Source organism: Osmerus mordax, chromosome 7 (assembly GCF_038355195.1).
Source record: "Osmerus mordax isolate fOsmMor3 chromosome 7, fOsmMor3.pri, whole genome shotgun sequence".
Classification (NCBI taxonomy): Eukaryota; Metazoa; Chordata; class Actinopteri; order Osmeriformes; family Osmeridae; genus Osmerus; species Osmerus mordax.
The window spans coordinates 3,875,780-3,930,000 of NC_090056.1; the positions used below are offsets into that span (position 1 = coordinate 3,875,780).

Below are 54,221 nucleotides of genomic sequence, written 5' to 3' on the forward strand. Positions count from 1 at the left end.
TTGTGATGACTATAAACAGGTTAATTGAGGAATACCTGGAATAAGCTACTGAATGATTTTGTAAAAAAAAAAAAAGAAGACAACATTTGGCTGTCGGTCACGACCCACGACAGACAAATGCGCACTTTGCAAACCAATAGCTACAAATTAGTTGGAATAGGCTAACACTATGGTAAGTAAGGCCTGGGAATTTCAGTCAAAACACTTATCACATCTAGTTTGCCTCTAACGTTGGACCAAGTGCAAGGCCTAACGACATCAGTTTACTTTTACTTCAATGTTAATAAAACTAGTCTTTGTTTTGATATGAAGAATGACATGTTGATAAACCACGGGCAGGCGAGCGATCTTCTTCGAAAGAAATGTGTCATCGTGCTCGGGGACTCAAGTAGGTTAAGTAGTCTCATCTTGAATTAACTATTGTGTTTCAATAAAACTTCCGATGTCAGTTGATATGAGTCATCAAATTAAATTCCTGACAGGCAGATGCTAGAAAGTTTTTGTGAGAAGGATATGAAACAGCCTGATGGTGGTGCACGTGTTTTTGACTTAAGCAAATCGCAATTCCTTTTCACAGTCCAGCGGTCGGTCTACAAAGATCTGGTTGTCCTACTACAGAAGGACAACCTTCTAACTGTGGCACAGTTGAAGAAAAAGGTGAATTCGACTGGACATACACCATTTATATTAGATGCAGGAAAGTTAGTTCTACAGCTATTAGACCAATGTAATTACAGAGCTCAATTGTACTTACAGTATCTCACAAAACACCCCTCACATTTTTTTAAATTTACATTACATTTACATTTAGTCATTTAGCAGACGCTCTTATCCAGAGCGACTTACAGTAAGTACAGGGACATTCCCCCGAGGCAAGTTGGGTGAAGTGTCTTGCCCAAGGACACAACGTCATTTTGAACGTCCGGGAATCGAACTGGCAACCTTTAGATTACTAGACCGATTCCCTAACCGCTCAGCCATCTGACCCCCACAACAAATATTTTATTACAGTATTTTACGGGAAATAAGCCGCATGGTGTGTAAACCGCACCCCCCCAGAATGAGGACTTTGAGTTATTAAATCGGAGTATAAACCGCACTGGAATATAAACTGCACTTTCACTTTAATTACGAATCATTCATCTTTCAAGTAATAAGCCTAGCTGCACGGTCTGTAGATCTTGAGAAGAAGCCACTTTTTTGTTCTAAAACAGGACTATAAGACACTTCGAAATATAAGCCACAGCTTATTTTCCGTAAAATACGGTATATCTTTTCCCGTGACAACACTGAAAAAATGACACTTTGGTACAATGTAAAGTAGTGAATGTATAGCTTGTATAACAGTGTAAATTTGCTGTCCCCTCAAAATAACAACACACAGCCACACATGCCCCACAGATGCTCAATAGGGTTTAGGTATGGAGACATGCTTGGCCAGTCCATCACCTTTACCCTCAGCTTCTTTAGCAAGGCAGGCAAGGAAAAAAGGCCTAATACACCTCCAAGACGACCACTGCCTTGCTAAAGAAGCTGAGGGTAAAGGTGATGGACTGGCCAAGCATGTCTCCAGACCTAAACCCTATTGAGCATCTGTGGAGCATCCTCAAATGGAAGGTGGAGGAGCGCAAGGTCTCTAACATCCACCAGCTCTGTGATGTTGTCATGGAGGAATGGAAATTGCGCCTGGTGCTTGCACACCTTAAATCCATCACTGACCCTCTACTGGACCCCCTGCAGTTTGCCTACAGAGCCAACAGGTCTGTGGACGATGCAGTTAACATGGCCCTCCACTTCACCCTACAGCACCTGGACTCCCCAGCATCCTATGCCAGGATCCTGTTTGTGGACTTCAGCTCTGCCTTCAATACCATCATCCCCGCCCTGCTTCAGGACAAGCTCTCCCAGCTGAACATGCCTGATTCCACCTGCAGGTGGATCACAGACTTCCTGTCTGACAGGAAGCAGTGCGTTAAGCTGGGAACACAAGTCTCTGACACCCGGTCCATCAGCACCGGATCACCTCAGGGCTGCGTCCTTTCTCCTCTGCTCTTCTCCCTGTACACCAACAGTTGCACCTCCAGTCATCCGTCCGTCAAACTCCTGAAGTTTGCGGACGACACCACCCTTATTGGGCTCATCTCTGGTGGAGACGAGTCTGATTATAGGTGGGAAGTGGCCAACCTGGTGACCTGGTGCAGCCAGAACAACTTAGAGCTCAATGCTCTTAAGACAGTGGAGATGGTTGTGGACTTCAGGAAGAACACAGCACCACTCACCCCCATCACCCTGTGTGACTCCCCAGTCAACACTGTGGAGTCCTTCCGCTTCCTGGGCACTATCCTCTCCCAGGACCTCAAGTGGGAACTGAACATCAGCTCCCTCATCAAGAAAGCACAACAGAGGATGTACTTCCTTCGGCAGCTGAAGAAGTTCAACCTGCCAAAGACAATGATGGTGCACTTCTACTCATCCATCATTGAGTCCATCCTCACCTCCTCCATCACCGTCTGGTACGCTGCTGCCACTGCCAAGGACAAGAGCAGGCTGCAGCGTATCATCCGCACTGCTGAGAAGGTGATTGGCTGCAATCTGCCTACCCTCGAGGACCTGCACACCTCGAGGACCCTGAGGCGAGCGAGGAAGATTGTGTCCGACTCCTCCCACCCTGGACACTCCCTGTTTCAGTCACTCCCCTCCGGCAGAAGGCTGCGGTCCATCAGGACCAATACCTCACGCCACAAAAACAGTTTCTTCCCTTCCGCTGTTGGCCTCTTCAACAAGGACAAGGGACCACACTGACTCTAATGACTTCCTGCTTAAAACACACTGCTTTTTGCACTGCATTACAAAATTGTATCTTGTACATTTGTATTTTTTGTAATATTTGTATTTTTGTATTTTTATATTGTAATTTACGGCAACTTATATTTTATTTTATTGTATATTTAATTCAATTCTAATCCCACGTAGTACTGCTAGTTATGTACCCTTAGTATAGATAGTCCACATATTTAAATTGTAGGTCCCTATATGTTTATTGTATGCACCTTCCTGCCAAAGCAAATTCCTTGTCTGTGCAAACTTTCATGGCGAATAAATCCCATTCTGATTCTGATTCTGATGGAAGAGGACTCCAGTGGCAACCTGTCAATCTCTGGTGAACTCCATGCCCAAGAGGATTATGCAAAATAATGGTGGCCATACTGTACATGCATTGAAAAGTAGATTAGGTCTGTTTGAATTGACTCAGTATCTTTGAGACTGATAATTTCATCGCATGGGGTGAGCCAAATCAAGTGCATCTGAGAATTTGTCTTGGTCTGTAAAAGGATTTACTTCATTCGAGTCAAGGTGTCTGGAGAGGAGTCCTGATCCTGGGGTGGCGGTGACTGTCGGCGCTGGAGGCCCGATCTGGTGGAGTGGTCCTGGAGAGGTGGCGGCTGTCAACGCGGCAAGAAATCCAGGGAGCGAAATTGGACAGAGAACTGAAGCAGCTCGACATTCGCTGCTCAATGCTATTCTCGCAATGTCTCTCACCCCTGCCCCCTGCTGTCCCATTCCTGTACTGACAACAAATAGGAAGAATCGATTACATCGAGCCTATGGGGTAAATCAGTCGAATCTTTTATCTATATCTACAAACATCCGCTCCTTCTGGTCCACAGGGCCCCCCCCCCCCCCCCCCCGCCGCACTGCCCGTCCTGTCAATCACAGTGTACTGTCCCCCCTGCTCAAAGCAACCACCTACACACCACTCACCTGTCTGAAACTTTGTCTGTTAAATATCAGATCCCTCAGTAACAAAGCTCTGTTGATTGGTGACTTTATTGTTGACCATAAGCTAGACATTCTATGCCTCACTGAGACTTGGCAACAGCCAAATGACTTCTCCCAGCTTAATGAGGCTGTCCCACCGTGTTTTTCTTTTATTAGTAAATCCCGTGCTACTGGGAGGGGGGGTGGTCTCGCTCTCCTTCACCGTGATAACATCAAAGTCACTGCTGTCACAGTCCCCCATCACTCCTCTTTTGAATGTTTAGCTGTAAAACTCACAGGCCCCAAACCCGCTATCATTCTTACCATCTACAGACCACCAAAACCCTCTGCTGTTTTCCTCAATGAATTCTCATCACTACTAACATCTGTATGTGCAATGTCCTCCGCTGTTATCCTCCTCGGCGATTTCAACATCCACATTGACAACCCATCCAGTATCTTTGCTAAAGACTTCACATCACTCCTGGACTGTCTTGGTATCATACAACATGTCAACCTCCCAACCCATAATAAAGGTCACATACTCGACTTAATCTGTTGTACTGACATCACTCCCACTAACATTGATGTCACTGATTTCCCCGTTTCCGACCACAAAGCTGTACTTTTTGACATTCACACCCAACTACACAAAGCCAAAGAACAACGGACCATCTCCTACAGAAACATCAAACAAATCGACACCACAGATCTCTCCACCCTTATCAGCTCTTACCACAGCCCTCCCCCAGCATCCTCCCCGGCTGACCTGGTGACTCACTACAATAACTGCCTCTCCTCTTCCCTCATCACCCTGGCCCCCCTGAAAAGTCACTCAGTCTCATTTACTCACACTGCTCCCTGGTTCACACCGGAGCTCCGCCAGCTCAAAGCCACTGGCCATCGACTGGAGCGACTCTACAAAAAGACTGGACTCACTGTACACAGCGAAATGTACTTGGACCACCATCATTTACATTTACATTTAGTCATTTAGCAGACGCTCTTTCCAGAGCGACTTACAGTAAGTACAGGGACATTCCCCCGAGGCAAGTAGGGTGAAGTTCCTTGCCCAAGGACACAACGTCATCTGGCACGGCCGGGAATCAAACTGGCAACCTTCTGATTACAAGCCCGCTTCCCTAACCGCTCAGCCACCTGACTCCCTCATCACTACAAGCGAGCCCTCACCACTGCTAAATCTTCATACTACTCCAACCTAATCAACACTGGTACAGGCAACAGCAGAGTCCTCTTCTTAACAGTCAGCCACTTACTTCAGCCTCGTAAAACCCTCCCTCCAGACATATCCACTGATCAGTGCACTGCCTTCCTGGACTTCTTCAGCACTAAAATCAACACCATTCACCAACAACTGGCCTCATCTTGCACCTCCTCAAATGATCCACCCCGGATGATCACCACTGGCCAACCTCTCATTAGCTTCTTCTCCGACTTGACACCCCAGTATCAGAACACACCATCCATAAAGACAAAACCACCACCTGTCAGCTCGATCCTCTTCCCACCTCCCTTGTCAAAGCCTGTCGGCCGTCCATTTCCCCCATGATCACCAACATAATTAACTCCTCTCTCACCACTGGTACTGTACCCCCCACTCTCAAACTGGCTGCCATCACACCCATCCTCAAAAAACCCTCAAAAAAGGTTACCCTCAAAAATGAAATGTATTATTATTATTATTATTATTATTTGGTTGCTTGTTTGTTTGCCCCGCCATACCCCTCATCCTCCTTCTCTTCCACCCTCTCCCCCTCATCCTACTCCTCCCCCTTCTTCTCTGCCTCACCCTATTCCTCCTCAACTACCTTCTCCTCCCTCTCTTCTTCCTCTTGAAAGGGGGAGATGGAGTTTGAACACGACTGCCTGTTGGAGGGGGGGATAATGAACAACTCGACGGGTTATAGGGAGGTGCGTGAATATCGGTCAGACAACCACCATGTCCGCTTCTATTTCATCACCCGGATCTTCTCTGAGTACGTGGAGAGCATTCTGGAGGACATCCGGTGTGGTTTGAAACCAGACCTGGTCGTGGTTAACTCCTGCATCTGGGACATCTCCAGGTGAATGCCTTGTTTTGTGGCGGTGTTGAGACATGCATACACACACATGTAAACATGCACAGGATGTGAAACTTCCTACCCCAGGGTTGAAAACATTTTGAAGCACACAAAGAAATGAAGGAAAACATCACAGTGAAAATGTTTAGTTAATTAACAGTTTATTGTTATTGCATGAATGGATAGTAAAGTAGCCAGCTAGTAAAAAAGCTTAGATTCTTGTTGCAAACTAAGCAGGTTAAAACAGACAACATCCTACTTTTTAGGAAACCTTTAGTCACGTTTCACTCGCACTGACACGTGTCACATAATAATGTGTTCACCTTGATACTTCATCTTCCTCAAATGAGGGCTCTTTGATTAAAGTAATCTGTGATCTTGCATGTTTGGTGGCAAATGTATTTGTCGTCTCACACAGGCAAACTTACTTTGTCACTCACATGCCCATTAGATCCTTTTCAAACTATTGTCCTAGAAAATGTTGAAATAGCAAAGTGTGTGCGTGTCCTTGTATGTGTTTATGCATCTGTGCGTGTGTGTCCCTGCGTGTGTATGTATGTGTCACTGCATGTGTGTATGTCTCAGACACAACCGTCCGTGGGAGTTGGACTACATGAATAATCTCAAGCAGTTCTTTAAGCAGCTAAAGAGCGTCCTTCCTAAGGAGAGCCTGGTGATTTGGACCCTCACTATGCCCGTCGGCAACAACATCAGGGGCGGGTTCCTAGTGCCCGAGGTAAACACACGTGCATATGCATGTACACACACACACTTACTTACGCACGTACACATACGTACACAGGAAGTCAGAAGTTTACAAACTAATCAATATTTCCTTGATTGATTGATTCATTAGTTGAATTCATCAAACACAGGAAGTACTGGCAGTTCAATATGACCTTGATTCATCAATTAATTCCATTGTTTATTAATTGATTCATGTTTAATCCAAATCACGAAACAATTAAGGAATCAAATCAATCAATAAAGGGTCATATTGAACATAATCTTCCTGGCTCTTCCTTGGCATGGTCATATTGAACCCTGACCCTTGACCTCCAAACCCGCAGATAGCCCACATGGGCTCGACGCTTCGCGAGGACATCGTTGAGGCTAATTCCGTCTCACGCAGCGTGGCAAGTGGATTCGGGCTGGATGTGTTGGACCTCCACAACCATTTCTGCTCCCAGCTGCAGCACCGTACGAAGGACAACGTTCATTGGAACGCCCAGGCACACCGACAAATTAGCACGCTGCTGCTGCAGCACACTGCACAGGCCTGGGGTGTGGCCCTGCCAGGCCTGCAAACTGTGCTGGGTCAGTCACACACACACACACAGGGTAAGTCACACATACGCAGGGTTAGTCACACATACTCACACCACACCAGCCTGCTTCAGTTACACACACGAGCGTGCACACCAACAAACCACATCCCTACAGATACAGTATACGCACACAAAGACACACACCTCACATGCACATCGCACACACCTACAGCTAGCCCTGACTAAAGTGGCATGTATTTCTCTCTCTAGATCTCCAGGATGGCCCCAAACAGAATCCGGTCTGTGAGAGCCACACCATGACCTCTGGTGAGTGGCCCTGCTGTGTGTGTGACTACCCCCTCCTACCCACCCCTCCATGCTACCCACCTCCATGTACTGGTGTGTTGTGTGTTGACCTTGGTCATATGTTGGGATATGACCCCTTTGACACACTTCCTGTTTAGTGACTTTGGGAGCTGGAAAGACCACACGTAAACCTCTAAAAATCATAAGACAAGAAGTGCAGAGCTGGTTTTCCCTACTTATAGCGCAGATAGGAGTCAAATTGACTTACACTTACTGATTGCTGACTATCAATACTGAAATGAATGACAGATTGACAAAGCTTGCACAGAGCAAAGGCACGGAAAATGGACATGCCTTTGTCAATCTGTCATTCATTTCAGTGTTGATAGTCAGTGATAATTTCATCAGCGTTTGTTGTCTAGCCCTTCAATCTTTTAGCAAAAAGCATTTATTGCCTAAAGGATGTCAAACATGTTGCGGGTTATACTTCAATTGGTCTATAGTATCCCAACATTATCAAAATGTCAAGATTGCGTTGTGGTCCACCGTCTTAAATATAAACACACAGCGACATCATAAACATCCAATGGTCTAATTAGATCCTGTTATACTGGCAAAACATGTAGGCCCTAATGTTCTTCAGTTATTGTCAGGACATGGTCCAAGTATTGCAAAAATTAGAGCCATGTGTAAATAGTAATTAGGAAATTCTAGGCTATAGGCTTACATGATGTTAGCCTACATGTTAATGCTTGTTATTAATTGAATAGGCTATAGCCTATTATATGTAACAACTTTGAGAATGACAAGATATGCAGTGTAGCCTATACTAGACAGTGGAAAATATCATACTAGTTGAGAATGTCTATTGTGGTTTTATGTAGGCTATTACTGTAACATTGGGACTCCAGTTCCAAGTGTGGATGGCGGGTTTCACAAGGGCAGTAGCGCATATAAAACAAAAGTTGCATCAAGTAGGCGGCTTATCTACTACAATCAGCCTGACAGATAATTTTGAATAGCCTAGCCTATATGTTTTGTTCCCTTTACATCTACGGACTAAATATAATTAAATAGGCTAAGACAGCGCCGTGTAGTGCAAAATTGCAAAGGCTATCTACACAACAAGGCCGCAGAAATATAAATGCTGAGCACTTCTCTGCACACCCCCACATTAACAAAGCAGACCTGTGAGAATAAAGATCACATTATAAAAATCACACAAAACATTACTATAATGATATACTGTGTACATTTTGACGTGACCACTTCTGACTTTTCGTTTAATCTCTCTGACCTCCTTTCCCCCCTCCCTCTCTCTTTCCCTCACCCTTGATATGTATCTCCTCTCCAGGTTTGGTAGCCCTCAGGCCAGCTCCAGCCCATAGGCGCAAGAATAATTACATCATTACTAAGTACAGAGCAGCCAAATTGAAATGGCAATGTCAATTCAAGTTGGAATCCAGGAGGAAATACCGGATGTACACCATGTACAACAAGTACACAAAGAAGAACTAGTCCAGCTCCTAGTTCTTCGCTGCAGTACAGTACAATTTAATACATTTAACTTAAAAGTAGGTTGTTTTGATATTTTATTTATTTTATTATTTTTTATCAAATGACCTACTTTTAAGTTAAATGTATTAAATTGTTTATTGTTAATTGTTCATTTGTTTAAATTGTGTTTTTGTTCTGTGAATTAGCCATGTTCCCATAAATAAATGTCAAGGTTATTTAAGTTTTTGTTGGCATATTTTCAGTTTGCAAATGGTAGGCCTACTGTTTGAATTGCGATTCCATCTGAGATACTGCCGGTGACAACGTTGTTAGAATAAGCTTGTTTCAAAGGGGGTTCTTTATTAATGAATGAATGCAATATGAGTAGGCTAAAAATGCTTGAAAGTATCACTAGAAGGGAAAAACTTCAGGGACGTTTAAGTCATAGAGGTTAGGACCATTTTGACACCGGATTGCCCAATTTCTTCGTTTTGATGCAACTTTTCAACTATGAGGCTGTTATATAGCCGATCACCCATCCCTCTTGCAGGGGAAATGAGAAGACCACTGTTTCATTCTACACTTCACTCTTAGTATTTTGAATTGTACATGAGCAGCAACAAATGTATGCTTTTAAATCTGTGCAATCTTCATAATAATAAGTATGCATTTTTATAAAATATACAGAAATATTAGTTGTAAAATTTAAGTTAAAAAACTGACCCATCTGCAACCAACACAAGAACACCCCACAATATCCCCAGAAATTGTACCCTCTCTAGTTGTCATTGTTGTGCTGGTTTACCATTGTAACCATGAGTTAAATGACGTTTGATAAGAAGAGGTGGATTATTTAAATATTAGTTTACATGCAGAAATTAGCTTCTTTCAGCTAAAAATCTCCAGTGTCTCTTAGCGAGGGCCCCGTTCTCGTCAAGTCACACAAAATCAGCAGCGTTTGAGGGGGCCCTAATTGGCACAGGGCCCTGGGGCGGCCGCACCCAAGCTATCTCCACTACTGCATTATTGGGTTATGATTGGCGTAGTAGTGTGCATGTAATTGCAGTCATAGATGAGATTGACTGGGGCTTGTCAGTGTGTGTGAGTGTGTGTGCGTGTGTGTGTGTGTGTGTGGGGGGGGGGGGGGTAATTTTAGCAGGGTGGCCATGGCACCCTCTGGGGACGCCCCTTCCATTACCTCAATACTGTGTAAATGAGTCAAGTTTTTGGAAAATTCAATTTTCTTCATTTTGTATGAATCACATCCCATAGGCCTATCACATCCGTGCAGGTCTGTTACTGTATGTAGAGAGACCTACTCACTTTCCTCCACCAATCTGCGCTGGGAGTTAATTCGTACAACTGCACTCTGTCGCAATTATTAGCTCTAGAGGCTACAAAGGCCAATTGGCTTGCTTGAATTACTAAATAAAAACTGGACATAATGAAAAAAAATATTTAAAACCTTTTAACCAATTAACTACAGATCCTACGAGCAAGATTAAAGAAAACCTTGAATATCTACTGATCTGAACAGGAACGGAAATATGCTGTTTAGGGTTGCCCAACGTTTCAAATTACCGTTGATGACGGTTTGAAGTGCAACGGTGATGTTCTTGAACAGACACTATCCCCGTCCCGGGAAAAATCTACCGAAGCAAGCTGGGCGCCAGAAAGAAACAGTACAGCAAGCCTTTTTCCAATCCTTTTTGCTCTATTGATATAGAGGATTACTGTACAGTATTGTAACTGATTACAGAAACGAGACCGCGACGGTAGGCTAAAACTAAAGAGAGGTTTCAGACACCGGGGAAATGTCGTTGTGGTCGAGCGGGTAAGACTGGAATGTATCTTTGTTGCATGATGTAGCCAGCATAGCAACTTGGTCTACAGTCTAGCTCTAATTATTAGATTATGCGTTCTTAAGACATCGATGGCACTTGTATGTAGGGATATAATTGTATCGGTTTAGCTTTCTGACAGCTGATTTTTGAACATACATGCATTTGTTGATGTTGCCCGGTGTTTATCCGTTGTTGTTCCACTGGAGCCAGTGGAACCAGCAGGCAGTGAAACTACTGTACTGTAGAGTTAACTGCTAGTTAGTCGCTAGCACATTTACCAATCTTACGGCCGCAAATCAACCAGAAGTTTTCAATAGTTAATAGCCTGTAGGACATCCATTTGTATGTTCATATCTACTGTAATTCAATGTAGACGTGTGCCAGAGGATACATGTGATTGTTTTTAAGCCAACGTTCAGTCACCACTTGGGGCACGGACGGTCCATTCTATACCACACAGTTGTACTTGACTAGCCAACAGTCAAAACGTCTGTTAGCATGGTGTTAGCACTAGAGCTAGCTAACATTGCATTAGCTAAAAAGCTAACAGCGAGCCTACTTCGGAGTACTTCATTTTGTTGATGAAGGGGTCGGACACGCTCGAAATGACCGAAAACAAGTGTGCACTAGCGTTTTAAGAGCTGATGCATACTTTTAATTGCTGCTTATAGGTGATCTAATTCAACGTTATTGAGGCTGTTACTTAGTTAAAATTGTATTCGCCAACTGTACTGTATTATTGTACCACATTGTACCCACGTCGAGGTCAGTTTGTAACAGCCAGGCGGAATAACTCCACTTTAAAAGCCCCAAAACAATTTTAGCCTACTTTTGATATAATTGGGTGTGCTTTGCCTTCGGCAAGGGCACAACCTTTGTTCTCTCACATATATATAATTTATTGTTTATTTTCGCCCCCATAAGGATCAGTCAATATTTGTACTACATACACAACGGTGGTGTCAAAAGGTTCGTCTTGGTAGCGATTGCGTTTATTTACGTTCCGTTGCATGGTTTAAGTAGAAATTGCGTTTTTGTGGTGAAAGGTGAAGCTAACGGTGGCTAATTTGCTAGCCACAGTCACTGACGTTACTAACGTCACTAACGTCACGAAAACACGCGTGACTACCTGTAGCAGAACATTCGTTTCACATCTGTTAACTTGGGGGATAGCTAGGCTAATAGCTTTACTGCAAGGCAGCTGCAGGAACGCCACAAGCAAAGAGGCCAGGGTGATAACTATTTACTCATTTTACTTTGTGATGTGAAACACAATTATGAAATGTAATGTACAATATTAGCTGATATTATTAAGGAAGTAGGCCCACATCTACTTTTGGAAACGGTAGTCTACTATTTCACTGAAGCATTAGCATCATGACATTAGCCTCTGTTGCCCGGGCAACACATACTACAGTGGTCTATGATGCATCTGTTTTCAATCTTTAAAATAAACATTCCTCACAAATACATTTTCGTTGTAGGATTTATTATGACATTACATTACAAATAAACGATTTGTGGGTGAAATTATCATTACCTGTGGTTTCAAACCAGTGTTGCTCACTGCAACGCTGTAGCCTACGCCAGACACTACAAAAACATCTACACAGCTGTAGGAAGTCAAACGGCGACAGAACATGTTCGGCACTCCCCTTACTTAAATCAAAAGTCTATCTAACTGTTAACCTTAACTTCATTGCCACAGACTAAACTTTGTCAATCTGTTCATGAAAATAATTAATTTCAGCCTAAACCGTACAACGGAACGTTAAATCCAATTCAACCAACGCAATCGCTACCAAGACGAACACAGCAGTAGTCTACTGTACTGTAGTAGTACAATTTACCGGGGCAGCTTCTCCACACAGGGATAGCGCACTTTGCGTTGTTACTGTTGTTACTTAATGATCGCTACCAGTGAGCTTTTCATGAAAGCGATTTTCCACTAAATAAATGTCAAGCTTATTTACGTTTTTGGGGGCATATTTTCAGTTAGAAGATGGTACTGTTTGAATCGCTATTCAATCTTCTACTGCCGGTAACGTCGTAGAATAATCTTCAAAGGGGGTTCTTTATTCATGAATGAATGCAATGAGTAGGCTAAATGCATGAATATATCACGAGAAGGGAAAAACTTAAAAGGACGTTTACGTCATAGAGATTAGGTCAATTTTTACACCGGTCTGCCAAATTTATTCGTTTTGATTCAACGATGAGGATGCCTTTTGCAGGGGAAATGAGAAGATCTATTTCATTCTACACTTCACTCGTATTTTCTGTTGTAAATGAGCAGCAAAAAAAAAAAAATGCTTTTAAATCTATGTAATCTTTATAAATAATAAGTATGCATTTTTATATAAAATATACAGAAATATCAGTTTTGAAAATGTCATTCAAAAACGGACCCCTGTGCAACCAACGCAAGCAAGCACACCCTACAATTTCCCCAGAAATTGTACCCTCTGTAGTTAATATTACAATGTAAGGTTGTTTTGTTCTACCTACTTCTTGTTTTGTTTCCCTACGTCTTGCAGTTTCCACAAAGTGATTACCTTTATTTCAGAAACACGATTCTTTCTATTCTTTTGATCTTACTCCCACCTCTGTTTCTCTTTCTCCTGAATCTCCATCTGCTCTGGGCAGCATGAACGAGGAAGGTGAGGGGGGACTGTGCATGGACACAGACTCTGATGAAGGGGAGCAGAGGGATAGCGGTAAGGTCAAGGTGAAGTGGACTCCTGAAGAGGTGAGTTTCAACAGCCATTCTGGGGACTTTTTGAATACTTCACATGCATCCTACCTTCCGTACCCGGAGAGCGTACCTACATATATTTAAAGAGGCAGAGGCAAACTTTTTACAATTTTATTCTTTATTTGCAGGATGAAAATCTCAAGATTCTGGTGCACAATTTTGGACATAAAGACTGGAAAACCATTGCCAGCTTTTTACCAGTAAATACTAAGAACAAACAAACATAGTGTGTGCTCATGCGTGAGAGAGAGAACAGTCTGACACCTCTTGTGTTCTCAGGGCAGGACAGACTACCAGTGCATGCACCGCTACAGGAAGTACCTAGACCCCGACCTGGTGAAGGGAGCATGGACCAAAGAGGAGGATGATAAGGTGAGATCTCAAAGACACAAGTAGCCCCGTTAAATACATTTTGCCTTGGAAAATGTTTCAGCTCATACGACTAGTCTCATATGACTAGCCATGGTGTCTTCAAATGTTATACTTTGTATATTATATAAAGTTGGATGTATGCTGTGTGTATTTCTATTGTTATTGGCATAATCAACCTTTTGGTATTTGCATGGTATATTGTCGTCAGTGACGTGAGCAGCCCACTCCCTTTCCCTCGCTCCTCTGCAGGTGATTAAGCTGGTGGCTATCTACGGCACCAAGCACTGGGCCATGGTGGCCCGCCACCTGAAGGGGCGCCAGGGGAAGCAGTGCCGAGAGCGCTGGCACAACCACCTGGACCCGGACGTGAAGAAGACCTGCTGGACCGCAGAAGAGGACCTGATCATCTACAAAGCCCACAGCGTGCTGGGGAACCGCTGGGCCGAGATCTCCAAGCTGCTGCCCGGCAGGTAGGAGGAGAGGAGTGTTGTGACGGACGAATAGAAAAATAGAGCATCTAGGGTGGTTCACTATCGCTATCGTGGAGTAAAACTGTTACAAAATGAATTGAGAGTAGGGGAAACAATAACAACATCTCATATTTTAATAACAAATATTATGGACAACTTCTGCCTGTGTGACAGGACAGACAATGCTGTGAAGAACCATTGGAATTCGACCATAAGACGCAAGGCTGAGATGGGATACTTCAGCCTGGATGAGCATGGACACCCTCTAGCTGTCCTGGAGCAGGGAGAGGTCAAGCACCATATTACCCACCTGTTTTATTTCAACACTATTCCTTTTGCCGAAAGAGTAGAATATAACTAAGGCTTTAATAAGTCATGCTAGCTACATATAGGTCAGCAATCGGGGTTGATGAGCAAGAGGTAGACTGTAGTAAGTAGAGTGGCGTCGAGATTGACCCAGTCTCCTCACTTCCAGGTGGACTTCCGTTGTGATGTTGTGTTAGACACGGAGCCTGAGTCTGCAGAACTGGTGAGCATGTCACCTGTAGATCTACTCACACTCACCTGTATGCTCTGTTCATGTCCAGAATATACAGTGAAATAAACATTTGGTTACTGTGTGTATATAGAAACAAAGCAAATGACTGAGGATCACATTGCCCTGACCTCGTCCTACCCATACTCTCTCTGCTCCTGCTAGATTCAGGACTCAGCCAGCTACGAGGTGCCCAGGCGCCAGTCGATCAGGGGGAAGAGTAGGTCCAGGCCCAGACCCAAGCCCAGGCTCAAGGCCGTATCCCTCCCAACAATAACCCTTTCCTCCAGGTTGGACGCTGGCAGCACCTTATCCACCTCTTCCCCCAACTCTTGGCGCCAGAAGAACATCACTGGGCCAGTGCTGAGGATGATAGCAGAGGACATGCTGCCTCTCAGGTGAGCCAACGACCACTGCTCTGCCATCACGGACCACTGCTCTGCCATCACTAGGCTTAAGGGACAATGCTGTGTGTGTGTGTGCGTGTAGAATAGAGAAAGGTGTGTAAGTGCCTGAGACCTACAACTGTTTGTGTGTGCGTCTCAGGTGCGCTGTGTCAACACGTAAGAAAATGGACTGACATGAACTCGTACTCTAACCCATCCTGCTGTAGCTTGGTGGAAGGTTCTGGATTCAGACACTTCATGTCAGTGGTGGGCCCCCAGTACCAGAAGCTGTCCCAGCGGGGCGTGGGGCTGCGTCTGTACGACGAGGTGGAGAAGCAGATCAAGCCCCAGCTGATCCGCGACCTCAAGTCCTGCCTGACGTCGAGCGGCGGCCACGCCGTGGTGCACGCCACCCTGGACCTCTGGACCACCAGCTACGCCGAGCCCATAGTCGCCGTGCAGCTGCACTTCCTCGACAACGACTGGCAGGTCCGCCGGCCTATCGTGGCGTTCCGCCACGTCGCCCAGAAGAACCCCACGGCGGGCGTGGCAAGGGAGCTGGAGGGCGTGCTGCTCAGCTACGGCCTGTTCCCCCACAACGTGGGCTACATCCTGACCAGCCAGGCCAAGGCCGCCATCACCGCCTACGAGCTCTTTTGCGACTACAAGGTCATGCTACCCTTGCAGCGCGGCGACCCGGAGGAGGAGGAGATGCTGGCCTTCCTGGGGGACCAGCCCCCTGTCAGCGCGGCTGCCTCCGCAGCCGACGACCCGTTCTCTGAGGTGGTGTACGGCACGCGGTCCAGCTGTGTGGTGCACACACTGCACCAGGTCATCAAGGAGGCTCTGAAGAACTCCAGGGTGGTGGAGAACCTCCTGTCCCAGGTTCACAGCGTGGTGGCCTTCTTCAGGAGCAGTGTGTACTGGAGCGAGGTAGGGAGGACTGGAAGGACTGGAAGGACTTCCATATTTGTTTGAATATTAATATACAGGGCTTTAAATTGCAACCATTTTGGTCACATATGCTCCCGAAATTGTATTTGTGCGACCTCAAAATATATTTGGGAGCATTTGTGCGAGTGCAAATCATCGTTATGGGGTGACCTGTGTTCATTTCTTTACAAAACGCTCGTAAATTAGCCTACCGCACCGTATGTGTCTGCTGTGAGCTGATACAGTGACAGGTCCACCATTCTATCCAACGTTACTTAACCAGTTAAACTTCATCTTTACGTTCTTAACTTTAATGCAGATAATAGATGTTAATATTAGCCGTCAGTCACTCCTTGTAACTGCGCTCCGTTGTCACATGACAGGGAGCTAACTAGCGCGCAAAATAGGAAGAGCTGAAAAGACAATATGAACATTTTCGGTGGGTGCTCTGAATTTTTCCTGGTGCGCCTAACTTTTTAAATGTGGGAGAACCAGTGCTACCAGCTAAAAATGTCAAGCCCTGTGTATATGTAAAATATATATACACATACACTACCGGTCAAAAGTTTTAGAACACCCCCAAACTGCTTACATTGAAATGTAAGCAGTTTAAGTCCAGTGAATAATCTGAAATGGTTCAAAAGTCTTTACTTTGGCTTTCTTGGCAATTTCTATCTAAAGTGTCAGTGAGTACAGTTTACTACACCATCAAAAGGCACTTGGAAACTGGAGGAAACTCTGACAGGAAGTAGGGAGTCACATGGCTGAGCGGTGAGGGAGTCGGGCTAGTAATCTGAACGTTGCCAGTTCGATTCCCTGCTGTGTCAATTGACGTTGTGTCCTTGGGCAAGGCCTTGCCTCGGGGGAATGTCCCTGTACTTACTGTAAGTCGCTCTGGATAAGAGCGTCTGCTAAATGACTAAATGTAAATGTAAAACGTTTGGCAGACCCAAAGCCACAACAGAATCAGAAGACAAGTTTCTGAAAGTCAACAGCTTGTGAGATAGGCAGCTCATAGGACAACAGCTTCAAGCACAGCTTAACACTTTTGCTGGATCCAGAGTCGGGGACTTCCACAGAGTGAGTGGCACCCTGAACCAAAATTGCTACCACAGCATTTTGCAGCATTTCAACCATCAAATGAGACTTGCTTACTTCGACCAGTGTTAAGCTGTGCTTGAAGCTCTTGGCATTCAGAAACTCGTCCTCTGATTCTGTTGTGGCTTTGGGTCTGCCAGACCTCTTCCTGTCAGAGTTTCCTCCAGTTTCCAAGTGCCCTTTGATGGTGTAGGAAACTGTACTCACTGACACCTTGGCTTTTTTGGCCATTTCTATCTAAAGTAAAGACCTACACTTTTAAGGTTTATAATGGTCTGTCTGTCTTCCTTTGTTAATTGAAAAACCTGAACTATATATATTTTTTTGACCTCTGGCAGTTTACCTTTTACCTTTGTACCATTTCAGGTTATTCACTGGACTTGGAACTGCTTAAATTTCAATAAATATAAAAAATAAAGTGTATATACATACTGTGTATAATAGATATATCATCTATTGTGATCTAAGTAGTTGGTTGTTTGCTTATGTTGTACAAAATATATCTGCTGTACTCCTGATGAGTCATCTTGAGGACTATTTTCTATCAGAGAGAGGCTTAGTACCTCCAGCCAGACAGTGTCAGAGCACCAACCCTGTCTAGTGGGGATTTCTAAACTCTTGACTTCCTTTTGTTGTCCAATCAGGTGCTGCTGAAGGAGTGTGGCCTGGCGCTGGCCACGCCCTCTCAGGGATGCAAGTGGAACTCCACCCTGATGGCAGTGAACCGCATGGTGGGGGAGGCAGCCTGGACCTCGGTCATGTCAGTGCTGGCCCAGGCCCGCATCGAGGCCAAGGACTCGGCCAGCTCCCCGCCCATGGTGAGGGCCAAGCGGGAGCAGGTGGTGGACATCCTGGGCCTGCTGGAGCCCTTTGAGGAGGCCATGCAGGTCCTGCAGGACGACGGGATCACCTTCTCCCTCATCATCCCCTCCCTGGTCGGCCTGGACCTAACCCTGGAGGGCCTCGCCACCAACTACGGCCCCTTCTGCAAGGCCTTGCGCTCGGGCCTGCACGCCCGCTTCCAGCCCCTGCTGCTCCAGAGGGACCTGATCCTGGCCACCGTCCTCGACCCACGCATCAAGCTGCAGCCTTTCAACGACGCCAAGCAGGAGGAGAGCACCACCACCCTAACGGCTCCCTCCAAGTTCCAAGCGCGGACGCTGGTGGAGGCCACGATAGGGGAGGATGAGGAGGGGAAGGCCCTGGGGGAGGAGCTGGATGTGGTCAGTGTGATGGTGAAGCAGGAGGAGGAGGGCAGCCCGGGGGAGGAAGGCGAGACCTCGGCCGGCTCACACAACGGCAACACCAAGAGGAAATCCATATTCCACTTCCTCCAGCCGCCAGCGAAGACGGCCAAACACGGCGAGCTCGACGTCTACCTATCAGAGCCGGTGCTGTCCGGTGAAGACTCCCCCCAGGCGTTCTGGGGCGGGGCGTCCCGCTTCCCCCACCTGAGGAGCGTGGCCAGGAAGCTGCTAGCCGTGCCGGCCACCTCAGGGGGCTTCGACCGCCTCTACCCAATGGCCACCTGCATGGTGAGGGCCAGGAGGAGCCGGCTGCCCCCCCACACCACCGAGAGACTACTCCTGTACAGAGAGGCTGTCAAAAGACCCAACAGCAGTACCTAGTCTGTGTCTGGTATACTGGTCTTTATCACTGGGGGACATCTGAAAGTAGGACATATTACATGATGTATCAACCCAGCCAGGGGTGAAAACCACAATCCCTCTAGTCAGGGCTGGGTGTCAAGCTGCTCTGGACCGGTTGACAGGGAGGGAGGGATGGACTAGCTAGCTTGAAGATCGGCTGGAAACCCGGCAGCGCCTGACAACCGACTTGACGAATGGAATCACCAAATGTGTCACCAAATGCAAACAATACCTCCTGAAATGAATCATGTTTTATTTTTGTTGTATATTCACAAAGTTGATTTCAGTTCTCAATTAATTGAGCCGTGAGAAAGTGAGGTCTTACTCACTCTGGTAAGAGGACCTATATCTCTTTCTGTTGTTTTCTCATAGAGGTGTATCAGATAATTCCGGAACTGTTCACAAACCACATTATGAATGTCCATTTAGTTACTCATGAGAGACCTGACAAAGCTGCAAACTGACTTGAAATGTTGTCTACCTGATGAGTCTTTGAGTTACATTTCGTCTCGCTGTACCTATTCATTTGGTTTGAATTATTTTCTTTTATGATGGGATTGGTGATGGATGTTCAGTAGTGACAGATTCATACTGAATTGTGAGTGGTCTTCTGTTAAATGACAACCAATTGACGTGACATTTTTTTTTTTTTACTTAACTGATTGACCAGTGGATGTCAATACAGTTATAGAATAAATCTACCTTGCCTTAAACTGTATTGTATCTTTTTGTCATGGTAATTTGCCTGAGATGCAGTACTGTTTTATATCAAACATTTCCTGGATCATGCAAGTGCATTGTACTACCCTTGATAGGCTTTGTCTTATATCTGTTTATGTTGCTTTCGAGGGTTCTCCACTTATGTCCATGAACATGTATCTATTTAAGAGCTAAACTTATCTAAATAATACATTTTGATATGTGTTAATCAGATACTGTCTTGTATCCATACAATGCCAAGGGGATAGATTGAATGTAGCCTAATTTAAAGTTTAAAAGATTTAAAGTTAGCCTACTGGGGGTTTAAGTCAAACCTGGTAACCCATGTAATCAAGATTCCTTGAACTAATGCTCAACTGCTTTGTCAAGGAGGACATCACAACCTGGCAACCTCTAATAAACCTTGCTTCAACTGAACTGTACATAACCAGATACTGATGTCAGGAGACTGTAACAATAAATAAAGATAAACGTTTTACTGTAATTGTTATTGTCTTGCGTATGTAATAAAGTGTCCGAGTGATCTCCATGAAGTACCACTCTGAACCTGTAGAGGGAAGTCTTGTTTTTCTGTTGCAACTAGAACGTCATTTACTTCCTCCCAACACCAAACCAGCGATTGGTCGAAGTCAGGTCTTATGTCAGACGAAAACACTATGTTTTGTAACTGACAATAATACCTAAAAACCGTCGGACTCTGTGCTTCGAATTGTAAAGGTAAATGAACTGCTCTTAACACATTCCTAGCCTTGCACACACGTTTTGTTGGTGACTAAATATATATTGAAGGCTTTAGGAAAGCATTTAGTATTTTCCCAGCACACCACTATGACATTATTTTAAATGTGTTGTCAGCATTGGTTTATAAAGCATCGGGCGAAATAAATTATTTGAGTGTTGTTTTCAAAATAATCGGTTACCTCATTAACCTCACAGGATGGCAAAGGTTCCCAAGGTGCGTCTGTCCGGGGGGCTGGAGATATGCCGCGTCCTCAACGGCATGTGGCAAGTGTCCGGAGCACACGGTCCGGTGGACATCCCTAAAGCAGGTATCATTCAGTTAAAGTTCATTCGTTTTTTTCCGTCTTATGGTCGATAACGTGATATAAGAGCCACACAAAAGGATAGTTCAATTGATCATGTAGATTATTTATTAGCATCAACCCATTCAGCAAAAACCCAATGTATTTTTCTCTCATGTTCTCCTTTTTAAAACTCCTCTCTGTAGTGCAGGCCATGCAGGCATATGTGGATGCAGGACTGACCACCTTTGACATGGCTGACATTTATGGACCAGCAGAGGAGATCTATGGACTCTTCAACAGACAGGTACGAAAAGACAGTACTGTCTCTTTCGTTCACTCTCGCTCTCGCGCTCTCTCTCTCACACACACTCTCAAGCTAGCTCTGATCTTCTATAATTACCATCCAACCAATAAGGTTCTCCTGGCCTGTCTGTTCCCTAGCTGAGGACCCAGACAACTGAAGGTTCCACTATGGTTCTCCAGGGTTTGACCAAGTGGGTTCCTCGACCAGGTCCAATGGACCCCAAGGTGAGACTCTGAGAAAACAGTGTTTTTCTCATCACCGGTGGCATTATCTCATTTGAACTATCCACCTCAAATCAGCACTGTAGAATCCTGTAATAGCACACCTGCAGCCACCAGGTTTCAGTGTGTCACCTTTGCATGGATGTGTTTATTGTAGCTGCATATGCCTCTTCACCAGTGCTTCTTCAAATGACTGTCTGTGTGTTTGGACGTTGAGTCTTGAGCCTCAAGTCAAGAGTCTTGTGACCCGTGGCTGGTAAAGAGTGTTGCGCCTGTGTGCAGGTTGTGAAGGCAGCGTTGCAGCGCTCCATGTCCCGTATGCAGGTGGACAGGCTGGACTGTGTCCAGTTCCACTGGTGGGACTATGGAGACAAGAGATACCTCCAGGCACTGGGATACCTGGCTGATCTGCAACAGGATGGACTCATAGGTACACACACACACACGTCCAGACATACACACACACACACACACACACACACAGACGTGTACCTACACGTATTTTTTTTTACTTATATATTGTCATTATTGTGACACAAATTCAAATTTTTTACTCACACACACACCAGTGTTCCACATGCTCACTGGACTATGTGCTTGCTGTGGTAAAACGTTTCAGGAGACCTGGCTCTCACTAATTTCGACACCCACAGGCTTGAGGAGATCACCAGCAAGGGCATCCCCATCTCCAGCAACCAGGTGAATACACACACAAAATAATACCCCCCCCACACACACACACACGCGCAAGAATACCCTACCTACACACACACATGCAATAATACCCCACATACACGCTGACACAGATGTACAGATGTTAATGATGCGGGTGTGGGTACTGTGTGTTCCAGGTGCAGTACTCGCTCATTGACCAGCGTCCTGCAGCCAAGATGGAGGAGTTCTGTTTGTCTCACAACATCCAGCTCCTCACCTACGGCACTCTGGGTAAGAAACACTATTAACTATTATCTACAAGAATACTGTACATCTCATATCTGAGAAGTATGGGTGAGACATTAAACCACTGCTCCAGTATGAGACAAAGTTCTTATGCAAAATTAGGAGCGGTATAAAACGGAAGGGCTTCTAAGATGGAGGTGAGACCTGACTATGCTTCTGTCTTGGTCCTGCTCATTCTGCATGATTCTCTCACCCCCCCCTATTTCCTCATCCTAACCCCCCTACTCTGTCTCTCCCTTTATCTCCCCCCACCTCCTTCACTACTTTCTGTCTCTCCCTCCCTCCTACCTCTGTCCCCATCTTTACTTTCTCTCTGGTAAACGTTGCTTTCTTTTTAACCCGATCCTGCGCCGTGTCCACCTTTTCTGCTTCCCTCCCCTTTTCTGTAAACCTATTTTCTCTCCTTCTCTCTACATGCTTGTCCACTCTTATCTGTCTCTTCCTTTTTGTATCACCCTCCCTCCCTCCTTCCCTCCCCCTCTGACAGCTGGTGGTCTGCTCTCGGAGCGCTATCTCGGGAAGGCGGAGCCCAAAGGACGGGCGGAGCTCTGCACTGCCTCGCTAAGCAAGTACAAGAACATGATCGACAGCTGGGGAGGGTGGGGCTTGTTCCAGGAGTTGCTGGTTGCCTTGGACACCGTCGCTACGGGACACGGCTGCTCCATCGCCAACGTAGCGACCCGCTACATCCTGGACCGCCCTGCGGTGGGCGGGGTCATCGTGGGCTGCCGTCTGGGCGTGGCGGGGGCGGAGCATATCGAAGACACCCTGCGCAGCTGCAGCCCAGAGCTGCTCCTCACGCCAGCGGACCTGCAGACGATAGACGCTGTTCTGGCACATTCCAGACACCTGCTGCAGCTTCTAGGAGACTGTGGGGGCGAGTACAGATAGAGGGACGAGGGGGGGGGGGCTGAGATAGGTGGTGTGGTGGAGAAGCAAGGGACAAGGTTGACATTGAGAGGAGATGGTGGATGAAAGAACGGATGAGTATAGCTGGAGGAGGAAGACATTTGGATGATGAACGGAGACTGGTGACAAGCCTGGAGGGAAGGAAGAGAAGAGAGAATACAAGTATACATGGAGGGGGCGGGGTACAAACAATTCTATATTGTAAATAATATATCAGTGCTCTTTGCAATGTAAAGTTATTACAGAGATGCTTGTATCATGCCCATTCAGCCAGAACAAAGTTCTTACCTTGTGTAACTTTCATATGTTTGAATCATGATTAAATCAAGTCCAGAAAAGTGTCTGTGTATTACGGATTTCTGGGTATGTGTGTGTATCACATTGTAAGAGCATGCCTATTAGGCAGACAGTATACAACCTTTTAGATCTGGGTACAGTAGAGTATATAGTAGTAATGAACCCTGACAGACTACACATTGAACGCTCAGGGCTGAACAAGGAAGGGCTGGGGCGAGAGGCGGTTTGGGGCGGGGGCTGGAGGGGGTGTGGGGGATAAGTTCAGAGGTTTGAAGTTCCAGCTCGGGGGCCTGTGTGTTTGTGTCCTGTTTAAATGTAGGTGGGTATCGGATCTGACAGGCAGACGTATGGTTTGAAGAGGAGGGTCATGCCAGATACTCAGAGAGGCTGGGGGAGAGGCCGGGGGAGAGAGGCCAGGGAGAGAGGGTCGGGGTTGGTCGGAGAGGATGGGAGTGAATGAATGGGGTGCAGAGGACTGGGGAAGACGGGAAGACACCAGGAGAAAGATAGACACAGAGTGAGGCCGGGAGGCTGATAGGGCAGAGAGGCCGGGAGCGAGAGGCTGGGGTAGACAGCGGGGGAGAGAGGCCGGGAGCGAGAGGCTGGGGTAGACAGCGGGGGAGAGAGGCCGGAGCGAGAGGCTGGGGTAGACAGCGGGGGAGAGAGGCCGGGAGCGAGAGGCTGGGGTAGACAGCGGGGGAGAGAGGCCGGGAGCGAGAGGCTGGGGTAGACAGCGGGGGAGAGAGGAACAGTCTCTGTCCCATCTGCTGCTGCTCTCATGGAATCTCCCTCATGGACCAAAGTCAAAGTACAGAGCAGACATCACATCCAATCATCTGAGGATAGAGCTAACCCCCTCCCCTCCTCCTGGGAATCCAGTCACTACAGGAGGAGTGAGGAGGGGTCAACTACCCCGGCTCAGTGTACACATCCTAAACACTCTATAGTGCCCCTGAATCTTTCAAAAAGGCTGCCTCAATTATTTAGACACATGAAATATGCACAGCGCATGGTGGCCATGTGCATGTGTGAGCCGACTCCACCTGCAGACAGGGCCTCAGAACTACATTCTACTCCGATACACATTTGTTTGTTTCAGCGCACGGTGGCTGGGGGTGTCTATACAGGGTTCAGAGGCTCAGCTGGTCTCAATAAGGAAGGTCAGGCAGAGAAAGAAGGAGACAGGGTCTTGTGAAGAAACCATTCCTTTATTGGTGAGTAGTGTCCGGTCAAGTCTGCCAGGGGTGAACGGTTCGAACAGTGCTCTGTCAGAACCCAAACCAGGTTCACTCACACACTCGCTCTACTGGTTGGTGATTGGTGGTTGGGGGGGGGGGGGGCTGGGGCTGGGTGTATGTGGTGCACATGTGCGTGTTTGCTACCCCCCAAAAAGGGGAATCCATCTTTTACCCTGAAACAATGTTTAGACCTTAGCCATACTAATGATGTATTCCCTCTGGGGTGAGGGTTAGGGGTGAGAGAGGGTTGTGGGAGGTGGGGGCTACAGAACTCCCAACAGGGCTCAAAGAGCCAGGACATGGTGTAGATGGAAGAGTAGGGGCTCAAAAACACATCAGAAAAAGAACAGGAAAAAACCCCAACCCATTTTATTCTTCCTTTTATTCTAAACCCCTTCATTCCCCTCATTTGCTGAAGGGAGGGGGGGAGAGGGGAGAGGGGGGGGGGGGAGCGGTGTGACCAGAAGTGCTCCCCTTCCCCGTCCGTCGCAGCGGAATCTGGGACGGCGCTCGCCGTGGCGACCTGCCCTTCTACTTGGAGTTGGCGGAGCCGCTCAGCATCTTGCGGACGGCCTGGGCGATGGCATCGCGGTCGATGCCGAAGATCTTCAGCAGCTCCTGAGGTTTGCCGCTGCGGGGGACGTGGGCCACCGCCAGTCGGTGCACGCTGTAGCCCGCCTCGCTCCCCACCGCCGAGCACACCGCCTCCCCCAGGCCACCTGAGGAAGCGCAGCCACAAGAAGATGTAGTACAGCCTCAAAGATTTGACTACAATACCCATCACCACAAGGTCAGAGGTCCAGAGAAATCTGAGCTAATAACTGACAGATAATCTGGGGTGTTTTTCTTCTTCTTTTGTCTTGGCTGCCTTTGTGCAGTGGCGCCCCACTGTGCCGTATCGTGCCAGACGTTAAAGCCAGGCTGCCCTATAGCTGTGTCTGTGTTCCGGCCCATTAACCATACTGTCACCCCCCCCCTCCCACACACACACGCATCACACACACCTCTCTGCCCCACTGAGCAACGGGCTGATGGAATCTGCGGTGACGGCCTTGACGACCCCCCCCCACACACACCCACAAAAACACACCCACACGCACTCCTGTCCTTCACCCATACATTCACCCTGGGCTCCTCCTACTCCTTCCACTTGGAGGCCGTCTGCACGAATGGGGGGTGGAGGTTGGATGGTGAAGGGTGGGGGGCATAGGGTGCTCCACAATTCTTTCCAGCCCCCTCTCATGACACCCCCCCACCTCTTCCCCTCTCTACAACCGACACAGGGCCCACCGCACAGACACAGCCTCCGCCCTGTCTTAACCTTCCCCAGCAACAACTCCTCAGCCCCCTTCCCCCTCTCTCACATAGTGTACACCCCCCTCACCCCCAACCCCCCTATGCTCGCCTCACCTCCCCCGTGGCTAAGTGGAGCAGACCCCCACACACACGACCCCCCCCTTCCTCTCCCTCGCATCCTCACCTGTCATAATGCACTATTCATGTTCAATGTTCATGTTCAGGGAGTGGGGTTGGGGGTGGGGGTCTGGACCCTGGGCGATGGGGGATGTTGATGCTGACCGCAGCATGGCTCTGTCTACCTCAGGTTATGGGCTCATTTCTGAGGGCCGTTAACATGCACATAAACGTGCATGTTAAACTGCAAGCTTGTGGAAACCCCCAGACCAGCATCGTGTCTCCAGGCACACAGCACTGCTGTATCTTCATCACGGAATGAGAAGTTCACTCGTTCAGAGTGGATTGATAGTTTTACCGCCAAGTCCTCTGGAGAACTTGGCCGGCAAACTAGTCGGATTCTCTCATTTGTCCACACATTGCTTTTATTTACCAGATTAAACTGTCTGACATGGCTAGTGTGTGGTAAGAGTACCCACCCTCATAGTAGTGGTCCTCCACAGTGAGGATGCGTCCCCTGGTGGCCCTGGCGTTGTCGATGATTGTCTTGGAGTCCAGGGGCTTGATGGTGAACGGGTCGATCACACGAATGTTGATCCTCTCTGAGACAGAGCAGTAACACTGTTAAACGTGTGTGTACTGTGCCAAACTGGAGAGTGTGTATGTGTGTTATGAGTGTCTGTGTGTGTGTTTGTGTGTTATGAGTGTCTGTGTGTGTGTTTGTGTGTTATGAGTGTCTGTGTGTGTGTTTGTGTGTTATGAGTGTGTGGGTGTGAGTCTGGTACCTTTCTTTAGCTGCTCAGCTGCAGCCAAGGCCTCATGCAGGGTCACTCCGGCTCCTATCACGGTCACATGATCATCGTTGGTCTTATACACCACCTGACACACAGAATCATCCTACTGTATCAACAACGTACGTCTGAGGTCTACAGCAACCTCAGAATCACAGTCAAAACAGTAACCATACATCAGCAATTCATATCTGTAGCGATATCAGTGATGAGAAATACCTTCGCCTGGCCCACATGGAAGTCCTCAGTGCTGTTGTAGAGGATGGCGTTCTCTGGACGACTGGTTCTGATGAAACACACACCCTGAGAATAGCACACACACAAACAATCAAACACACACACACACACACACAAACAAACAAACAAACAAACAAACAAACAAACACACACGTCAGCAGGTCATATCGGGGAGAGGTTCTGTGAGGGTAATCTGGATGGTCTAGACTAGCATCAAGCATGGTGGTACCTTGGTGTTGGCTGCCAGCTCTACAGCTTTCTCTGTGGAAACCCCATCGCTAGGGTAGAATACCGTTGCCGTGGGGATGGCCCTGAACATGGCCAGATCCTCCAGGCCCATCTGAGAAGGCCCATCCTCACCTGGAACCATCACACACACACACCAACACACACACACACACGCACACCACATCAGATACCACAGCACTTGGAGTGTTGGGGGTGGTTGAAGTGTGGACAGGCATGCGCTAGCTCTGAGGCCGTAGACATGCGATGTACCTGAGGAGGTGAGAGGTCAACTGGCCACCTGTCACTACCTCCATGATGGAGAGAGAGAAGGAGGGAGGGAGGGCTGGCGAGAGGAAGGGTTGGAGGAAGGGACGAATGTGGGTGGGCGGAGGAGGAGATGGAGGGTAGGATGTGAAGAAAGGAGAATGAAAAGTTCAGGCCGGGTCAGGAGAGAGAGCAGGAGCTCAACAGAAGAAGTTCACCAGAGAGAAGAGGTTCAGCCCACAGCAGGAACAGGGTTAGGGAGACAGGACCCACTGCTGTTAGCTACACTAGCTTCAGCTGAAAACAGGCCCACACCGGTCAAACGTACTGTCAACACTTGGGGTGAGTTTGATTTAGCTGCCTGAGAGCATTCCTGCCCAGGCTCCCGCTGCTGTGGGCTGCACCGGACCGAAAAGATCAACCAAGGTCAGGGAGAGGACTGAAGGAGGGATTTGGGGATTGAACTACAAGTAGCTGGTTTAGGGAGAGGGGTGTGTGAATCAAGACTACAGATCAGAGGTCAGGGGTCAGAGAGGGGACTGACCGATGGAGACGCCACAGTGCGAGCCACAGAGGTTGATGTTGCTCTCGGAGATGGCGGCCATGCGGATCTGGTCGTAGGCGCGGGAGAAGAAGGTGGCGAAGGTGCTGGCGAACACCACGTTGCGGTCCCGAACGGCGCAACCCATGGCAACGCTCACCTAGGTGATGGAGAGGGGGGAGGGGATTTTACCAGTGAGTGCGTTTCAAAGGTAACCATCTGCACCTCAAGACATTCTGTTCCATTAGCAGATACTGCTATCGTGTCAGAACTGACAGTCCGGTATGGTTAATGGAGTTGTGCATGTCAAATAGGATCATGTCATTGGTCATCCCATGTCTGACAAACACAGAGACGCCGTCAGCCACATGACCGCATGACCAATCACGGTGTCGCTAACATGTCACGACAGCACAGAGAGAGACGCTTATTTGAATAAAGATGAGTGACCTACATTTGGTTGGATTGTTGTAACATGCCACACACACACGCACACATATCCACAAGCGAGCCAGCCGGCAGACACTCACACACGCACACACTCAGCCTGAGACTATAATACTGCAGGTATTACAACCATGTGAACGAGCTGCACTGGGGTAAAGGTTAACAGATCATGCAACATCAACTAACACGAACCCCCCTCAGGTGAGGGAGTTAGGAGTTTGCTGTCTCACCACGCTAGGGAAGCTACCTCACGTCAGCACCAGCTAGTGACCCTGAACAAAGCCACAGACAGTGAAGGACACAGAACCTTCCAGAGCCTGCGTCTCACCATGTTCTGCTCGGCGATGTAGCACTCCACGTAGCGGTTGGGGTGCTCGTTCTTGAAGATCTCAGAGAAGGTGGAGTTCTTGGTGTCTCCATCCAGAGCCACCACACGCTCGTTGTAGCGGCCCAGCTTAGCCAGAGCCATGCCATAGGCCTTCCTTGTGGCGATCTGGACACAAACACACACGCACACACACACGTGTCATCCCAGATCCCCAAAATCGTTGAAGTGGGACTGATTACCCAGGGCCCCAATGGGTGGAGGACCCTCGAAAAGCTTGGCCTGAAAACGTGCTGAAAGAAAAAATGGATAAAGCCAAAATGGGGAGGGAGGGGGCAAACTGCAATCTTTTCATGGGGCCCAAAATTCTTAGGGGCGCCTCTGATCACAATCACACACGCCTCCGTTGCCCTGGCCTTCCCTTCATTCAAACACCAAACATTTCCATTCAGCTACTCTCCGCCCAGTTTCTCCTCGTGCCCAGCAACTGTTGCTACTCCCTCCCCTCCCTTGCTACCTACCTCCTCCACCTCCTCCTCCACCACCCCCCCCCCCCCAGCCCTCTACCTTGTCCCCGGTCTTGTAGCTGGGCGCGCTGGGCATCCTGATGTTGCGCAGGCTGACCGGCGGGGCGTCCTCGCTGGGCGTGGCCGGGTACAGACGCTTGTTGCTGGTGACCATGCGCCCCTGCAGCTCCTTCATCACACCCTCCGCCATGTCCTTAGGCAGGGGCTTCCCGTGCCAGCCCATCTTGTCCTCTGCAGCTGTGGATGCACACACACGCGCACACACAAACAAACAAAGGAGGTGTACGTGTATGTATTATCTAGTTTCAAGATATTCCCTGTATCTCCTTATTCTTTAATGACACCTTAAACTCACAGTTTACACCTCGCTGGATAGAGGCCACCGGCCTGAGGCAACACATGCACACACACCCTCACACACACTCACACACACCCTCACACACACTCACACACAACTCAATAATGGGAAGTGATGTGAGTGTGTCCTACACATTCTGAGGGATTACTGGGCTGCAGCAGCTAAACACATAAATCAGAACTTGGATTAGAGCAGGGTTAGGGAGCCCCCAGAAGCAGAGGGTAGGAGTGTGTGTGTGTGTGTGTATGGAGGGGTGTCACTGTACCTGGTATGCCCTTGCCCTTGATGGTCTTGGCGATGACAGCGAGGGGCTGGTGGCGAGGCTGACTCAAAACCTTACACAGCTCCTCCACACTGTGCCCATCCACAATGACAGCATGCCAACTACACACACACACACACACACCGCAGAAAACAAGAATAAAACGCATGTTGTTTCCTTCAGTGTTTTTTCTACAGGTCAGAGGTTGTCATCAAACGATCACTAACCTAAGAAAATACACCACACACACACACACACTCCACCACCTCTCCCCCCAGGTCGTACCCAAAGGCCTCGCAGCGTTTCTGGTACTTCTCCACATGGTGCTGCAGGGGCGTTGGGTCGCTCTGGCCCAGACGGTTGATGTCCAGGATGGCCACCAGGTTGTCCAGCTGGTAGTAGGAGGCGAAGGCCATGGCTTCCCACACCGCGCCCTCGGACATCTCCCCGTCCCCCAGCACGCAGTACACGCGGTAGCTGGAGGAGATACGGGAGATACACACGCATGATCACCCGCGCACTGTGGAACGGGATGAACCTGTATAATGCTGCACCCTTAAGGCGGCGGCGAAGAGATACAACAGTGTTGTTTCTCCCTCTGCTTGGCCTTCCCTTCATACACCACACATTTTCATTCAGCTACTCTCTGACCAGTTTTCCTCTCCTCGTGCCCAGAAGCTGTTGCTGCTCCCTCCCCTCCCCTCCCCTCCCCTCCGATCATCCCTATTTGGTCTTCAGGGGTAACAAGGCCTGACAGGTTTCCAGTCAAATAGGCCCATTCTTCTCCCAGCCAGGAGACAGATTGAGACACCCAGCTTTGAGGCTGGCATTCCTGCCCTGCTCCGAGAGGAGCTGCATTCCACAGCCGGGCCCTGGATCCACAGGCCGGCACCTGGGACAGAACCACCTTAACTCCTGCTCTCCTGCATCCCCTGGATGATCCACGTGGCACCTGGGCAGAGCCGCCAACCACCAGACCATATCCATGTGATGCTGATAATGAAGTATGATGAGTGTGAGGTTTGTGTGTTCAGTATGGTGTATGCGTTCAGTATGGTGTGTGTGTTCAGTATGGTGTGTGTGTTCAGTATGGTGTGTGTGTTCAGTATGGTGTGTGTGTTCAGTATGGTGTGTGTGTTCAGTATGGTGTGTGTGTGTGTGTGTGTTCAGTATGGTGTGTCTGCTCAGTATGGTGTGTGTGTGTGTTCAGTATGGTGTGTGTGTGCTCAGTATGGTGTGTGTGTTTAGTATGGTTTGTGTGCTCAGTATGGTGTGTGTGTTTAGTATGGTTTGTGTGCTCAGTATGGTGTGTGTGTTTAGTATGGTTTGTGTGCTCAGTATGGTTTGTGTGCTCAGTAAGGTGTGTGTTCTTGATGTCCTTGTCCATGACACCAGAAAAAAGGTCACAGTACGAGCCCCTCATGAAAACACAATGGAAACACACACACACACACACACACACACGCACACACACACACTTCTATGATGCAATGTGATGTGAGTGTGTTCTACACATTCTAAGGGATTACTGGGGTGCTGCAGTTAAACATATAAATCCGGACCAGGATTAGACCAAGGTTAGGGACCCCCAGAAGCAGAGGGTAGATGTGTGTGTGTGTGTGTGTGTGTATGTTCAGGCTCAAGTTAGGCAGCCCCTAGAAGGTCTTAGCAAAACAAACAGGGTCTCTGAAATACTTCAATGGAATAAAATAAGTGAACATATATTCAAAGACTATAGGGGAACTTGTGATTCTGTTGACAGAGAATGGGCTCTTTGTGAAGGCATCCTTATAATAAGACACCCTTGTGCTACTAAACGTGTCACACCAGTGAATAGCTCTTAGTAGCTAAGATACCCTTGGGATTTCAGAGTGCCTCACATACTAGTACAGAGATGCCAACCAAGCCAGGAGATAAGAGTCAATCTATTGAATTTTCAAGGCCAGGAAGAACAGCATGTGTCAGAAGCTGTGAGATTTCTTGAACCTTTTTTTTCACACCACATGAATTCCCTCTCTCTCTCCCTCCCTCTCTCTCTCCTTCCCTCTCCCTCTCCCTCTCGCTGCCTCTCTCTTTCTCTCACACATTAAAGGGTGAGAACATTAACAGACGAGAAGGCTTCCAGCTCACACCTCTCTCTGTCCAAACCTGAACCTGCTTCTCAGCCCGGGGCTGGCTTATAACGACCTTCACCCCTTATTCATGTCGAAACTGCTGACTGGGAAACGACTGATCAGCGCACCGGCCCCAAAAAACCTGCCCTGTGACATTTCCAGTGGTGGGTAAAGCATTAAGCAGTGATTAACAGCTTAATCACGCTGTGTTCAGTCACGGAACGTGAGCCTGTTTGGAAAGAGCAGGGCAAACGTGAAGCTGAGAGGTTGTAATTATGTAATGGTGCTGAACTGCAGATGACACTTTCATTCACAGAACCCCCGCCCCTCCACAACTAGCAGATGATGTAGGCCTGTAGTAGGTCTGGGTCACACAAAGAGAGAGTACGTGTGCGTGGGAGAAGCACAAGCTAGTGAGGAATGTGTGTGTGTGTGTGTTTGTGTGGCGTGCATGTATGCTGAATAATCATTTAGCAGATGCTTTCATCCAAAGTACGTGCGGGAGATGTGCATGTGTGTACGTGAATGTGCGAGGAGAGAACGTGTGTGTGTGTGTGTGTAGATGAGAGAGCAGCGCGTCAGATGAGTAACAATTAAAGCTAGTGTTACAGTGGCTCCGTTTAACATGCCGCTCACTTCACAGCACAGAAGCAAGGATGAAGCCCTACTACCCTGGAGGCGAAGGGCGAGAGACAGAGCGCGCGTGAGAGAGAGGACCATATGAAGAGAGAGGGAAGTCTGCAGGGAGACAGAGAGAGAGCGAGAGAGAGGCTGTGCGAAAGTGAAACAGAGCGAGGGAGGAGGGGGGGTGAGATGGCTCCCAAATCTCTGATTATTAGAGCAGAAGAAATTGACTGAACACAAAATATGACGAGGGAGCGAGAGAGAGAAAGAGAGAGAGGGGGAAAGAGAGGGTGGCAGAGAGAGGGAGAGGAAGAAGAGCGAGAGAGAGCAGGGGAGAGAGAGGGAGGCGGAGAGAGGGAGAGGAAGAAGAGAGAGAGAGAGCAGGGGAGAGAGAGGGGGGCGGAGAGAGGGAGAGGGAGAAGAGAGAGAGAGAGCAGGGGAGAGAGAGGGGGGCGGAGAGAGGGAGAGGAAGAAGAGAGAGAGAGAGCAGGGGAGAGAGAGGGGGGCGGAGAGAGAACATGGAGCCAGCACATCACACATGTACAGTATTTTACAGCAGAGTAAACATGCTAGAGAGCAAAAAAGATCAATAATGAGCATTTCAAAGTCTAACCCTAACCCCAATGTTCAGCTCCCCCACTACACCCTCTTTGTCTTTGTTATTGTTTATTCAGTTTATTCATTATAAGAGGAAAAGAGAGAGGGGGAAGAGGGAGCGAGAGATAAAGAGGAATAGAGAGAGAGTGGGAAAGAGATAAAGAGGTATATAGAGAGAGAGAGAGACAGAGAGGGAGAAATAGAGAGAAAGAAAGAAAGAACCAAACTGGAGCATCAGCAGCAGGCGCCATTGTGTGTTTGGATTCCACGTGGTTCTAGAACCCACGAGTCTCTAGGAAACAAAGATGCTGCGACCCCCCGCGGCCAGCGCGGTGACCCAGCTGGCGTCTCTCCAGGACCTCGCAAATGGACTCCCACCTCCTCCCATCTCCTCGCCTCTCTGCTGCCCCCCCCCCTCTCCTCCTGTCATACCTAGTTACCCCCCCCAGGGCCAGGGTGAAATGTCACATCAGCCTGGCTTACTGTTAGCAGTGCAACACGCACCAGAAAAATGCTGGGTGCATGCCTATCGATGTGGGTTGGACTGTGTGTCTGGTCTCACCTGGCCTTGTCAAAGTATTTCCCAGTGTAAGCCATCCCACAGGCAGCACCCAGCCCCTGGCCGAGGGAGCCGGTGGCCACGTCCACAAACTGCTGCTTCTGTAAACACACACAAACACATTTAATAGTAGCTAGAATCAAATGTAACTGTCTGAGTATCTGTGTGTTTGTCTGTCTGTCTGTCTGTCTGTCTGTCTGTCTGTCTGTCTGTGTCTGTCTGTCTGTCTGTCTGTGTCTGTCTGTCTGTCTGTGTCTGTCTATCTGTCCGTATGTCTGTCTGTGTCTGTCTGAGCCTGGACAGGCATGACTGTGGCATGACTGTGTCGACCATAGAGGAGTCTGGGACAGGCTGACACGGTCACACAATCACATATTTGTTGCCCCTGTGTGTGTACAGTGTGTGTGTGTGTGGGTTGTGAAGAGAGTGAGTGTGTTCCAGTCATGTACTAGCGGGGTCAGACTGCAGGGCATTGCTCTTCCGGCCCATTAAACAACAGAGTCTGGAGTTAAAGAATGAGCACAGTGACTGCGTTATAAAATAGGCATGTGTATATGACTATTGTAACTTTGATTTAAGGAATTTGTAGTTGTGACAATATTAGAGGATTAATACACTGGTTTTTGAAACTGATTTAGGCTGCCGAACCTGGTGGGACACATACTTTTTCCTCTCACACAGAAATATCAGTCAATAGAAACACATGGTAACCATGCAGGTGGATCGATGTCTAGGTCAGACAGAGGACTAGAGGACAGCTGCTGAAAGGGGACCCGAGGTGACATCTTGAAGGGCTTCAGAAGGCTGACCCAGAGTCTCAGCTCACCGGCACAGGGTGTCCCTCCAGGATGGAGTCCACCTTACGCAGGTTCACCAGCTCGCTCTCCTTCAGGTAGCCCGTCTCTGCCCACACCGCGTACAGCACGGGGGCCGCATGCCCCTGGAGGAGGGAGAGAGGCGGGGGTAGAGAAAGACAGACAGAAAGATACGGAGGGAGAAAAGTTTATTGCACTCAAAGAATTAGGCCTTGTTAATGATTGTTAAGGTGACATGTTTTCGTCTCTACAGCACAGGTGCTTCAGTAGAAGATAATATGCTTACACCACTGTTTAGAGACTTCTAATCCAGGAATGATTAAAGGTCACTAACAATCAGTGGCAGTAGACAGTGTCTGTATGTCAGTAGACAGTGTATGTGTCAGTAGACAGTGTCTGTAGTGTCTGTAGTAGACAGTGTCTGTAGTGTCTGTAGATGATGTCTGTAGACAGTGTGTGTCAGTAGACAGTGTCTGTAGTGTCTGTAGATGATGTCTGTAGACAGTGTGTGTCAGTAGACAGTGTCTGTAGTGTCTGTAGACAGTGGAGGTCTGGCACCTTGGAGAGGATAAAGCGGTCATTGTTGGGGTTGCGTGGGTCGTCAGGGCGATACTTCATGGTGTGGAAGAAGAGCACAGACATGATCTCTGCAACACTGCAGCATGATGAGGGGTGTCTGAAGGAACAGGACAGGGGAATACAGTTACACACACACTCTTGAAAAGTGCTCTCTCGCTAGTACACACACAGTCTCCCACATTCAGACGCAGCGAGAGATATCACACACAGCAGCACACACACACACACACACACACACACACACATCCTCGTGTGATGTCATAGCCTGGTCAGCACACACAGAGCTGCTCTACTGAGGGTGAACCCTGCCTGCTCTCCTCCAGCCCAGACTGCTCTGATGTAACCTGGAGTCAAACTGCTGTCTGTCTGCCAGGACCCCCTGCTCTTGCACTCAGACACGACCAATCAACCTCAGAGAGCGGTCAGGCAGCCACCAGAGCAGGCACGCAACAGGAACTTGCATTAAAAAAATAACTGAAATCAAATGTTTGATTTATTCAGAAAGCATAATTGCCACTTGTTAGTGTGAAATCAGTCTGAAGTTCACACACTGTTGGTTGGTAGGCCTGGTTAAACATGCGTTATCTCAAAGAATCTGTCTAGTAGTTATGATCAACACCATTCCCCAGTGTTTAGAAATTACACACAAGCATGTTAGAGATCACTGGATAGAAAGTTTAAGAATTTATTGTGCAGTAGTATTTTTGTCCAATTCCATGCAGAATAAGCTTGTGTTGTTTTGTTTGTATGTTTGCAGAACAAACTATCAGTTAATTTGTACATGGGTATACAGTAACAAAAGCTTTATTGTTATTTAACACTCAACATGCCCGTGAACAATACTTCACCATGGACAGAGCTTGATAATGCAGCTCATACACTTTATTTCCAACCTGAAAGGGAAACTTTGCCATTACATTTTTATTACTTAAATTAACAATAATTAAGCAGACAGTGAACAACAAAATTAACTTATTGCATATTACATAACACTAGCCTACCTCTACCGAACTACCGAACATTACCCCTGCTCTCCAAATAGTTAATAATGTAATCCTGTAGCGTCTTTCCCATGTCATAAGGAAAGAAACATTATTTACTTTTACAACTGAAAAAAATACAAATGACATAGGCATACGGAAGATCGAACAACATTAAGTAAATATGTATGGACGAGGAGGGATTTGACTCCCGAGAAGCGCATTGACTTCAGGGCGCACTCACTTATCACTTCTCGTGCGCGCAGGGTACTACGAGGAAAGCTTGTACGCAAGCGCATAGGACTGCCAGACATGAGCGCGGTCCCTTTTAGAATTGTGTTGCGGCGGACGGTTCCATTCCACAAGCGCAAAGCCCACATCCCCACTGCATTGTGACCAGTTCGTTACGGGATCATAGGCATAAAATATGTTTACACTGTCTGTTTTTTTTTATAAACGTAAAAAAATATAAGGAAAGACACGCGAGATTATAAATGCATCAATGCACCTGCCACCAGTGAGATGAAGTAGGATATCGGATGCCTAGGCTATAACGTAATCAAATATTAATGAAATGTGCATAGGTTTTATATTATACGTACAACATGTGCGCATTGATTCATGCATATGTAGCCTACCGTAAAGGGTGATGATAAATCTGAAGCACACGCGTTGCTTTCATAATAACAGTTTAACCGTTTCTGGAGCAATGCATAATACGCGCAAAACCCCAAATTGTTTTCTTTATAAAAAACAAAACCTCCGTGTAATTACGCATAGCAGCCTATTCGCATTCACAAATGTAGTTTATCAAATGTACATTTTACCCAAAACAGTTGTATATGTCATGCTCTCATCCCCTTACCCGCTGCCCGCTGCTGTTGTCGCCTTGATGGAGTTGATCCGGAGCCGGTTGGCAAGGTTCTTGAGCGCCTGTACGGTTTGTTGGTCGGGTTTGTGATAGTCCTCCATACTGGTGCACTGCTGACCGTATGTAAACAAACTGCAACTTTGTCAAATGCTGTCCCAGAAAGAGGAAACAAAAGCTTAGACGTCAAAGATAAGAGTAAAATCAACTTGACCCTGTCCCGTGAATATGCAGGCAGATAAAAATGAAGACAGAGATACAGAGATGAGAGCGGAGATTGTCGGTGGGCGTGTTCGAAAGCTATGAATATGGCTAATCTCGGGCTAAAAGAAGACCAGCAAGCGCATAGGCTCAACGACGGCAGAGGGCAAGTGCGTGTATGTGGCGCTGCACAAAGTACAGTTACATTCCAAACAGTCACGCATGGGCAAAGTAGTGAGGGAGGCGGGGACGCTGGCGCCAAGTGCTAAGGACCCCACCCCCAGAGCCACCCCGCGTCACAGCCCTCCCTTCGCAGCGAGTCTCGTCAGAAACACCCAGATCTAAGGCTGTCCGAGAAAACTGCGGGTGAGCCGGCATTGACCCGCAAGGAGGATGGAGGAATTCACCTACACCCCCCACTACAACAGTAGGGTTCTAGCAGTACAGTTGTCTGACAGTTTACCTAATAATAAACTACTTTTAAGTAGTTTATTATAAGGGGGGGGGGGGGGGGATATATGTGCCCACCCAAGAGATAATGAAGATGTAATTATAACTTTTAAAAGTATCTGATCTCTGTGAATGTGTTTGGCCTATAGATCTAACAGCTCCATTGCTGTAGATCATCTATGAGCTCTGAGTTTAACCCACCACCAAGGACAGTAATCTAATCTCCATCCTAATCCCGAACAATTAACTGAACCATCACACCACCAGTAGGAGCACACCTTCATCTGGCACAGGCATGTTAGGGTCCAGCACTATAGTACTCACCTAACTCATCCATCACTGACAAGATAATAACCTTTCGTATTTTATTTAATTGTAAGCACAGTATTCATTGAACTTCACAATGATGTATGGCATCGATCAAGGTTTACGACAAATATATTGTATTGGCTATTGGAGTGGCTATTGTATATAAGAGCGTGGAGCCAGTGTGAGCAGGTACATCGTAGCCCACAGAGAAGTGTGACGGTGAAGCGCTAAACACCATATATTGCCATCTAGTGGCAACTTGGAGAAACTGCTGTTGGTAAAACGAGGAGGGCAGACGACTAGCGGTTCTAAACTGCGAGGAATGTTATTATATTAATATTGACGATACGATTATATTCCATAATTTATTTACTTCTGTGTAAACACATCTCCACACCCGTCTACAAGTACAACTTTTTAAAGAATAAAACCAAATGGCTGAAATGGTTCATTAATTTCGGCTTATCTGAGAACAAATTAATTTGAGGATTTCCTGCACTTTCCCCAGATATATATTTTTGCTTTGTCTCCTCTTCCTCCCTCCACATCTGCTACTCTCACTTCTTTCATGGCTATGGAGTGTCGTCAACTAGCGTTGCCTACAGTTGACTCATGCACTTCACGATCACTTCTCATTAACACCCCTTTAGCCAGGTGGTTCTAGGTGGGCGGTAGGGTAGTATTGTGAGTTTAACCAATTCATCTCGGTTACGTTGGTGGCAGACCCTGTCAATACACTTGTCTGTCAGAGAACATTTTATTATCACAAAATAGGACGTCATACGAAAACAAAAGTACACAGTGATAAAAATAAAAATTGTGATTGATTCAGAAATATACTCCCAAAACATTGTAACAATATACACAGTTTAAGTCTGAACAATGAAAGCCACATTTTAACTAAGTGTAGAAGAACATTAAAATCGTAAAACATGGAGACTGGCTTTTAAAAAATCTTTCCAAACCTTTCTGTTGTGCTTATGTAGGCGTTCCTGGTGAATTAATATGTAGCATACACGCATCATCCTACCATATGAATGAAACCATATAGACAGGCTGCTCGTAAAATACTGTTTTACTGGATGGATATGAAGCATGAACAAGGTGCATCAGACTCACGTCTAGAGTTAGCCTACCACATACAAACTGAGTAAAACTGATCAGAGATCAGTCAAGGTAACGTCATGGAAACACATTGCTTGAGAAAGCGCTGCGTCAGTGGATGTTGCGGTTTGTAGCAGTGACCATGAATATCTGTGTGTCTCAGTAAAAGGCACACTCCAGTCCAGACAGAAGTGGTCGGTGTGTCTGATGCGTGGGCCCGGCATCCACACCACATCCCCCTCCCTATAACCCACCCCCCAACCCTCTCTCCCCACACACACACAGACACACACACACACAGAACACACACACACACACAGAACGTACTGGATTGCATGTCAAGGTTGAAAGGGTCAAATCTGAAAACAAAGTTCAGTTAACTTCCGTGTATGAACAAATTGACAACAAAACAAATCACTTTGATGTTGATTGCAGTGTTAAACACACAAGATTTCTTGTCCGTTTGTTTTAAAAGGCACCTTCTATAATACGCCGGTCTGGTCTACCTCTTTGACAAAAAACTTCCTATAGGTACAGAAGAGCAAAATCCAAGCTGCTCTTACTGTTAACATTTCCATTATCATTCAAGTCTTTGTAAACAAACTGCTATAACACCGAAATATGTCACCGACGATATTGACCCTGGCACACTCAAAGCCTGCTGAAGTGAATGGCTGTGCCTTTAAAAAGGGAGTAATTTAATGCTGCCTGGTGCAGCCAGCTCAGGTTTAGTGCTGCAGTAGCCTTTACTGCAAAATAACATGGGTACAATTCTACTGCAAAAAAATCTCCTTTAGTCCAGACACTGTGACCATATCCAGGTAAATGGGCCATGTAGATAGATAGAGGCCTGGTTCAAGCATATGGTCAGAGGGAGGCTGCCCTGATGGATAGTTTAATGAGGGGGGGGGGGAGAGAGAGAAATAGTGAAAATGAAGGAATCATGGAGGGAACCAAACACAGAGGGAGAAAGTGAGAGAGAGAGAGAAAGTGAGAGTTGTATCTGGGTCTAGTGCCTGAACAGATCTGAAACAGGAGACACCTCCACCTCCTCATCACATCGCCCTCTGGTGGTGAAGACCTCTACACCCCACTGAGTCCATGTAGAACATGCTGTGGCACCAGTGAGTGGTACAGCCTCTTCCCCCCCTCCTCCCACCCCACTAGTCTGTATGCAGACAGGGCCGAGCTGGGTCCAGGAGGAGGGCTGTACGTCTGAGATCCTCTTCCTGTTTTGTTCTTGCAGTCCATTGGCTACTCCACACACACACAGAATACAGACAGTCTCTGCGCTGGAGCACCAGTGCATATGTGTGTGTGTGTGAGTCCTCAAAGTCCCAGGGGGTCCCCGGTCCCCCCTCTGTTGTCCCTGTCGTCCGCTCCGTACTGTTGGGAGGTCAGTATCTGGTTACCTTGCCATGACCCGCACAGTCCAAGGGTCCAGGGTGGGGTGTGGAGGGTGTGTGGCTATAGCTGGACGTTGGCCAGGTCCTTGGAGAGACTCTGCAGGTAGGCGTCGTGGATGGTGCTGAGGAAGGCCGCGTCCGTCTAGGAGGAGGGACGACGACACAGTTACACTCACACTCATAACGGGCGTGGATGGCCCTCCGTCTAGCACTAACTTGCTGCATATAGTGTATGGTGGTTCTGACTGCATTGTCTGTGTGTGTGTGTGTGTGTGAGAGAGAGAGACCTTGAGGAGGTGGATGAGTGTTTCCTGGAGCTGGCTCTTGTTGCAGGGGGGCGGCTGGTTGTCTGCCCCCCCAGAGGAAGAGGGAGGGGAGGTGGGAGGGGCGCCGCTCCTCGGCCGCTCCGCTGCCTTGGCGACGGAATGCTGGAAGGCGCTGGGCGACATCAACACGGAGAGCTCCGCCCCTGAGACGACAGGCCCCACCCCTGGTACTGCTATCCCCGCCTTCATAGGGACAGTCTACGGGGGGAGGGAGGGATGGGGACAGAGACGGAGGGGACAGAGGTGGGTTGGGGAGGGATTTTATTATATGTAGGCACAATCAATTTGACTGGACTTTAATAATAATAAAATTATACAACTTTAAAATATATATTAATTTTTTATCTTTATGGCCAGTCCCCTGGGTACCATACTCACTGTAAGGGGTTTGACCAGGCTGGCCTGGGGGAATGCCTCCCCCTCCTTCACCTGCTGCTAGGACACACAACACAACGTCACCCTCCACACATACACAACAATACCTACTTTAAAAGAGCAACATGCTGCTGTATAAAACAGAGGGAACGTGGTCGTGGCTGCTAGGAGCAGATCCATTACCTGGATTGGGCCTGGGCTTGCCATGCTACTGAGGGCAGAGTGAGCAGGCTTGCTGATTGGCTCCCTGAAGCTCTGGGGCGTGGCCAGCGGGCTGGGCAGGAAGTTGGGGGCCAGGGTGGGTTTGTGGAGGTCTGAGGACCCAGGGGGTTTTAGTGTGCTCAGCAGCTCGTGCCCCAGGTAGGAGGAGGAGGGTATGGCAGAGGGTGGGGGAGCCGGCCGGGCTTCAGCCCCAGATGAGGCCACCAGGAGCGGGGACACGGACGCGCGAGGCTGCTGCTCCCCTGGAAGACCGCCTCGGAAGCCGGGACCTGGGTGGAGGGGGGCGTAGGGGAGCAGGCCTGGGGCCAGGGGCCGGGGGTGTACCCCTGGGTCGGAGGTGAGGTGGGGGCGTAGGAGGGGCTGGAAGGGTGCGGGTGGGGGGTAGCCGTGAGGCTGGAGGTAGCTGGCAGGGAGGGCAGTGTCGGAGGTGGGCAGCGCAGGCAGAATGCTCTCCTTGGGCTGAGACGTTCTGAAGAGCTCCTCCACTGTGATCTGCTTCAGACCTGACTGGGAGCTCTGGATAGAGAGAGAGAGAAAGTAAGAAAGAGAGGAAGAAAGAAAGGCAGAGGCAGGGGCAGAACTCAGTGTGAAACATGAAGAAGAATCCTCGACTGAGAAGTGAAGAGTCTAAATGGAGTTGATGTGAATTTCCATTTCCCATGACTTTATGTTTAGTGCTGTATGCAGGGCCTTGAAGGTGTCTTGGTATGTCCTACAGGGCTTGAAATGAACTTTTTTAGCTGGTAGCACTGGTTCTCCCACATTTAAAAGGTTAGGCGCACCAGCAAAAATTCAGGAGCACCCACCGAAAATGTTCATATTGTCTTTTCAGCTCTTCCTATTTTGCGCGCTAGTTAGCTCCCTGTCACGTGACAACGGAGCGCAGTGACAAGGAGTGATTGACGGCTAATATTAACCAATCTAAAATCTGCATTAAAGTTAAGAACTTAAAGATGTTTAACTGGTTAAGTAACATTGGATAGAATGGTGGACCGGTCACTGTATCAGCTCACAGCAGGTACATACGGTGCAGTAGGCTAATTTACAAGCGTTTTGTATAGAAATTAAAACAGGTCGCACCATAACGATTATTTGCACTCACACAAATGCTCCCAAATAAAATTTGAGGTCATAGATACAATTTTGGGAGCATATGCGACCAAAATGGTTGCAATTTCCAGCCCTGTGGTCCTACCTTCTCTGGCTGAGGGGGGGCGTGAGCATGCTCAGTAGGATCCGGAGCAGCTCTGGGGAGGGCGCTGGTCAACTCAGTAGTAAGGGACATGTCCCCGTCACCTGTCTGGGTCTGGACCACAGACACACACACACACACACGTTAATACAGACTAACAACCATCTCTTCAAAGTCAAGCAGCAGCTGTCCTCCATGGTCGGAGAACTGCAGAACAGGGATGAGAAAGTGAGAGAGGGAGGAGGGGATGGGCCTGTCCTCTGGGTGCACACAAATGCAGTAATCCTGGATTAAATAACAGTAATCTCAGATGGTGGTGTGTGTGTGTGTGAGAGCTTGTTCAAAAAATAGGCTTTCACCATGTGGTCCATCATATGTGCGTGTTTAATGACAGTATTGTACAGTCTGGGCTTGATTAGTAAGTACTTGATTGGGGAGCCTGGTGTTATGTAGAGGGCCTGGTCTGGTTTGCATCACGACATCCACGTAAACTCTTTTAGTTTCAAGTGAAATGAAACTATTTCAGGGATGCAGTTTGTCTATCATGCGTTACGCATTCGTGAGTACCCTGTGTGTGTGTCTGTGACACACACACAGGGTACACACCTGTGTATGTATACACAGGTGTGTATGTGTGTATCCCCTGTGTGTGTGTGTGTGTGTGTTTACCCTGTGCGTGTGTGTATCCTGTGTGTGTGTTTACCCCATGTGTGTGTGTATCCTGTGTGTGTGTACCCACCCTGTGGTACTCCTCCTTGGCCTTGCTGAGGAGCTCCATGATGTCAATCGGACGGGGCCCTGAGCAGCCATTGGTCCTCCCAGGCCCCGCCCTCTCTGGTGACGTCCTCTGGGCTTGAACTGCTTCCTGTTTCACAATCCTGAAGAAAACACACATTTACTAGCCACTAGAAAAATGGCACCTCCCCAGGGTAAGTGCATATAAAACGTGTGTGTGTGTGTGTCAGTATTTTGTTATGACACTCACGTCACCATAAGTTGAGCGATGCGCTGGCAGTCCTTCTTATCGTAGAACCAGATGCTGTAAATGCCTACTGCAGAAAAGACACACACACACACTTTTACATACACAGGTTGCATAATACTTTAATCATTAAAATCATTGCTATCAGACAGGATCATTTGGTTATCAGTCTTGGGGCTTTGATGGTATGGCGTTTCAAAAATCTGAGCAGTAGCTGAAAGCAAATCAGTGTGGTGAACACAATGTTAGTGCCAGGCAGTGTGTATGTGTGTGAGCTGTGTGTTGAATCTGATGAAACTACCCAGGTTTCCTGAGGGCTTGGTAACTTAGCAACAATATTGTTTGGCACCTCGGCTGAATCTACCTGGGGAGCCATGTAAACAAGTGTGTGTGTGTTAGTGTGCGTCTTCAAAGGCTGCATTCTCTACATTCTGTAGCTGACAACGTCCTCCGTTTGGAACGGTGAGAGACCAGACAGACTGCAGAACACAATAACTGGAAGACAACCCATCTTCATCATTGCCATCATCCCCTACAGGAGCCTATGGAGTTGCCGAGAATATTCTCCGTCCCCTCCTACTGCCACTCTACCGTCATGCCAACGACCTCTCTCCCCTCCTGTGGATTTCCAGCCCCCGGACAAAAGCAGGAGAAAAAGGAGGAGGAGTCACAATTTCCCAGAGCTTACTCCTGGAACGCCTGGAGATCAACGACTGAACGCGCAACACAGACCTCCTCCGGCAGCAGGCAGGCAGGACAGCGCCCAGGTACACTGCCTCGTTAGCATTCAGACACGCTAGGCTAGCTGCCACGCCACACCCTGTGAGCTCCAACACAGCCAGGCAGGAGAGAGGGAGGAGAGAAGAGAAGCGGAAAGAGGGAGGGAAGACAGGAGGAGAGAAGCAGAGAGGACGGCAGGAGGAAGAGGCATGGGCTGTTAGAGTAAGCAGGATCAGGCTCGGGATCAGGACCGTTCTACCAGACAGATCACACTGCCATCGTTCCAGTCCACCTTCAGCTGTTCCAACTCAGCCAGTCCATGATTGTGTCTGGCTTGGTTCAGGCGCTAGGTTGGCCTAGGGTTTGACTCCTGACCCCCAGCGTGAAGTCATGGGAGGAGCTGACCCTTCAGAGGAGGAGTTCCTGATCGGCACCCACCCGCGACCCCAGCATGACCTCCGACACAGGGGCAAGGTGGTGTTCCAGAAGACGCTTAGAAGATGTCTGCTCAGCCCAATCAAAGGCAAGTCTGGCCCCCAAACCCTCCCCCCTCCCCCCACCCCCCTTGGCAGACTAAGACCCTGTTCTGTTTATGTGTGCAAATGCTATGTAGACAGCATTCTGAGAATGTCACAGCATGTGCTGAGGTGAGTGGAGAGTGAAGACAGACACAGCCTGTTGCCTAGCGTGTGTGTCTGGGTGCAAATCGGGGTGTGCACGTATTAGCCCACATATTTATGACTCTATTTACCCCCCAGACAGGGTCAACCCTCCATCACTAGAGCCTGGCTAAACACCCCCACCACCGCAGTGACAAAAGAGATGAGAGAGCCCCTGTTTTCAGTAATCTGCGTCACAGCTGGCTCCGGTAGTTGCCATGTTCTCTTTGAACTACAAAGCCCCATCGCACAGTCTTCACAGCCTGCATGTTCCGGGGCTCCGGGACGAGAGACGTGTTTATAACTTGGCCGACCGTCGTCCTTATTCACCTAAATACTATAAAATAATAGCAGATAAAGGTACTTTGCGAAGCTAATCAGCAGCTGTTATCTTAGAATAGCACAATGTGGTAGGTGTACATAACATGTCAGTTGACTTACTGCTGAAGGGAGTAATCCAAAAGAAATATACCTTCTAGCACTGCCGCAACCCTGCTTCAGTTGAATCCTACCATCCTAGTGCAGTGCCACAGTAATGTGAGTTCTGTACAATGTGATGTGATGATGGTTTTGTACAAAGAAGACACTAGGACTCACAGTTGGCATTCCTGTAGAGCAGAAAGGGGTCCTGGAGCTGGAACTCCAGGTCTTTGTTGATGGGTTCTACCAAGTTGTCCGTGCTCAGACGGTTCATAATGGTGAAGCCATGGTGAGGGGAGGCAGACCTGGGATGCAGGGAAATCAAACACACACCTTACTGACAGATATATAGACTACCTTGTCTTAAATCGTTTAGATAGGTAAACAAAACAGTAAAGGAGACTTTCCTAAGGGATATAATTGGTTTATTAAATAATCTGGTGCACAAGGTAAACAAAATAAAATTACAAATAATTACCTGGCATACACAAATAAGGTGCCTTCAATGTCGGTTTTCTCCTGCAGACAGACAAAGACAAGCATCACACTTGTTCATAAACTACGTTGCTAAACTAGTTAGAAAGCCAATTACTCATGCTGAACATACAAGGCTAACCCAGCTAACACTAGCTAGCAGCCTAGCTAGCACCCAAAACAATAGCTAGTTTGTAGCCACAGCCGTAGGATCTTAGGCGATCTTACCCATTCGTTTGTTTTGGAGTTAAATGTGTAGAGTGCTACCTGCCCCGTAACATCGAGGAGTTTATTAATGTACGGATCCTGTTGTTGAAGAGCTGCTAGGCTCATGAGATGTCCAGCTTTGCTAGCGGTCTCCATCTTGTTAGCTATGACTTCTACTGATACACGGAAGAAATGATGTGAACACGAACTACACTTCCCGTGGGGCAGAACATTAGTTCCGCCCAATTTTCTTTTTATATGGCAACAGAGTAAGGTTAATGAAACTCAATTCGCATTTAGATTTTCTGAATGTAAAGTTGTGTTTGAACAGGTGTAGTTCTTGCTTAGTTGGTATGATAGTGTGGGAAGGATGAGGTTATTGGCAAAATACAATATTTTCATGGGAGCCACCTGCACAGGAACTTCATGTAGGCTACAAGTATTGTGATTACATTGTGACAAAGAAAATCTTCGCGTTGTCACTCATTCTTTCCGCACTTCAATTTACGGGACTATTTTGGTTTAATAATGACCGCTTGGTGGCACTGTGGTAATATTTTTTCGAGTGTAGTACGTTTGCGAGTGCAAAAATATGGCATCATCGCAGCTACAGGTGGTCATTGACTCAAAGGAGGCCTATATTGTCCCTGGAATATCCTGAAACCCAAAGCAAAGCAGAATCCCTTGAGCTCATATGCTGAACATGAACATTGACATTTTAAATTTAACTTGCACATGAAAACTTTTATATATTTAGTCTACTCATGTACTTTATGTGGATATCCACAGGTATTACTTTCTGTTTATTAGCCTAATCCTGGATGACAAAAAAAACTGTGACAGAGGGAAAAAAAACTGATATAGTTTTGAGATAGTGCTGAAGTTAGCCTAGGCTATACAACAATCCTATGACCAGTTAGGAACTACATACAGGGTTTATAATCGGTGGATTATCGAGGTGAAACTGTTATCCGTTGCAGACAGGTAATCCAATAACTGGTAACCTTCCATTAGTCTACAACGCGAATTCGTTTACACTCGATCGCATTTGCGAAATGTGGGCAGATAAAGGCGTCATGTGGCCCCAGAGAGTAGGGAGGTGATGGCGTTCATCATAAGGCGTCCCAGGCTGCGGGGTAAGTCATTACACGGTAGACTAAAGAAGGTTACAAAAGTCCATGACACATTTAGTTACATTTAGTAGGCTATCCATGACGCGCAGACATAGGCATAGGCCAAGCCCATGTCCAATGTTGATTCTAAATTAATATAGGCCACATCTTCTGAGAGGTTATCCTCCGTGTGCTTGCTTGCGTGTGTGTTAGTTTATAATAGTAGAAGGCTAAACATGCAACCCACTGTGCCCATCTAGTTTTGCGCACCATAGCCTAAGGAGAGCTGAGTCAATAATCTTTCCCAACTCTCTTCAAACTATTTTGTTTATCAACATGAGAAAATCTGGGGAGACAATTCACATAGGCGGTTGTGATACCACCGTATTCCACAGATCTCTAAAAGGATTACATATCTGTATTGCGTGCGCTTAGCCTTAAAGCTACTTCCCGTAGGCTACCTGGGAAAAAAAAACAACTAATAATTCCGTTAGGCTTTGCTTTGTTGGGGAGTGTGCGTATTACGTTTAATTTGCACTGTAGGCTACATTCACTGTTCTACAGGGTTTGGAGACACTAAGAGAAAGAGAGAATGGTCCCTTACAGTCAATCCAATTCATTGTGTGGTACAGCACCCGGATGTTGCAACATGTTCGTTGGTACTAGGGATTTCGCACGGAAAGCAGTTTAATTTGAATTTAAAAGTCCGGCTTCTGTTTGAATTAACAATTTTCGATATTTTCGATCATGCGCTGGATTTGAAACGGATTTTCAATGTGGATACGAGGATGCATGTGCCAGAACAACAGCCCCAAGGTAAATCCCGTCTTTGATGCTCTCGCATATTGCGCTGCGCTGTCAGATGCGACCAGCTTTGCCCAGCAGTGTTTATTTAGTTTTAGGAGACTCTGCTCCTGTCCGGTTCGCGTTGAGATCACTTGTTGTCATTCCGTGATGATATGGGTGGATTTTCCTACTGATGTTACGAAATAGGATTGGATTATCTGCATAAACTTAGTCATCAGAAAAGGTAGGGTAATGTCGGTGGACAATTCTGTACGTTTATATGAAATGGTGTGTATTGGATGTTGGTACAGTCGCGATGTTTTTTTTTTACAGAGAAACTTTCTCAACATTTTAATAATATATTGACACAACACATGTAGGCTATTTGTTGGTGGTAAACACAACTATATTCTGCAAACTTAAGTTAAGGGACTACTCTGTGCGTAAAAGCTGTGAACGGAAAATCCCATTCACGGGGAACCAGTGCGCACGGTAGTGCGTCGACAGTTGTATGTCAATATGCAGCGGGCGAGACAGATGTGCGAGAGGATCAATTACGGATATGGAATAATATGTCAATGCCATCGATTACGTAATGCAGTAGGGTCTCAGATGATTTCCCACAGTTTACGCATTCAAATAAATGTATACTTAAAACAAAATGGTATATTTATATTAATTCCTGTTGCCGGTGAGTCAATCGTGTCTCTCCTCTGTCATTTGTTGTCAATAAAATGTACTCCACCTTACACAACCATCATCTATCTGTCCATTGTTATGACTGCTATTTGCTATTCTCTTAATTTCTATATGATGTAGGTTAATGGCCTAGAATGTTACATTTGTTGCGGTTTAGGATAATTGGTTGGAATGTATTCATTTCAAGTTAATAGAAACTAATTTACCACCAATTTATGTTTAGATCTTGTATTTTTTTTCATTGTAGATTTGCTACTGAGGAGAATGTTGCATGATCTAGCTTTGACCCTGAAGGCATTGTTACTTTCACACACTACATTGACAGATACTTTGTCTTCTCTCTCTCTGTCCCTCTCTTCTGCATCTCTGTCCATCTCTCCTCCCTCCCTCCCTCCAGGGCCGCAGTATGCCAGCAGCACCAGAGCCCCTCCTTCTGGTGACTCGCCGGCGCTTTGGTCTGAAAGCCCCACCCACTCACCACCAGAGTACCTCCCACCCCAGCCAGGTGGCTTATCCTGGCAGGCCGCAATCCATGCTGCCCGTCAAGCCAACCAGGGTGACGCCCCCTCAAATATGAGCTCTCGGCCCTCCGTGCCAGGCGGGGGCTCTACTGTAGGCTCGCTGTCCCAGAGGAAGAGGCAACAATACGCCAAGAGCAAGAAGCAGGGCGGCTCCACCAACAGCCGGCCCCCCAGGGCCCTGTTCTGCCTCACCCTCAACAACCCCATCCGCAGGGCCTGCATCAGCCTGGTGGAGTGGAAGTATCCTTCCCCTGGAAGGGGCCTCTGCCCTGCTGCTGAAGGCTGTCACCACTTCTGTCCCCAGACATGGCTTGACATAATGGTGTTTATGATGCAGCCTGATATGTCTAATGTTGGGCTTATACCTGTACCTGGAACTGCTGTCCACCCTTGCATTTGTGACTGGGCACCGGGTAGCTACTAGCAGAAATAGACAGTATGTGGAGCTCCTGCTGTAACCAGCTTCTCCAGTAGTTGACACTTCACATAGTTTGAGTGCTGAGTGGAGCTCTACCGGGCTCCGATTATGTCTAGTAGAGACAGTAAACATCATGGCTGCCTTTAGACAGGTTCATGATAAACAGGAAGCTCTTTCAAACTCTCAACAGCTGTTTACTCTGTTGCTCTGTTTAAACATGTTTTTCCTAGACTCACCTTCCAGTTCTTCCTTAACTGTCTTTCTCCCAGACCGTTTGATATTTTTATATTGCTATCTATCTTTGCCAACTGTGTGGCCTTAGCCATCTATATCCCCTTCCCTGCGGACGACTCCAACTCCACTAACCACGACCTGGTGAGTACCTACCATACTTACTTCAGCTAACCTTACATTCAACTGACCATATTCTACAGGCGGTGACTGTGTACAAACGCTGCGTTGGTGAACTCGTTAGTCACCCCGTATTTACCTTCACTTGATTGGTATTGGCTCTTCGTGCACCTGTGACATCAGGGGGCTTTCCCGTCACTATTAGGGGACGTATCCTGTTGCGTGTTTGTTGACATGAACAGTGTGTGCTCGTCTGCACTGGAGGCCACTCCTCCGTCATGCTCGTCAGGTGTGCGTTCTCTGCTCGGGAGCTTGGTTAAGATGACAGGCTGTCAGCTGGCGTATGGAGCTGCAGGTGTGAGACTCTGGTCACCGTTGACACACTCTGAGCTGTTGCAGGGCTGAGGACTCTCAGTGATGTAGCAGTGTTGAGGAGTGTGGTGATGTAGCAGTGTTGAGGAGTGTGGTGATGTAGCAGTGTTGAGTGTGGAAATGTAGCAGTGTTGAGGAGTGTGGTGATGTAGCAGTGTTGAGTGTGGAAATGTAGCAGTGTTGAGTTTGGTGATGTAGCAGTGTTGAGTTTGGTGATGTAGCAGTGTTGAGCGTGGAGATGTAGCAGTGTTGAGTGTGGGGATGTAGCAGTGTTGAGTGTGGGGATGTAGCAGTGTTGAGTTTGGTGATGTAGCAGTGTTGAGGAGTGTGGTGATGTAGCAGTGTTGAGGAGTGTGGTGATGTAGCAGTGTTGAGGAGTGTGGTGATGTAGCAGTGTTGAGGAGTGTGGGGATGTAGCAGTGTTGAGTGTGGAAATGTAGCAGTGTTGAGTTTGGTGATGTAGCAGTGTTGAGTTTGGTGATGTAGCAGTGTTGAGCGTGGAGATGTAGCAGTGTTGAGTGTGGGGATGTAGCAGTGTTGAGTTTGGTGATGTAGCAGTGTTGAGGAGTGTGGTGATGTAGCAGTGTTGAGGAGTGTGGTGATGTAGCAGTGTTGAGTGTGGTGATGTAGCAGTGTTGAGGAGTGTGGTGATGTAGCAGTGTTGAGTGTGGAAATGTAGCAGTGTTGAGTTTGGTGATGTAGCAGTGTTGAGTGTGGATATGTAGCAGTGTTGAGTGTGGGGATGTAGCAGTGTTGAGTTTGGTGATGTAGCAGTGTTGAGGAGTGTGGTGATGTAGCAGTATTGAGTGTGGTGATGTAGCAGTATTGAGTGTGGTGATGTAGCAGTTTTGAGTGTGGTGATGTAGCAGTGTTGAGGAGTGTGGTGATGTAGCAGTGTTGAGGAGTGTGGTGATGTAGCAGTGTTGAGGAGTGTGGTGATGTAGCAGTGTTGAGTGTGGTGATGTAGCAGTGTTGAGGAGTGTGGTGATGTAGCAGTGTTGAGGAGTGAGGTGATGTAGCAGTGTTGAGGAGTGTGGTGATGTAGCAGTGTTGAGGAGTGTGGTGATGTAGCAGTGTTGAGGAGTGTGGTGATGTAGCAGTGTTGAGGAGTGTGGTGATGTAGCAGTGTTGAGGAGTGTGGTGATGTAGCAGTGTTGAGTGTGGTGATGTAGCAGTGTTGAGGAGTGTGGTGATGTAGCAGTGTTGAGGAGTGAGGTGATGTAGCAGTGTTGAGGAGTGTGGTGATGTAGCAGTGTTGAGGAGTGAGGTGATGGGTTTCTGATATTATTTACCCTGCCCAAGTTTCATGTTACGGAGGAGATATAACTGATTCTCAGTACACACACCAGGGAAAGAGAGCAGCAGAGAAAGGCTTTCATTCCAGATGTTTCTATTGTTCTTGATGTGGTATAGTGTGACAGCACTGTGATTGACATCAGTATCAAATAGGCCTTTCTATATATATATTTTTTTTAAGCGTTTCTGCTGTACTGTGATGTTTGCTGTTACAGTAAGACAGGAAATGTAGAGAAAATGTATAAAATGACCCGGGCTGGATTTGACCCCAGGTACCCAGTACCTGCAATAAGGCCTTAGCCTACATAGTACAGTCTACCCTATGAGCCACCGGGGTGCCGCAACATGTGCTTTTCTTTACAAAGAGGTAGAACTTTGCCTGGGCGACATGCAGATAGTATTTGTCACCGCAGGGCTGAATTCGTGATTGTGAACTGTGACCTTTGACCCTAGCCTACACACCTCATCTGAGAATTTCTGCACTAACCATTCCTTCCTGCTGGATGTCAGTTGATGGGGTCAGGTGACTGACCCCGTTCTGTGGGACAGGAACACAATTATTATTCTCTCAGAAATCTAATTTCAGGTTACTCAGAACACTTGAGTGAATCAACGTTGATGCTGATCAGTGCATGGAATGTTCCAGATTAGATTTAAACCTAAGAGAGAATGGATAGGTACGTGAAAAGGATAGAGTCAATAGTTCAGTCACTCCCCTGTGGAGTAATCTTTCTTTTGACACACTAAAGACCTGTGCCTACCGAGCCTGTGTGTGTGCGCGTGTGTGTGTGTGTGCGCGTGTGTTTGTGTGTGCGCGTGTGTGTGTGTGTGTGAAATTGGACGTGTCTGTTGATTCGTTGGACAGGATTCTGTGGTGTCCTGTTTTTGCTAATCAGCTGTTATATCTTCACCTGTGTTTACATGTGTGTATCTTTGTATAGTACAGTGCATGTATGCTTGTCAGTACCCATGGGTGAGTGTGTATGTGTGTGTGGACAGGTTGAAGGATTAAACTGTGCAGTGGATTAGTTGTCAGTAAATGAGTGGAGTTTGTGGAGGCAGGGGGAGGGCTTATCAGAGGGAGGGGAAGCTGTAGAAGAGGCTTTAATGAAGAATATCACATCACATGACTCTCAGTTTCCTCCTCTTCCTCCCCCCCTCCCTCTCTCCCTTTCTTCTTCCTTGACCTGCCTATCCAACTCTCCCTCTCTCTTCCAGCACCTCTCCCTGCCTTTCTCATTTCATCGCTCTCTCTCCATCGCTTTTATACCTCTGTCTAACTCACTCTATATCCCTCTCTCGCTCTCCCTCCAGTTCTATGTGACCCCCCCCCCCACTATGTTTAGGGGAGGGAGGAGGGAGATAAGGATCCTATCTCACTAGGCACTGCTTTTGGTTGAATTCAGATATTTCTCTTGATTGACACCATACTGCTTGGGCTGACCATAATCCTATTACACTGAGACACACGCACACGCAAACACACATGCCTGTGGGCTTACAGCTACACACGCACGCAAATGCACATGAATGTGGGTTTACATACCCCCCCACACACACATGCACACAGATACACTCGCACATACACACATACACTGTATGTTGTGCTGTTTTCGACCGGGTGGAGGTATGTTTTGTCATGCGGCTTTGATGCTAACTCTGCGACCAGTCATACGTTCGTCTTTGGTTAGAGTTGTCATCGGTTCACAGCGAGACAGAGTCAGTCTCAGGGCCCACGGATGTACAGGACAGTATTTGTGTTTTGGGGGCAGACTCCGGCTGTGACAGCATTACCGCAGTCTCACTTGTCTGGCTTGATTATTCAGTTGTTGATTCAGTATGATAGCTGAGAAGTCTTAAATGGTCAGACTGCTAAATATTTACAGAATGGAGTGCGGTCTGGTGGTTCTTGGGCCGGTGTTTGAATGTGTTTGATCTGAGGGTTACTGAGCAGGCTAGTAGTAGAGGTCCTCATTGAGAGCCAGGCTGACTGTGTGTTGATGTCTTATATCAACGATAGAAACCAATGACAGTGTTTTAATCTCCTGTGTCCCAGGGAATGAGAAAATAAACATCCTGCAGTAGTGTGTGTGTGTGTGTGTGTGTGTGTGTGAGCGTGTGTGCGTGTGTGTGTGAGCGTATTCATATGTGTTTTTTATTCATGTTTAATGTCATATATACACGGGACCCGGTGTATTTGTATGTGACTTGTGGAGATGTGGAAAAGAGCGAGAGAAAGAAAAAGAGAAAGAAAGAGAGAAAGAAAGAGAGAGAGACAGCAGAGGACAGCATGTGTGTTATTCCCAGAAGAAAATGTCAGGGTGTGTCTTTCCCTCTGCGAGGGATTAAAGGTTTAGCAAGAGAGGAGGGGAAATGAGAGTCAGCAACACACTGCCCACGTGCACGTGCGTGAATGTGCTCGTGAATGTGTGTGTTGGGTTTGTGTGTGCGTGTCTGTGACAC

General features: G+C 47.5%; 6 protein-coding genes across 7 annotated transcripts in view; 4 read left to right on the forward strand and 2 right to left on the reverse strand.

The window, feature by feature from the left end:
- Positions 1–318: 318 nt before the first annotated feature.
- Positions 319–8,932, forward strand: LOC136946533 (PC-esterase domain-containing protein 1A-like). Its single transcript, XM_067240909.1, has 7 exons — positions 319–388; positions 578–657; positions 5,620–5,843; positions 6,426–6,576; positions 6,911–7,157; positions 7,379–7,435; positions 8,769–8,932. The coding sequence occupies exons 1-7, from the start codon at positions 319–321 to the stop codon at positions 8,930–8,932; spliced, it is 993 nt and encodes a 330-aa protein (XP_067097010.1).
- A 1,638-nt stretch (positions 8,933–10,570) lies between these two features.
- On the forward strand, positions 10,571–20,149 carry mybl2a (v-myb avian myeloblastosis viral oncogene homolog-like 2a). Its single transcript, XM_067240021.1, has 10 exons — positions 10,571–10,745; positions 13,402–13,504; positions 13,639–13,710; positions 13,790–13,882; positions 14,132–14,352; positions 14,527–14,641; positions 14,828–14,881; positions 15,053–15,285; positions 15,501–16,206; positions 17,949–20,149. Exons 1-10 carry the CDS (start codon positions 10,726–10,728, stop codon positions 18,930–18,932), a joined length of 2,601 nt encoding a protein of 866 aa, XP_067096122.1. The 5' UTR covers positions 10,571–10,725; the 3' UTR covers positions 18,933–20,149.
- A 131-nt stretch (positions 20,150–20,280) lies between these two features.
- LOC136946183 (uncharacterized) lies at positions 20,281–23,102 on the forward strand. The gene is made up of 8 exons (XM_067240432.1): positions 20,281–20,390; positions 20,610–20,722; positions 20,902–21,002; positions 21,140–21,226; positions 21,506–21,653; positions 21,843–21,922; positions 22,075–22,168; positions 22,671–23,102. The coding sequence occupies exons 2-8, from the start codon at positions 20,611–20,613 to the stop codon at positions 23,072–23,074; spliced, it is 1,026 nt and encodes a 341-aa protein (XP_067096533.1). The 5' UTR covers positions 20,281–20,390; position 20,610; the 3' UTR covers positions 23,075–23,102.
- A 1,519-nt stretch (positions 23,103–24,621) lies between these two features.
- Positions 24,622–37,375, reverse strand: LOC136945883 (transketolase-like). Its single transcript, XM_067239981.1, has 14 exons — positions 37,154–37,375; positions 35,288–35,405; positions 34,741–34,854; positions 33,918–34,015; positions 30,306–30,497; positions 30,024–30,142; positions 29,441–29,637; positions 28,877–29,041; positions 28,105–28,261; positions 27,298–27,428; positions 27,051–27,134; positions 26,826–26,919; positions 26,520–26,642; positions 24,622–25,346 (listed from the first exon to the last, which is right to left on the reverse strand). The coding sequence occupies exons 1-14, from the start codon at positions 37,258–37,260 to the stop codon at positions 25,159–25,161; spliced, it is 1,887 nt and encodes a 628-aa protein (XP_067096082.1). The 5' UTR covers positions 37,261–37,375; the 3' UTR covers positions 24,622–25,158.
- A 2,797-nt stretch (positions 37,376–40,172) lies between these two features.
- dcp1a (decapping mRNA 1A) lies at positions 40,173–46,359 on the reverse strand. 2 transcript variants are annotated; one of them, XM_067240112.1, is made up of 10 exons: positions 46,225–46,359; positions 46,001–46,041; positions 45,700–45,827; positions 43,727–43,793; positions 43,481–43,619; positions 42,745–42,855; positions 41,511–42,065; positions 41,331–41,384; positions 40,914–41,150; positions 40,173–40,768 (listed from the first exon to the last, which is right to left on the reverse strand). In XM_067240112.1, exons 1-10 carry the CDS (start codon positions 46,357–46,359, stop codon positions 40,688–40,690), a joined length of 1,548 nt encoding a protein of 515 aa, XP_067096213.1. In that variant the 3' UTR covers positions 40,173–40,687. The 2 variants fall into 2 exon arrangements, with proteins under 2 accessions (XP_067096213.1, XP_067096215.1); XM_067240114.1 differs by having other exon boundaries at positions 43,727–43,790; positions 46,225–46,353.
- A 1,595-nt stretch (positions 46,360–47,954) lies between these two features.
- The window catches only part of cacna1db (calcium channel, voltage-dependent, L type, alpha 1D subunit, b), a 45,638-nt gene continuing 39,371 nt past the window's right edge, over positions 47,955–54,221 (forward strand). The window contains 4 exon segments of the mRNA XM_067240910.1: positions 47,955–48,002; positions 48,005–48,131; positions 49,198–49,561; positions 50,009–50,114. Of these exon segments, the coding sequence (XP_067097011.1) occupies positions 47,955–48,002; positions 48,005–48,131; positions 49,198–49,561; positions 50,009–50,114 (645 nt within the window).

Coding starts and splice junctions, on each gene's coding strand:
- LOC136946183 (XM_067240432.1), top strand. CDS start 20,611: ATGGCAAAGGTTCCCAAGGTGCGTCTGTCCGGGGGGCTGGAGATATGC. Junction 21,003..21,139: donor ATGGACTCTTCAACAGACAG/GTACGAAAAGAC, acceptor TCTGTTCCCTAG/CTGAGGACCCAGACAACTGA. Junction 21,227..21,505: donor CAGGTCCAATGGACCCCAAG/GTGAGACTCTGA, acceptor GCCTGTGTGCAG/GTTGTGAAGGCAGCGTTGCA.
- dcp1a (XM_067240112.1), bottom strand. CDS start 46,359: ATGGAGACCGCTAGCAAAGCTGGACATCTCATGAGCCTAGCAGCTCTT. Junction 43,794..45,699: donor GCTCTACAGGAATGCCAACT/GTGAGTCCTAGT, acceptor TCTTTTCTGCAG/TAGGCATTTACAGCATCTGG. Junction 42,066..42,744: donor CCCCCCCTCAGCCAGAGAAG/GTAGGACCACAG, acceptor CTCTCTATCCAG/AGCTCCCAGTCAGGTCTGAA.
- LOC136945883 (XM_067239981.1), bottom strand. CDS start 37,260: ATGGAGGACTATCACAAACCCGACCAACAAACCGTACAGGCGCTCAAG. Junction 27,135..27,297: donor AGCTGGCAGCCAACACCAAG/GTACCACCATGC, acceptor TGCTATTCTCAG/GGTGTGTGTTTCATCAGAAC. Junction 26,643..26,825: donor AGCTGAGCAGCTAAAGAAAG/GTACCAGACTCA, acceptor GCTCTGTCTCAG/AGAGGATCAACATTCGTGTG.
- mybl2a (XM_067240021.1), top strand. CDS start 10,726: ATGTCGTTGTGGTCGAGCGG. Junction 13,505..13,638: donor TGAAGTGGACTCCTGAAGAG/GTGAGTTTCAAC, acceptor CTTTATTTGCAG/GATGAAAATCTCAAGATTCT. Junction 15,286..15,500: donor GAGGACATGCTGCCTCTCAG/GTGAGCCAACGA, acceptor ATCCTGCTGTAG/CTTGGTGGAAGGTTCTGGAT.
- LOC136946533 (XM_067240909.1), top strand. CDS start 319: ATGTTGATAAACCACGGGCAGGCGAGCGATCTTCTTCGAAAGAAATGT. Junction 658..5,619: donor TGGCACAGTTGAAGAAAAAG/GTGAATTCGACT, acceptor TCCTCTTGAAAG/GGGGAGATGGAGTTTGAACA. Junction 5,844..6,425: donor TGCATCTGGGACATCTCCAG/GTGAATGCCTTG, acceptor TGTATGTCTCAG/ACACAACCGTCCGTGGGAGT.